The sequence below is a fragment of the Solea senegalensis genome, linkage group LG2, assembly GCF_019176455.1.
Source record: "Solea senegalensis isolate Sse05_10M linkage group LG2, IFAPA_SoseM_1, whole genome shotgun sequence".
In the NCBI taxonomy this organism is placed as follows: Eukaryota; Metazoa; Chordata; class Actinopteri; order Pleuronectiformes; family Soleidae; genus Solea; species Solea senegalensis.
Window position 1 is genome coordinate 7,492,824 of NC_058022.1, and position 54,056 is coordinate 7,546,879.

Consider the following 54,056-nt stretch of genomic DNA (forward strand, 5'->3'; position numbering starts at 1 on the left):
ACCTCTGAGCTATTTTAAGAAGAGTGACAGAGTCTCAACAGCACTCACCTGAAATTGATGCAAAGTTGATGAAAATCGTCAGTTCCTCAGCGAATGGACAGAGGAATATTTATTTACTTAACCACCAAGTATAAGCACCAAACCTGACTGGCTGGATTTGATTATAATGCCAATTTCAAGTGAAAGATTCGGTTGTATGTTTGGCTAATTTTTATTCCTTGCAGCAATACACTCACTATAAATATACCTTTATTTTTAATATTATCATCATTTAATATTCTGTGTGACCCACAAAACACCACATATTTTCCTTCGTGGCCCAACCACTTCTGTACGTTGAACAGCCGCGGTCTACAGTATAAGTAGCCGACTGCTCCGTTAATTGAACTTTAAAATATTCTGTAAAATCTTATGTGGCCTAATTTTTTTTGTGGGTCTTCTATTTCCCGGCGACACTCAAAAAGAACACTCGGACACTTTGATAACAAGAGTAGCAGCAAAACAACCAAGTTATCTTCCACTATTTCACACTTTAATCAATGACCTCAGGGAAACCCACAAGGAAGCAATAACACAAGTGCAAATGTCTAACGGTGGAAAGTAGGTCAGTGGGAGTTTTCACAAGACATAAACAATTAAAGGAGACAAATCAGCTCAGTATCTCCCGCAGATAATTCAATCTCACAAGCACATGACGGCAGACGTCGATAGACAACAGTGGCGGCTTGTTTCTTCTCTCCGGTGAGCAGTTGGAGAGCTAAGACTCACACAGCTGGAACTCAACACAGTGTTCTGTCTCCCCTGCTGCTCAGCTGTTCAGTGTTCCCCTCGGCGCAGTGGTGGTGGTGGTGGTGAGGATATCACAGCGCGAACACGTTTCACCGATCTCAGCAGTCATTAGTTCTCCCTGCACTGCTGCTTCCTCGTGCCTGATGTCTTACAGGAGCTCTGCGCTTCTACAGGTTCTACCCTCAAGCTGATGTGTAAAAGTAAAAAACAAAAAAAAGTCTTTGCACTTCGTTCCACTGCAGGCACAGGATACTGTGGTGTATAAACGGGTCAAAAACACAACAATGTACACCTGGCTGCACTTATCTTAGGGTACATCTACATTACTGCACGTTGATTTAAAAATGCATCCACACTACCCTGCACTCTATGCCAAAAAAACACACCCCTGGCCTGTATTTTGGTCTGGATGGGTTAAAAATTACACATTTGAAAATGCAAATTACCCACAGTCACATCTCCATTGTTTTTTCATGGCCAAGACTCAACTATCATAGGGCATAGTTGGGGAAACAATTCAGTTTTGCCAGGCCCTTCTACTCATAGTAGATAAGTTTCAATAATTTACAAACTGAACCAGAAATATCTGGACTCATCTCACTGAAAGCTTTTTGTTCCATCTTAAATGAACAGTGCCTGTGTTTGTGATTGTTTGATTATTGATTTCAACTGCAACTATTTGGAATTCCTAAATTATTGTCTAGTTGAATTTAAAGTTTGTGACCTGTCTTTTGAACTTGGTGACCTCTTGGCCAGGTCCCCCACATAAAAGAGAGCTTAGGTTAAGCTTAGGTTAAGCCAAGGTTTTCTCCCACAATCAAAAAACATTCCAATTTCATACGCATACAGTTGTGTGTCTCCATATGTGGGTCCTGTGATGGACTGGCGGCCCGTCCAGAGTGAGACCCCGCCTTTTTCCCTATTTCAGCTGGGATTGACACCAGCATCTGCTGCAACCCTCACATGGAGGATAGAGCAGGAAAAAATGAATGAAATGACATTGTAGAACTATAAACGTGAAGAACTGTCTTGTCTAAACTGATAACTTGATACAACTGTTATATATCTGCTCCTGGTCTCTCTCTTCTAACTCTAAATCACCTCTCTCCTGTCCTTTCTCGCCCCCACCTCTCCTCTCTCCCACATTTTTCCTTTCACCGCAACCTGTCGAGGCACATGGCCGCACATCTTTGAGTCTGGTTCTGTCAGAGATTTCTTCCCATTTAAAAAAGGGAGTTTTTTTTACTCCAAGTACATTTTAAACAAGCTACTTTTTTTTTTAACTTTAACTGGAATACATTTTTAGACCAGTACTTTACTTACTTAAGTAAAATGTTATCAAAGTAGAGGTACTTTTACTTGAGTAACGTATTTCAGTACTCTTTCCACCTCTGAACACAACAATTAATTCCATTAATTTCAAAAGAGCAGACAATCACGATGTTGATTTCAGGTCATGGTAACAGTGAATGAAACGTGTAGACAGGGAACTGTATGATGTACAATACGTGTTCAATAACTCAGTGTGGCCCACAAAGGATGTTACACAGCGCTCCCCCTACCTCTGTTTTTGAAGTAATGCTTCTTTATACAAATACAAATGCACACAGTATACACACGTAATAATTACATCAGGGAGGCAAGTCCAAACATGTAGCAGTGTGTGCCTGGAGAGCTGTTGGCTGATTGTGATGCACCTGACTACAATTAGACTGAATGCATTCAACAGACATACCACCTGAGGCAGCGCACACACACACACACACACACACAGAAACAACAACCGACTGTTTATCGATGCCGTCTTAAACAACACGTAGTGTATGTGCACATTTTTGGAGGAAAACAAAAGTGTGATTATTCCTAATGAGAACCACAGGTGACTGTAAATGCTAAAGCGCTGCGGCTGACTGTGTGATTGTGGCGTCTCCTCCAAACTTCCTTTGTCGTCCTCGTTAATCAAACAGAATGGACGTTGTTCTCTCTAATTCCAGTTAAGAGTGATTTATTCTGCCTCAGATAAGATTTTATGTTTTTATTTTACGAGCCAGCCGCCGTTTGCCTCACTCACACTTCTCTCTTCTCGTGTCCTTCGGGAAATAGGATCTAAAGGAGAACATTTTGTTTTTGATCACCTATATAATTTGGGCAAAAGATTATAATATCATCTGATACGTAGTATTTCATCACGTCTTCATTTTCTTTCACTGTTTTATCTTGTGCTAAGTCTGTGAAGTACTGAAAGGCATTTTACTCAAAAATGTGTATTTTTCAACACCATTCTGTCATGTAAGGGTTGAGATCAGTGCATGCAGTGCCGCCTGTGACATGATATCAAGTTATAATGAGCTATTTCTGTCATTTTGCATCATAAATACAGTTATATTGTGAACTATGTATCGTTCCATATCAATATAAGGACTTTTGAAATATCATCATAGATATTGTTTATTTTTGGACTTTTTTTTCACTCAGGTGCCCCCAGGACATTTGAGTTTAGGTTGGTTTATTATACTTACGTTAAATCTTGAGAAAGATTTCTCTTTGAGCCTTATTTCTTGTCACTGCTAGTTGACACATGGAGTTAGTTGACAGAATTTCCTGTCCTTTTCAAAATCCCACGGGTGATTTTGAGCTCAGACAAACACCAGTGTGTGAGCGTCAGTGTCTAACATGCCTACATTTTTTTCAAAATTGACCAGTAAATAACTTTTTTTATTCCTTTACACTCTCGTGTCACCAAAACTGCACAAATCGGTCCTGTTTTCTTATTCTGCTGAAGATGAAACATTTCTTTAAGTTAAGTCTTAACGTTGTGGTGGTTCAAGTATTCATGTTCCCTAACTTACCCATGTGTCTTATTTCTCCTTGTTGCTTTCCCTCTCTCTAACTCTGTATAATTCTTCCTTCAGTGTCTTTCCCTCATTTCCTTCCCTTATGTGCTCACACAAAGTCGTGTCCTCTCCACTCTCCGTCTTTCCCTCCCTACAGGCTACACGGGCCCTTTTTTATGAGAACCCTAGATCTCAGTCGCAACTTTACAGTGGCTCAATATTGTATCATCTATCACTCTGCATAGAGCTGCAGGCAGCATCAGCCTCGGCGGACAGGAAACGAGATTTACGACGGAGGACGGCGGCCCGCGTGTGCGGTGGGAGGACAGACAGAGGGAAGATGAGGGCGCAGTTGGACAGAAATGAAGACTGAAATGTGGCAGATCGAGAAAGACACGCAGAAAGACTGGAGAGAGAGAGAAAGGTGGTGGAATGGAGGAAATGTTGTTTTTGGTGAGAGGGTGTAATGAAAAGATGGAAGCACAATAAAATGAATAAAAGAAATGGGGAGGGGGGGGAAGCAGAGAAAGATAGATGAAGTGACAGAGAGGGCTAATGAGCTTGAATGATTGAGTCACACTAATGTGTGTGTGTATGATAGACACAGTGCTTAAAGGCCAACGCCTGGTTGTGCGTCCATTAGGTGTTTAGTAATGACTGACGTTCACGTGTGTGTGTGTGTGTGTGTGTTCCCTCAGTAATCATCTGTGTCAGTGTGATTGATGACAGACCACAGTCACTGATTAAACATTTAAAATCTTTCAGGACAGAGGGGCGGGAGCAGAGGGAGGGAGAAGCCATGTGAAAAGAGAGAGAGAGAGATGGAGAGAGTCACAAGCATCAAATGTAATCTCACACAAATGCAAAGAAAAAAAGACTTTTGACGTGAAATATTGAGCCCGACACATCCAGGCTATAGTGCATTTTGCTGGTAAAATATCAAAGGTAATTAATGCTACGCGGAGTGTTGGGATGTAAAGCAGTTATTGGTGGGGGACTTGAGTCACATGATTTGACAAATTTGAGGACTTGAGACTTGCTGGACTACCGTTGGCAAAGGACTCAACTTGACTTGAGTAAAATGACTCGAAAGTTGACTTTTTCCAAAATATTGAAGGTTTAACGTCACAATTTGTTTTTGAAACGTGGAAAAAAACTGAGCGGCACTAACACCACGACGTGAAATTTCATTCCACACTTCATATCCCACAAAGGAAGGTAAGACAGGAAGTCGGTCTCCAACAGGAAAAACTGTTAATACACACAGGAGGCTATAACTTCTACAAAGCTGTAAGTAAATGAACTCTTAGGGCTCAAGAGAATTGTGTATATTTGTATATTTGTTTCTAAGATTTCACTTCATGCACTTGAGACAGAGGTGGAAACAGTGGAGAGAAAAGTCACAAAGTAACTAAACATTGAAGGAATTAAAAGTTGCCGTGGATGACAGATGGGTTAAAAAAAAGTGTTTTGGTTTTTTTTAGAGAGACAAGGCATGAAGGACAGAAGCGTGAAGAAGGGGAAAGAAGAAAGGAAAAAGGATAAAGACAACCAGAGGGAAAGAGGGTGAGAGAGGGAAACAACCTCAGACAGACAGTGACTCCACTCCAGCAGTCTGGATGCTTGACTGTTCTCAGGCTTTCCAATATAATTCAGCCGTTCCGGCACGTCAAGTTCTCCATCACGGCCCTGTAGGGTTCGCCACGCCTCCCTTTCTCCTCGCTTCCATATATGGGCGTCCTGTCCCCCAGCGGCGCTCAAAGGGATTATTATGTTTATGCCCGAGCTGCTCCAGTGACCCTGTGACAGAGAAGAGGAGAGATTGTTCATGCTATTTTCACCCTGCTTTCCTGTGAAGGCAAAACCACTTGAGGACTTTGGGCATCAGATGGATACGTGATTGTGGGTGTGAGTGGGAGGACACTGAGATAATGGCAGGATTAAAACGTCAAATATACACACACACTTCAAGCTAAATGTGGTGTATTTACTTTCTTTCAAAGAGTTTGACGAATACGAAAGGATTCAGAAGAGGGATTATTATGTTTATGCCTTCACGTGAATCCCTGTGTAAATGGTAACATCTGTCTTATGTTACCATTGTCCTAAAAGGGATATTTGAGTAAAAGTCCATGTATCTAACCAGAAAATGACTTTGGTAGAACTTTTTTATATTATTACTTAAGTAAAAGTCTTAAAGTATGTGACATTTACTGCACTTAAGTATCAAAAAAGCCATTTTATGATATAAAATGTACTTAAGGTTTAGAAGTAAAAGTATTAAAAACAGTGAGGAGTTTAGGATTGAGCGAAGGTGGCTCAGCTGTCTTTCATCTGGAAGGCTGTGGGTTCAATTCCTGACTCTGCTAGTCTATAGGTGCCCTTGAGCAAGACACTTAACCCCATGTTGCAGCGAGTGAATGGCAGAGGTGGAGAGAGTACTGAAATATTCTACTCAAGTACAAGTACAGCTACTTTGATATCATTTGACTTAAGTACAAGCTAAAGTAAAAAAAAGTAGCTTGTTTAAAAGTTATTTAGTTACTTTTTGAACAAGGTTGGGGTTCTTTCTTGTGTCATGCAAAAAGGACACAATCCTCACATGAATTGTGTTTAATTAAAGGCAAGCCTTTGCAAATTATAGTGCTGACAAAATAAAATATGTAGACACATAACCTCATCATTCACCTGTGTGTGATTTTTTTTTTATTATATTAAATTCAGGCCAAATTTTTTTTACTTTTTTTTACTCAGTAACGTATGCAACTTAAAACGTAGCCAAGTACAGTACACAAAATAACAAATTTATTTGTTTCCACCTCTGGTGAATGGTTAAGAAAGATGTGTGAATGGCAAAATTGTAGTGTAAAGCAGCTCAGCAAGACTAGAACAGCTCTATATAAATACAGACCATTAGCAACTCTTCTTCTTCTGATTATATTTGGTAACAAAAATAGTTAGGGGAAATATAGTGCAGTAAAAGTAAAAGAATACAAAGTAAAGTACAGTTCATTTTGTACTTAAGTACAGTAATTTGTACTTTGTTATATTACAACACTGAATATAATACCTAGCCTGGTTAACAGCTTGTTTAAACTAAGTGGCGTTAGTTAAAACTTGTGTTGAGCTTGTGTGATGTGCAGTCATGCCAGGGTAGTGAACTGAATCAGTGACAGGGGGAAAAAAAAGAAGAAAAAGAGGAAGCTCAGAAAAATGGGCAAAGCTGTAAAAAAAAAAAAAAGAGAAAAAAACAGGTTTTTGAATGAGTGTGTAGAAAAGCGTCTGGCATTGGAGCAGACACGCCCCATCACACAACAGTCGAGACATTAACTCCTCTGCTCTCCTCTGTTTCCCCGCTGCCATCACTCTTTCTACCCCGTCCCCCCTTTTTTTTTTTCATTCCCTCCATCTGCTCTGCCACTGCACCTGGCCTCTTACATTCTCTCACCCCATTTCCCTCTTTTACTTTCTTTCACATATTCTTCCTCGCTGGATTTTTTTTGTGACTCTGTATTTCTTTCTCCTCTGTGCGTCTTCTCTCTCCGCCTGATACCGTCTTTCTCCTACATTTCCTTCCTTTTGACTGTAGCGTCAAAGATTCTGTCTGTACGTTTTAATTTGCCCGTCTCTCTACAAGTACATTTTTGCTCTTTTGACATTGCGTTCCCACCCTCTCTTATTTGGAGGCTTTCTATGTCTGAGTTCTGGCCACAGAAAGTCAGGACCACAGGGTGACAGTCCGGAACAATCCTGGAGTGTTCTGACACACTGGCCATATGGCAGCGCATTGAGCGAAAACTGCCACACACTCTGACACGGAGACACAACACAGACCTCGACAGACGCCCACTGTGAAGGAATGGATTGTGTCCCCGGTGGCCAGTGGGCATGTCCACCACTCATTACTTTTCCCATGGAGAATTGATATTATTCACCAAGCTGCTTGGCTCGCCTCAGATCGCCACCCTGACCACATGAATAGGTGGCTGACGTGTGTGTGTGTGTGTGTGTGTGTGTGTGCACGAGGGGGGCTTGAGAGGAAGATTTAGTGAACCATTGCAAATTTGATGACAGTGAAAAAAAAAGAACGAAATGTTATGTATCTACGTTCCATCCTGTGAAAACCATAAAAGTATGGCCTGTAAAAGATAAATCTGGTGTCGACAATGATAACACAAGTCCAGACTCTTAACTTCAGTCCGTATTTGAGTTAAAATAGTTGGGTTTTTGGATAAAAAAATACTTTGTAAGCACAAGGAAAAGCTGTGGTTTGAGTTGAAACATGTGAAAAGTCAAATAAGAGAACAATGTTAACCACAATAATTCCACATTGTCACTTAAACTTATCCATCCATCCATCTTCTACCGCTTTATCCTCAACAGGAGGGTCACACTGGTGCCAATCCCAGCTGATACGGGGCAAAAAGGCAGGATACATCCTGGACAGGTCGTCAGTCTATCACACGGCCACATATAGAGACAAACAACCATCCACTCTCACTCCCACACCTACGGTAAACTAGGTTTGTAAACTAGGTTAAACTAAGCTGCACCAAATTTCCCCAAACTCAGTGGAAACATGTCACACAGCCAACGACAAACAGAAAAGTCCATTGGGACGATGGCCTCAACTCAACAGGAAGTCAGTCTTTCTGAATTTTGGCATCCACCTTGGCAATTTGCACATTTTGTAAATGAACGAACATGATAATCATACCAACATGAAAAAAAACAAAAAACACGTCCATTTGTACTAAACACATTAAAGATGGAACGTTATCATAGCGCCACCTGCTGGCAGCTTTTTTTTCCCATTACAAATGTATCATTCACTATCATGTAATAGAGTTTATGTGCTCTTATAATGTCTCTCTATTACACACACAAGTGACGCTTCTATTATTTGTATCACTACCATGGCAACGCACACATACAGGCGATATTAACATTGGTTTAACATTTACACTAGTTTGTTTGCACCCTATAAATAAACACAGAATACAGCTGCAGCAGCGTGAATACAAAACTGTCATCACTTTTGCATATATTTGGTCGTGAAAGAAAATTGTAATTTTGACCTGATGATAGAAAGTTAAATGATGCTTAGTATTCACCCACTGAGGCTCATTATGTATTTTGGCTGTCATTACAACCAACCATCCAATAGTGGTTTAGGCCTTTTGTTCATAACCCCTGAGGACGTTAAAGACTTCCATGTGCATTTACTCTGACACGGCGGCATCTACAGCGATGCTCACACTTGATGGAATCTCACATTATTCTTACATAGATAATTATTTATTCTCTATTACGTCATTTTGGGGGCCACACGGTGATTTAGTGGTTAACACTCTCGCCTTGCAGCGAGAAGACCCGGGTTCGAGCCCCGGTTGGAACAAGGGCCTTTCTGCATGGAGTTTGCATGTTCTCCCTGTGTGTGTGTGGGTTCTCTCCGGGTTCACCGGCTTCCTCCCACAGTCCAAAAACATGCTATGTGGGGATTAGGTAAATTGGACACTCTAGATTGACCATAGGAGTGAGTGTGAGAGTGAATGGTTGTTTGTCTCTATCTGTGTGTGGCCCTGTGATGGACTGGCGAACTGTCCAGGGTGTACCCCGCCTATCGCCCGATGTAGCTGAGATTGGCACAGCACCTCCCGCGACCCTCTGGTGGAGGATAAAGCGGTTAGATGATGACTGACTGACGTCATTTTGGAGCAGGGATTAAGAGGTTAAGGGACCCTGCATCACGACTCCTACCATAGACTGCAAAGGAAAAGCAGCATTAACCCTTTAACACCGAGCGCATCGCAGATGATGCATTCACACTTTGCATTACCATAATTACATATAGCGTTTTGTGCGGTAAAATCGGAAAAATCCAACAGTTTCTGAAAGCTGAGAAGTCGCACGTCAAAGCCAACGTGAGGTTATTATGAAAACTCAAATGTTATTTAACGTATGTTTTAAATTTCAAATTTCACATGCAAAAAATGCTATTTTAAACAATTAATTTTTTAGTAAATTGTAAATAACTGACAGATATTGAAAGTTATTCTGGGAAAAATGGGCAAAAGCAATTTTCTGGCCCTTTTATTGGTTAAAATAAGCACAAAAAAGACCAGTCAGACATTTTGAGGTATGGGTATTCAAGGGTTAAGAGTTTTAGGTGATTCATTTGAAGTGTTTCATGTGACTCACACGTTCACTTGGGCTGAAGAATCAAAGCGGTTGTGAATAAAAATGTGTTTTTATTCGTCAAAGACGTCATTTAACTGTATAATTGCATTTTTTGTGAATTGAATGCAGTGTGTTTTGCACTCACAGACTGAGCAGGCATGATTATTTGTTAAACAGAGAAATGACGCTCCACAATGCATTTGTGTGCGTAGTTTAGAATATTACAGTAGTATTAATCACTAAGGAGAACTTACATTGGCCCTTTTTTTTCTAATAAGATCATTTTTTTTCATGTCACCGACTCAATGTGTTCCCCTCCATTACACGCACACTCGGACTAAATTAAAAAGATTATTCACATTTGACAATTTTCGGTGTTCCCTTTTATAGCCGCCCCATCACGAGTCGCGTAAATAATAGCATCGGCATCCGACAGAAAAACGTGTTTATCCGGGTGCTTTTAATATATTTGTTTATCTTCCTTTCACCGGCAGTGACAGCCGGCTCAGCCCTCTGATGAAAGACGCTTCAGAGTACACTAGACAGACGTGACACTGGTGACATCAAACACTCGTGCACATTATAGTGGCCCGTGAATCTAAATTATACTGCAGTGCTAGTTGAGATGTGCAAAAATAATCACAGGTGTTTTCATACACTAATTGGTGTGATTATTTTATGTATTATTGATATTTATAATAAGGTACAACGGGTACAATTACTTCCTATTGCGAGTCATATGTGATTGTCTGTCTTTTGTCAGTCTTTGGCTCGGGCAGAAGGCAGCAATCCCACTGCAGTTCCTTCAGAACTTGCTTTCTCTAATTAGATTATACTATATTATTATTGTTACTTTGTGGGTTCATGCAGAGGTGTCAAACTGGTGGCTTGTGGGCCACATGCAGCCCACCACTTAACGAAAACAAGGCCCACAATAGGATATAGAAAGAATATAATACTAAATATTCTTTTATAATAGTAATGAGAAGATTTTTTTGTAATTATCACATTATTATCATTAACATATGATGTTTGGTGTGTCAATTACAGTTCATCCACAGTATTTTATATGTTTGTTTTAGATGTATTTCTCCTTTTTTGCTGTTTATTGTGAAGTGTGCATCGTTCCAGATCAAAACAAGCACTTTTACTTGGACATGTTGGTGAAATATGATCCTGAATATCTTTATTGCGATATCACAACGGAATACTGTGTTAGAATTTGAAGATCATATTGCCCATGCACCCTCTACTGAATAGTTTGTTTTACGTCTATAGACGGCCCCCATCTTGACCAGACTAGATGCCCATTGGCCCCCAGGTCAATTGAGTTCGACACCCGTGGGATTAATGCATTCTTTTATTATTCAAGTTCTAACACATGTGACATAAGGAAACTTTGTCACAAAACCAGTGTCACAAAAGTGGACTAGTGTTAATTTACTAATGTTGATGTACAAACGTGCACTAAATGAGAAAAATCTTCAACTCCAAGATAAAAGCAAATAACTTAAAATGAACACTAAATATATTCAGATTTTTTTTATGTTAAATATGTTTTCTCCACACACTATTGGGGGCCCCATGGTGATATAGGGCCCCCAAGCAGCCTCTTTGGCTTCCGGCCCGATCATCTGATGCATTGAATTGAATCTGTCCCAATATCTATCAAGGGAAAATGTGTTTTTATGTTTGTGTGATTGATGGGGGTTAGAGCAGGGGTCTCAAACTCAAATGACCTGGGGGCCACTGACCATCGAGGAGGGGGCCGTGCAATAGTCCAACTTTTTTTGGGGGAAAAGGCAACTGTTCACTAGAGGGTGGGTGATATGAGCTAAAAATGTTAAAGTATTCAATCGTGATATTGCAAAAACAATATTTGTGATGATGTTTCACAGACTTTCAATATGAAAGTGTTTGTTTTGCGATGGAACGATATATAGGTCACAATAAAAAAATGGATTTATGATGCAAAAAACATACCAATTGAAGGCATGCAATCATTTTGAGGGCCATATGGGGCCCACGGGCCACCAGTTTGAGACCTCTGGGTTAGAGGACATGTTGCTTCATTTCTATGTCAGAATTATGGATATGTCTACGGTGGAAAATAATAACGTACTCGCATTACAAATGTATCAGTTTTTCTTTTTTTATTTAGGCACTACATCCAACACTGGATGTATGTTTTCATCACAGATTGGAGTTTGAATATTGAGTTTATAATAATGAGTAACACTCATTGTCAAATTAGGAAAACACGTCATGTATCTTGTTTTCTGAAAAGGTTACGCAACCAAATAGTGAAATACTGATACACTGGATTTATCTGAAGCTAAGGCTCCAAAGATATCAGCTCATTTCACTTCGAATTACTTTAGTGTACAGACAATAACTTTTGTTTGTGCTCTGTTGTTACTTTTGTCTTTTTTCTTTAGTGACTGAAGCGAGTCTGAAATCCGCAAATAACACAATGTAAGCAACCACATTTGCATAATTATGTAAAAAGTGTGTGTGTGTGTGTGTGTATATGTGTACGGGTGTATGTTTTTGAGACTGACGTGGACTTAGTTTGAGGAACAAAGCGTTGAGTTATAACTGGGCCATCTGAACACGTCAACAAACGTGTGACAAGGACAGCAACAGTGTCTTCAAAAACAAGCAAATTCCACACATTTCCCATTTCCTCTTTTGTGCTGAACCATCAAAGCACAGAGTCGCTATTTGGATACACACACACACACACACACACACACACTCAAACTTCACACTGACTCATACTGCAAGTGTCTGTGTTCTCTGTAGGGATCTAATGATTCATACTCTCTGCTCTTTTCCTTGTTGTGGGAAAATCTCAGATTCTTTTCTATTGTCTGTCTCAAAAGTAATTGTTTGTGGGTTTTTAAACTCATCATTATTTCCAATTATAAATACAATCTAGTATGTACTTTGGAGGCATCTGTATAAAAATGCAGTTTCCCTTTTTAACTGGATTTAATTAGGTGTGATTTCAGTGACGTCCACATGTTTTCACACTCTCTAGAGAGATTGTACACCGAACACTCTTCCTGATTCAACCCTCCAATTTATCCAGTCCTGTGATTGGCACTAGATATGACCTGCCCATGGCTGGGGTCATTTCTGTCCAATTAATTAATAAGAAATGGGGATTGGGTAACTTGCTTAGGTGTTCACAAGCCCTTGAACTGGTGAGGACTCGAACCAGCAACCATGGGCAGCCACGAAGTCCACATACTGGGTGTAAAACACACACTTGTTATAATTTGCCATGATTTCCAGTGATGGAAATTTCACAGCTTTTACCAGGAGGTCTCCTGATCAGCTGTAAACACCGTTGTAGCCATGGTAACAGAAGCATGGGCACCGCTCTACCAATTTTAAGCCAAACTAGCCTGTAAGTGGTGTCAAATTACATGTTACTCTGTGACAGAACAGGAGCAAAGAATGCAAACTAGGCTTTTCAGCCTCTGTGGGAGCAGCGATTTCTGTGGCAGAGAAGGACTTGCTTTGCTGTGGACTTTAACCTTCTGATTTCATATGCACAAAAAAAAAGAAGCAGCAAGACACTTTTGGGAAAAAAAGGAGAACAGCCTAATAAAGGCACTCTAGGAGAGGAGATGTACTCCCACGCTTTCCTGAAAGAAAGACTTAAAATCAGGCAAAAAAAGTGTCAACACCTGTGTGGGTAGATCTTGGGCATGGAGGAGTATGATGTGTTATGACATTCCCTGCCCAATCTAAAAAAGAAAAATCACAAATCTATTGTAACCTATTATATATGTGGAAAATAAGGGATACACTGTGGTGCAGTAGCTTCTCTTGTTACCTCACAGCAAGAGGGTCACCGACTTTGGATCCCGGTTTGGCTAAGGAGGCTCCCTGTGTGGATTTTGCATGTTAAATGTTCTGTATTCATATAGCACTTTTCTAGTCTTGATGACCACTCAAAGCTGCTTTACACTACAGTTTTGCCATTCACCCATTCAATACACAATATCACTCATCTTTCATCGCACAGCCGCCAGGAGCAACGTGGGGTCAAGTGTCTTACCTAAGGACATATCGGCATGTAGCGGAGTTGAGAGTTGAAAGACGACTTGCTCTACCACTGAGCTGCATGTGGGTTCTCTCCAGGTTCTCCAGCTTCCTCCTACGGTACAAAAACACACAGATTAACTGGACGCTCTAAACATGTGAACGTGTGAATGTGAGAGTGACCTATCCAGGGTGTGACCCCGACCATCGCCCCATGTCAGCTGTGATTGGCACAGCAAGCCCCCGCCACCCTTATGAGGAGGATAAAGCGGTAGTAAATGGATGGATGGATGGATGGACACTCTTAAGTGAAGCTGTGAAGTGAATGGTTGTTCGTCTCTATATCTTGTCCATCACAGACTGGCGACCTGTCCAGGGTGTGACCCCTGCCTTTCACCCTATGCCAGCTGGGATTGGCACCAGCACCCCTCATGTGTAGGATAAAGTGGTAGAAGATGAATGAATGAATGAATATGTCCATTTTTATATACATTCTGTCACATCCTCTAACTCAACAATTAGCTGATTTTCTCTCCTATTCTACCTACTGCAGCAGATTGAAAGCAGTTTCACTGACAGTTATCTATTTGAAACATAAATAATCAACGTTGCTGTTGTCTGAGCAGATGGTGAATCCACAGATAGAGACAGACCTCAGAGGACATTAGTTCTGTGTATATATATATATTTATATATGTGTGTAACTTTAATGAGGATCCTTGTGCCATGTATTCCTTATGGTGTGGACTTACCTTCTGTTTGACAAAAAACAAACATTAATCATTAAATGTTTGTGTCATAGAGAGAGAGATAAGTAACTAATCTTTTTTTCCCCCTATTTAACTTAAAACTGTCATACACATGATGTCACTGAGATGTACATGTGTGTGTGTCTGTATTGTGCACTAAATGCGTGGACACTGTGCTCATCTATCGGCTCGCACATCTTTTCCATTTTTCAGTTAATTGACACTGAGCGCAGGCTGCACTTGCCCATCTCATTAATGGTTGTTATGGAAACGACGTTTGGTGTGACAGATGCATTTGTGACAATCGGGATATGGAAAAACCACATGGGACACACATGGATTTGGAGGACGCGCTGGCAAACAGAGAAGCTACACAACACAAAGAAGGAAGAGAGAAAAAAAACACACACACAATACAATAAAAAAGTGTGGATGAACAGTGGATGAACACATTCATGTCATTAAAGGAGATTACTAAATGCCAACAAACTGGAACAAATGCTTCAATCTATATTATTCCACCTGATTTCAAACTGAATCCTAATTAAGGAGGAATATTATTATGATCCTCGTCATTTTCCCAAATGCAGAGCCCGATAAATTCAACCGTAAAACAGCTTTGTATCACCGTGTAAATACTGAATAAACATGGTTTAAGTTCAGTTCTGCTCTCAGCTGTGACTCAGAGGCTGCTGTGGAAGAGGCTAATTAGTCCAAAATTATAGAAATAAACATAACTTTAAATGGGTTCTAGTGGAGTTTAATAACTCAAGAAGAAAAAATGCACCGGTGTCTCTGTCCAAACCTCTTTTATGTGTTGCTTTGTTGTTGTTGTTGTTTTATTTCCCTGCAAACCTAAGGACTTTGGACAGAGCAACCACTTTGAGGACATATCAGTGTTCCGCTCCATGCGTCTTTGAATTTCACATATTTTGTTGTTGTCACTGCCGCCCTGTTAGTGCTCTAATGACTTGAAGATGTCAGTTTGTGTCTCAAATTATCTGTTGTGTAACAGCCTAACAGGTGGGGGGGAGGGGAGAAAAAAGACGGCAATCTGCCACTAATTGTTTGATAGTGTGTGACATTAGTCCAATACTTCCATCAGGTGCGGCACATCCAGTGATTAGAGGGAAGCAGAGAGTGAAAGTTTATTGGTTAGAGCCCGAGGTGGAATTAAAGGAGTGTTATAAAGGAGAGAAAGACAGCTAATGAAGGTGGGCGTGCAAAACACTGTGCTTGTGTGTGTGCTGTGTTCCAGTACACTGCCAGGTGTTTGTGCATGTGTGTGTGTGTGTGTGTGTGTGTGTTTCTGGTCCAGTTTGGTGGGTAGATGTGTAGACCTGTCAGCATGTGGGATGATTGGCAGCACCCGTTTGGGCATTGTTGATAACACACAGGAGGGTAACTGCCACAGATGAGCTCTGTCAAGCTGTCTGCCTATCAGACACCCACACATACTGTTCTCTCTCACTTTCAATCCAGCACACACACACACACAGTCTGGTTTCCATTACTTCAGCGGACATTACACTGACTACCATTCATTGTTAGAGACTTACTCTAACCTTAACCATACCTAGTGACACTACGACAACACGTCTTTACCTTAAAATAGAATATTTTATGGTAGGGGGGGACCTGTTTTTATCCCAATAAGGAAGAAAAGTCCCCATAATATGATTGTGTAAACACACTTAAGTCCCCACAACATGAGTAATATCAAGAACACACACACAAACAGAGTTTTGTTCTTAGGACCCTAAGTAAAGCATTATCCCTTACCTTAACTACTCTCTCAGACAGCAGGGTCTTCTCTAAGAGGACTGCTGGTCCTGACAAGGTCAGTATACTAGAAAGTGGTCCCAAAGAGGTAAAAAATACAAGATCACAAACACACACACACAGCCCATGGCCAGCCATTGAACCTGGTAAAGTGATAACAGGCTCCTGTCCTCTGGGGGAAGAAACTGTCCCATTCATATGGATTTCTTGATGTGCTGGGGAATCTCTGTCACTCGCGTGTCACTGTGGATGGCTGGAAAAGACCAAGCTGACATTTGGAGGGTTTATTTCAATACAGCAGCTGAAAGACACACGGGGAAGTACGATTACAATGGGGGGGGGGCAGCCATATTTGTATTGTACTGTCTGTGGCCTGCCGCAGTGCAGATTGAGTTTGAAGTGGACTCTATATGAATGACATCATGGAGAGACAGCTGCTGAACGACATCAGTGGAATCATTCGTCGTCAAACTTGACCCCCACCTGGATAATGTCCAGAAAATTAGGTTGGGGACATTGTCTGAGGTTTGCCGTTCACATGTGTCATACGGTGGGAGATTGTGGAGGATCATGCAGGTGCTGAGCGGCATCTGTGGTCAAACATGCACGAGACAGAACACTCACCCGGTGACTCACTCTGAGGTTCAGTTATAACAAGCAATGGCAACATAAAAAGAGTTCTCTAGACAGAAAATAGAGTGGATTATTTTCCCCGACAAACAAAAAAAGTAGCTCTACCTCTCATTTTCTCTTTCCGTCCAGATGCTCCGACATTTGAATGGAACCTTTCATCGAGGTGGTTGTTGCTCCGCAGAAACAGGAAGCTTCATCAGGATGAGACAGTGACATCATCGGGACAGATGCACGAACGATTCATCAGCATCTGGATTTTTACCAAGACTGAAAACCTGTTTTAATTAAGAAACAAATATATCTACAGGTTCAGCAGATGGGAAAAAAAACATCTCATTTTAGAGAAGAATCTTTATATTTTCATGTCCTCGTTTAGGGACGGAAAATTCACAGACACGTTTGCACGTTCACAACATCATTTATCATTTCACCAGCAGAGGAAACGGAGTGTTCTTTGTATTACTGTTACAGTGATAGTGAGAAAAACAGATGCAACAATGTTGGATTTTCACAATTTGGCAACTACAGAGCTCTTAGGATTTTTTTTATTTAATGAATTCATGAATAACATTAGAGAGTGTTTTACACGGCCTTCATAAAACTGCCCCACTTGAAGGCACCAAATACCCAGTCTTATGTAAATAACCAACAAGTAGCCCTGCAACCTTTGGCATGTTATTACTGGAAAACTGATGCACTTAAGTTGATGGAATACAGGCTTTTTTTTTTCCCAAGATATTTTGAAGACTGATGTGTAAAATAATGTTCAATGCTCCTTTAAAGGGTCAGTGAATGCCTCCCAAAATGAAACAACATTGGACATCTGTTCATCAAGCCATAAAGACGGATGATGGATTTATTTGCTTTTCAACACACGGCACATTTGTTATTCAGCCTCAACAAATATAAAAATTTAGGAGAGGATATGTAAAGTTTGCTTTCAATGGATCTGCGCAGGTGATCTGAGCTCAAAACCAAATCTCAGCGAATCCGCAAAAGGCTCCAAACATGTTTAAGCAATCATGACCTGGCATAAGGTCTATGTACATAATCATTTATTCTTTTTGGAAGGTGGGGGAAAGTCAGACCATCTGCTGAGGGGAAGCAGTCCTGGGCTATTGAGATATGGAGCTGTGTGCTGTTTGGCTGTTTAATAACAGTCCAGCTACCTATCTTGGAGCAGCTGCACTCATCCAATTTCAGGTCACTGCATGTGAACTGGTCATTCAGAAACACAAGCACTTTGGTATTGATTGGAGATTTTCTAATGGGTTTCAATCCTGAAGAAGCAGGGCATTTCATTTTACTTTCATTTGGAAGACGACAAGACTGGAGTCGTCATCTTTATATATATAGATATATATACACACCCACTAGCAATACCTGTAATAATCAGCAAACGTGTGGACTGCACTAAATTCACCATGATGCAAACTAAAACAAAGCTCCCTCTGCGTGACAGGAGATCTATCATCTACAACTCTTGTAGCTCAACAAGACACGAGGAGAGACACTGATAATATCTCAAGGGGAAAGGACATTTTTTATAAGAATACATTTACACTTATGTGTCACTTTATAAAGTATATCTATTCGACTGCTTGAATATCTTCTCAGACGATCACATTTAGGCATGTAGACATGGTCAAGACGACCTCCTGAAGTTCTAACCAAGCACCAGAATGCTGAAGACAGGTAATGTTTCACATAACCATCTTTAGGGTTTACAGAGAAACAAGGAAAATATCCAATGAACAGTAGAAGGTTGTCTGGAAGAAAACCACCAAACTGGTTTGAAATGAAGACAACAGCTCAAATAACCACTTGTTACAACCTAAATTTGAAGAAGATCTAAGTTTCATCTCTGAAAGGACAAGGTGCAAATCCTGCCACTTTATTGTGTGTAGGCTGTGCCTAATAAAGTGAGTGAATTTGGGCCAGAGAAGATGCATGGTTTGAAAGAGGAGTGAAAGAAACCATCACAGAACCACAGAGGAGGGATCCCTCTTCCAGGACAGAGATCAACAAAAATAATGAGACTGAGGAGATGAGAGGAAATGTGATTTATGGACGTTTAAACTGTCATGGAGAAGCTCAAACTGTGGAGGGCAGCATTACACCTCTCAGTGTCCAGCCTGATGGAAATTATTATTATAAGAAGAAGAAGAAACAAATCTTCTACCACTTTATCCTCCACATGAGGATGAACGCATACAGCAATAGTAGCATTGTGGTTATAAACATACAAGAATAATAATAAAAAAAGCACAGAAGCAGTGAAAGTGATGTTAAGAACTCACATTCACACCATGACTCAAGTAAATCCAAAAAAAGCAGAAACTGTGACAGAGGGTGAATGACCTGCCTTATTTAACATAACAACTCTCTAGACGAGGAAATAGCCCAAAGATTTTAAAACACCCAGTGTTTCCAATCAGTCAGCCACCACTGAAGAATTGCCTCCTCGATGAGAAGTGAAAAGTCTTCAAGAAAACCCGTGCAAATGTAGCCGTCTGCGTCTGCATTTGTGAGGGATTAAAGGTTATTATACAATCCTCAAATATCTGCGTCTGCGATGTTTGAGAGACAAACAAAAATGTCCCAGTTATCATATTGTTCGCCAACGTCGACGTCTTCTGCAGCCTAAACCCGACACAGGCTGACTCGCCGCTAATGGAGATGAATGGTGCTTGATAAAGTAACGACTCTCCTACAATAAGATAGCACATCAGATCCACATTAAAATGCATATCGCAGCGGGGGGGAAACAGCCAGTGTGTTAACTACAGCCACTGTGACTCTCCTACATGGCAACATCATAATCATCATCTCTCATTACATATCAGTGAGCCACATTATTGTGCCTCATCTCACTCACGCCCGCCCCCCCCCACCCCCACTACTCGTCCTCCAGAACTGAATATAGTGTCCACCACCTCCACCATTATACTGTAGCCACGAGTGCTGTAGTAGACATTTCCTAAAGGGCCTGTTTTATGAGACTCTCTGTCTTACCCAATTTGGCACTACTTTTTGCAGGGGCACAGTTAAAATAAAAAGCTACTGTGCACTTTAACATGTATTGTTTTGTGTGTGTGTGTGCAGTAAACTACTTGACAATTTATATCACCTTGAACACTGCTTCACCAAAGCTGACATAGACATAACTAAAATGAGTCAAACTAATGTTTAGTACCGCCTCGGCTCGACTCTACATGGCTTGGTTGGTTTCCATTAGAATATAGTACCTCTTCAAGGTGGGCGGAGTCATCACAGCGCGGCTGCGCGAAACTGCCATGACTTTGTTGTATACGCGACACACACAAACTTAGTGACTAGTGACTTATAAAGCAGTTGTTTTTGATGTAGTGAATCATTAGAATCAGTTCATTAAAAAGATTGGTTCAGTACTTCCTGCATAACCGGAGCACAGACTCTGTCTGACAGTCACTGAAGGGTTTGCAGGGTTTGTGATGCAGCTCGCCACTCGCGACTGCAGGCTTTCAGATTTTAGACATTTACATGTTGGAGATTAACCCACATTTTCAACTGAGCTAGTTTTCTTTGGTTTGATTCTTGTGACTCTTCCTATGATGGACCAATCAGTGCATGGCAGTCTGACGACATCACGTATAGTATTGACTCGGCTCGCCTGGAACCTCGCCTACATAACCGTGCCGTGCGGCGGCGAGAGAAGTCAATAGCCTGTAATTAGGTTTTTGTTCCACCTTCCACAGCACCTGCCGTTTAAATTCTCAGGCAGAGGTCTTCAACAGGGGGTCCACAACCCCTAGGGGATATGTGGAGGTAAAACTTTATTTCTATTTTTTGTTTTAAAAAACAAAACAAACGTTAATTTAAATTTAAATAGCTTGTATGCATAATTCATGCTAGTAACAGACATTGTTGATATTGACATTGGTATCAGTTAACAAGGTATGTGGCCTCCCTACTCACTGTACATTATGCATGTATGAATCAGTGTATTATTTGAATAGCTTAGTACTGAATGCAGAATATATATGGCACTAGGCCCAGTTGAATATAAAAGCTATTTTATACAACAAATACTGTATATTGTGCGGGGTCCCTACTCTATCTCTCCATCAGTTTACTTTGCCTGAAAATGTTGATGACCCCTGGTCTAGGGTGTAACATTTAGGAGGGTTTATTGGTAGAACGAGAATATATTACCTGTAAGTACATGTGTATCAGTGTATAATCGCATTAAAATAAACGTTCAAAACATTTTAAATAAGTCTTTTATAGACTTTAGGCAGGGGCCTTGCTTTACAGGGGCCACTGTCTTGTGTCATCTCGTGCAAAAGCCGCTGTAGTTCCCTGAAGACTCGGTGAGTTATAATCTGCAGTTAGATGTGACCACTTCTTACACACTGGACCTTTAAGTGAGAGTCAGCGAAACCAAGCTAGTTTTCAAATATTTTCATCATCATCTCCAAGACTTATGGCTTCTACTTAGTATTTGTCCTTTTTGGCCCCTTGTCATGTCCCTGCAAAATAATGTCACCTTAAGGAGTTTCTGAAGGGAAAAGACCTCCACTTAAAAAAAAAAAAGACCTTTATCATAGGTACCTTGAGATTCAGTGTCATTATTTTTTCTGGCCCTGGTTTGTCACAGTGCATCTCCCCTGCTCAACCTGGGCCAGCGTGGTGTCAGCAGTTTTATGGCCAGTCAGAGGAAATAAATAAATAAGTTCAATAAAGAATGTTGTTGTCAGCCAGAAAGGCACATCAGTCTATAGGGGGAAAGTGCTCTCTGTTTGTACCATATTCAGCTTTTAAGTTGCAGTTTCTTTGAGGGAGAACATGTTTTGTTTCTGCTGCTGAGACTGAAAACTGTAGAGATGATGAAGTGTCGGATGGTAAAAAAAAAAAAAAAGTGGCCATGTTATACACACTGCTCATCAGATTCGCACGTCTCTAACATCACTTAAGTCAACTGTGATTAACAAACTCTCCTGAGCTATAATGAGACTAATCTTTGACCTGGAGATATTAGAATATAATTAATAAACATGGTAAAGAACAGCCAGGGGGAAAATGTCAAAATCCACTCTTTTTGTTTCTACTTTTATTTTTCAGAACCTTACAGTTTTAGTTTAACTGCATTCAGAACAAATATGAACATGTATTTTATAAACTAGGATGCAAATGGTGAGAGAAAAAAATCACCTGCTTTACTCTAATGCCACTGTACAGGTAAATGTGGTCGTGTGCTGCCATCATGTGGTAAACTGGGATTCTCACTGAATCTGTTTGTCTTAAGTGGTGGTTTGTTAGTTGGCACTAAAAATAAGCCTTCTGTTCTTATTTTTAGATCACTCTGTACATCACAAAATGATGGAACAGTTCTAATTTTGCTTCAGCTCATTATAAAATACCAAATAAACTGAAATATTGCAGACAAATATAATTTTTAGGGTTATTAATAATTACATTTTGAATAGTTCTTACCTGCAAATTGCTGAACTGTACCTGGGCCTCCAGAGGATCATCTGGAGAATCAGTTTAAATCACTATATAGCTGTATCCAAGGAGACCCTAGAGATCATAACAGTTTCATCGATAGTGTGCAATTTTTGAGCAACAGCACCCTCTGCAGGCACAAGTGGTGAAGTGGTTAGGTGGTTATTATGTACAGAAATAAAACCATATATCAGTCATTGAGCTGAATGCTCTCTATTTTCTGTGTTTACAAACATGAAATCTGCTATCAGCTATCACTCTGTGTTCCTAAAAGCAAAACAAAGTTCGTACGAGAACAGACGTTCAATGTGCACAATGTGGGAATAGAATAAGCACCATTTTCCCCCCGGTTATAAGTCAGTAAATGTCCCAACTCACTCGGTTAAAGCTGTAGTGTGCAACTTCTTAATATAAACAAATCTCTGTTACATTTAAAACAGTCAGATGAGTTCATTTTGATTAAGCCAATCAGCTCCACATGAGTCTCTCTGTTTCTCAGGAAGTGCAGCGGTTGTGTTTTTGTGTCTGTGTAGACTGCAGACAACTTTAGGTTAAGGAGTTCTCTGAAACATGAGTGAGGTGGTGAGATATTGTAGTGAATGATACGAGAATAATGGTTCTATATGGTTCGAATATGGACCTTTCACAAAGCTTGGTAGGCTCACCTGAACAGCGGGGTAGATCCAGAGGCACAGAGTCACCAGCACAAGCCTTATTACATCCATCTTCTGCCGCTTTATCGCTGGTGTGGCATCAATCCCAGCTGACATAGGGCGAAAGGCGGGGTCACACCCTGGAGAGGCCTCGAGTCCATCACAGGGCCACATATAGACAAACAAACCATCCTCTCTCACACTCACAATTGCGGTCAATTTAGAGTGTCCAATATATCTAATCAACCAAATCTGCATGTTTTTGGACTGTGGGAAAATCCAGAGAACACCTAAGCACAGACACACAGGGAGAACATGAAAAAACTCCATGCAGAAAAGCATGAACCTCGGTCTTCTTGCTGCAATAGCAGTGCTAACCTCTACACTAACCGTGTGGCATAAGCCTTTTACAACCCCAACCCTCTGAAATTATTTTGTATTTCAGAGGCTAGAGCAATGTGAGGGCTGCAGTGGCCATAAATAAATCTCTACACACTTCATTATTAGACATAAACAATGAAACATCTTTCCAACATGCCTCCAGATCTTTAAATGTAATAGAATGTAGAAAACTAAATAGTAATACATCTTTAACCATGAATTGTTGCAGGTTATTATGATGTAAAAAGCAGAGTGGAATTATAATAACCATTCAAACAATACACGAAGACAAAAAAAACAAGTGATTTCTACTGTAGCAAAGCTTTACTGGATCATGATCAAGATATTCCAGGAAAAAAAAAGGAAGTGAGTTTATATAAAAATGTATTTGAGACGCCAAAATCTTCTTTTGTGTGATCAGTAACGCGAATCCTACTTCTTATGTCATTAGAAAAAAAATGCAGAAGATTCTCCGTAATAAGTAGTAACAATACTGGCAAAATAATTTTCCAAAAAAATATATACTGTATACATCTACTTCATATCTACAGCCATGTGATGCCATTATCGATACATTGTGTAACCGTGCGCTACGACACTTTTGGACAACATGTAGTATTCTGAGCAATAACAACAGAGTGGAAGCATGAAGAACTGTCTCGACGGCTAAATATGCTGTAAAACAGTCAGCTTCCCTTAAACACAACACCATCACATCACTGAAAACACAACAAATGCAGTGATTAACATGTACGGTAGTGTCTTTCTTTTCTTTTTTTAAATGCACGAGATCTCTAACACTACTATGTAAGAGTCTGAGTGATAAACTTCATTAAAAACTGTTTAGTTTTTCCCAAAGTGTGCGTAATGTCGTTAAAGTGTGGCATCTCCAGCATTCTTACATGAGACATTTTTCAATACATTCATTTACATAAGGCAGAGTAATAACTACAGCATGTTAATACTTGCAGTCACTGTCTATAACAGGGTCAAATATAAGATAGTTAACGATGAATTAAGATTTATCAGCTGCAACTGAGGGGCCGTCATATGTGGCATTTAAATTGAATTATTTAAAATGTATGTGGGTAAAAAAAAAGCAGCAGTTTTGAGTAAAAACTAATGACATTTTAACACTTTTTTTTTTCAAACCTAATGTTAAAAACCATGATAAGGGTTTACCAAAGGACAGGACTAACAGGCTCCAGAGACATTGTAGCTAACCTTCATTAGTGGGGCTCAAATCCTTCTTGATAAAATGTGCAGATTTATAAAATAGAGGACAAATAAAATCAGTAAAAAAAAAAAAAAATCAACAAAAATGTATTAACAAAAGTTAAAGTTGTCATCTCTATTGTTCTTTTGAGGTCCAGTGTCGAAGATAATCCAGTCGTCACATCCAGTGGCTTCAACAGATGCTGACTGGGATCAAACATACGGACAAGCAAAGAACAAACAGGGTCGCAGTGTAATACAGGGACAGTGTTTCAGCTTAAGAATCCAGTTGCTGTTTATCTCTTAGAATCAAGTGTCTTCATTTGAACAGACCTGTCTCCTCAGTCCTGTATCCAGTGTACTTCAGCAGCTCTGTGTGTGAGTGTGAGCTGCTCTTCATATGTACATACAGCATGTGTGAATACATCTGAGCGATCCAGTGTCTAAAAACAAGAGAGCGGGCAGGGGGAGGGGAGTAAGCACTAATAAGAGACAACCTACCGTCTTTGAAGGAAACCAGTGGTTGATGATTTTGTGCAGTAGTGTACATTACAGTGTTATGTAGATGTACATTCATCTACACACAGGCGGAGCCAGCTGAGTGAGACATGAGTTAAATGATTAAAAAAATAAAAAATTTAAAAAAATATTATTACTGGAGCTAAAAGTGTGTGTGTGTTTCATAAACTAAGTTTGTGTGTTTTGATCTGCTGTATGAGTTTGCGGTGCAGTTAAAATTGTGGTGCTTGTAAGCTGCCTCTTCCTCCCTGCCCTCCTCTGAGCCCACAGTGTTCACTTCACCCTCTTCAGCTGTCTGGTGAGTGGATGAGTGTGTGATGGACTGAGGTGGGGAAGCTCCCCCGTGTCTTCATCAGAGCTCAGTGGTCAGCAGACCTCTGGGTTTGGCTCCATCGTCCGAGGCTGGCGGGTGACCCACAGTGCTGTGAAGCACAGGAAACGCATCAGTAAAAATATTAAACACACACTTTCATGTTGACTATATTTTTGGGGTCTGCTTTAAAAAGAGTTCCTTCTTTTGGTGCTTTCATAAAACACAACTATGATCATGAAAATCAGCTGAGAAAACATTCAACAGTAAATGACTGACACAAAATGCTAATTTTCAAGTGTCTACACTCTATTGCAATAATAAATATATTTGCGTAAACAACAAAACAATGTGTAAACTTGAATAATACTTAGTCAATGGTGATGATTTAAAAAGAAATGGCAAAAAAAATTGCCCTGATTATTCAGTCGCAACACATACAAAAGATATAATTCTGAAATGTACACATGTATTCATGTTCTCAGTTGTGTGTCCATGAGTTTTTTGTTTTTTAACAATGAGGTTAAAATGTGACTTTTGTTGAGTTACCAAAAAACTATCAGTGTCTCACAGAGTTAAACATTAAAAATAAATTATGAATGCCCAAAGTGCCAATCTAGTTAGACAGGGTGAAGTCAAAAAGCGTAAATGTGTGTAATTTCTGCCACTAGGAGTCTCTCTCTCTCTCTCTCTCTCTCTCTCAACCAAAACCATAAGAAAAGACCTGAGTCTTCCCGATTAAATCCTCTCTGTCTTTTTCCTGAAGTTAATTTTTTTGGCTTTCTTTTAAGTAGCTTTTTCTTAGAGCTGTGCCACAACAGCTCTAAGCTCTGCTAAACAGCTCACCCTGCACCCCTTTTACAGTAAAAAGCAGTAAATAGCGTATTCTGTTGCTTGTTTCAATTAATTTTTAGTGTAGAGGAGGATTTAGAGCATTTTCAAAGGCAAACCGAACGCAAATCATTGCAGCAGCTCCGCAAAGCAAATGACCTCACTAAAAAGGTACAGATTCATATGGATTTAGGTTATTGTTACATATTATTATCTTTAACATTCTATTTATATTTCACCTGCTGTCTATCTGAGCATTTTACTGCTTGACCATCAGGGGTCAGCAGAGCTACAACATAAACCTTTTATTGCTCTAGGTCAAAACACCAAGAATTTTACCTTGTGGCGATGGTGTTAAGTGTGTGCGCGAGGTGGGGGAGAACTTGGGTGAGAGCGGCTCCCCCGTCTGCAGGGAGATGAGGGGTGACCTTAGCGGGGGGGTCAGGGTCGAGCAGGCCATTAGTAAAGATGCCAGGAGGCTGCATTAGAGTAGGAAGAGGGAGAAGGAAGGTGGTCAGTTTCTATGTAGCCACTACATCAGCCTTAGTGTACAGGACCTACTGAGGCTGTTTATTGGACACACATTAAAATCATTTAATACAGGAGGACAGATGAGCAAGAGAAGAGACTGACAGGTGATAAGAGGTGAGCTCTCACAGAAGTTGTTGGAATGATCCAGCGAGGTGTGATGAGAGGTTTGGGCTGTGGCACAGGAGGGAGCTGGAACAAACAAAACAACAAAGAGATAATGTCACCATCTACAGATAAGGTAATTTATAATTGGATGAATAGTTCAGACGTGGACAAGGGTACATTCACACCAGATCATTGACACTGAGAGGAGCAGCTGATTGCCTAGTTTAATAAGTAACAGGGATCTTAACAAACTCAACTAAACAAAAAGGTGGTTTATTTCCACAGATAATGCCAAGACTTGAATACATGTCTAAATGTATACATTCACTAGAACATATTAAATATTAAATTAAAAACAAACACATGTGTTTGCACAGTGAAGACTGCGATAGACATAATGTATTCCCGAGCCTCTTACCCTAACCATCACTAAATGCCCAACCTCAAACCAGGTCTTAACTCTGAAAAAGTCCTTTAAAGATGAGAGGACCAGCCAAAATGTCCTCACTCTGTATGGTTTATAAATGTGTTGGTCCTCACACAGCTATAAATACAAGAACACACACACTCCTTGGTCAGGGGTGCAGAAAAAGGTTGAACATATCCGAGCACATGTGAATAAGTGATGTATTTAAGCTTGTGTTGAACTCAGTGCTTTACTCTCCGCAATGGCTAATTTGTCCTTAATGTTGTGAAAAAGTAAATGGAGCATTTTCCTGCTTCCAGAATCTCAGAAAGCGGTTGCATTAAATATCCTTGCAGGACCCATTTAAACCATTGCACACATACAGTACAGAGGCTTGAACTCACGACAGGAGTTGGATCAGTGAAGTCGATCAGGTTGTCAGATAAAGGGGCGGTGAGTGGCAGGTCAACGTCTTCTGATTTAATCTGCGGGATGACACAAAAACCCTTAATCACAACAAACAAGCAGACAATGGAACTTGTGAAAATCTTGTTTTCATGTTTATATATAGGCTTTTATTTAAGTTAATTAAAAATGTAAGCTTTCCCTTGTGGCATGTTAATCATTTTCTCCATTCACAGTTGTCCCAATTGTTGAGATTCTCCACAACCAAATTATTGTATCTTATTGAGTCTTTATATAAAATAAACACGATTTTCTTTATGAGTCACATGATTGAATATGTATAATGCACCTGTATGCTCATAATGTGTACTACAGTTAATGTAATCATTGTCAGTGAATCAGGACAGTGAAAATTTACATCACTAACTTTAATTTAACTACTAATATCATGTTACCTTTGGAGCCATGCTGTCACTGGCAGACTCTGGAGGCATCTTGGGAACAGAGGGGTTCAGATCTTCAGGTGAATTCTCCACACTGATGAGCAGAAAAAAAACAACAAATTAGCCAAGGATATTTAATGAAGAATTCCCCAGAGACATGTTTTAATTTTGTTGTTGTATTCTCAACCACACATTCAATTTTGAGGACTATAGGAGGATGTTTTCAAAAACTCTTTTTTTGAGTGCCGCTGTTTAGAGACTGGTGTTTTTATTGAAACAAAAACAGAAGTCTCGAACGAGCAGCAGAGCAACATAGTGAATTGCAGATGCATGTACTGAAATAGGCCTGGAGCCATTCATTCATTGTTCCTTCCTGATTTTTCTGGTCAAGCTTCTGAATGTGTGCCAGTATTTGTGTGAACAATTATTCAGCAGCGACAACAGCAGTATCCAGGCAGAACTCAAGTCATGTGACCCAACAACACACACAGACTCACATGCAGATGTGCGCGCACATACACACACGCACGCATCACTCAAACATACCAACAGATGTCAGCAAAGACCACACAGAACAAGAATCATTTCTGTTTGGTCATTAAAAAAATTTTTTTTTATGTTCATCAGTGAGATAAGATCACATTTACATTGATAATAACCCTGAAGACTTAAAACAACTATCTAGCCCCCTTAAGATGTAAATGGCTATAGTATTGTCTATTTTAACATTTTAACAATTTATTTAATCCTAAAAGTAAAAACATTTCATTGCAACAAAGTGAAATAAAATTGAAATAGAGGTGCTCATTTTCACTTTGTTCATGTTTAGGACTTAAATTGTGGTCTTCATGCTCTAAGAGGATTTAGGAATCTGCAGTTATCCCTTTAATCTGTGTTTCCCTTTTCACTGTCACATGATATATGTACTATACACTCATACACTGGAAATAATGATGACATCCAGAATTTGCCCAGCTGAAAAACATCATCATGTGCAAAGCAAAAAAGGTGCAATCGGAAGCATCGGGCGCATGCTGTGCGAGAACACACTGACCTGGCCCCTGCTGCTGATGAGAGCAGCGACGCTGCTGGCTTCAGCAGGTCCCACGAGTCCTGGGTGTCAGGACGACTGCTAACAGAGAGAGAGAAGAGAGAAGAATTATTGTGACGCACTTTCAACCTGACATAAGGCAGCGAATGTGAATATTGACGCAATGAACATGAAAAATTCAGTCTCAATTACGGTGAACAAACATGACTCACAGTTGCGGATCATATCAATTCTTCTAGACCGCGTAAAATCTGTGCATAATTTAATATTATAAACCTAATATCATGTTTCATTATTATTATCTTTTATCCAGGTTTCATTACAAGTTAATCCATTACAAACATAGCAGATTCAGTAAATCCCTTTGTCTCTGTGTTGCAGAGACAAAAAATTGTGAGCTACAACATTTAACATGACGTGCTGTATTCTGCAGTCTGACCCATCCACTGCTTCACCGCTACAGAGACAGTGACTTGCTTACGGCTCTGCTAATAGGGATGAGCTCCCTGCAGGTGATGTAATGTTGTGAGCGATGCTAATAATCCTCATGAATATTCAAGAGCGTTAATCAGTCCTTTGTGGTTTGTGATTGGCTGAGACAATGCAGTGACAGCTGGTATGACTCAGGAAGATGAAGGAGGACGAAGAGGAAGAGGAGGAGGAGGAGGTAAAAGGCCCGGGTATAAGACAATGAAGCACAAGCAAAAATGGCCATGTTTGCGCTATACTGAGTCACTGTGCTTGATTAACATTAAAAGAGAAAAAAACAACAAAAGAAATGCAATATCATGTTTCAAAATGTAGATGTTTTGCATATTTTAATCAAAAATTATGTAATAGAAATACTTGTTCTAGTACAGAATTACTTGCATAATTATGTAGTGAATTCTAATTCTGCAGCTACAGAATATTGAGCTTATGTACAAGTAATTACCCAGTGATACTGTAAAAATAAGTAGTGTGTAGTCATACCTGGCAGAGGCTTCCTGCAAGTTACAGTTCTTATCTCCGGCCTTTATGACATGCTCCTCCAAAGGTCCCTGCACAGACGTAGAAGAGAAGAAGAAGTGGATAATCAGACGGATGGAGGGAAGAGTTGGGAGTGAGGGACTGATACGGACGTGCAGCTTGAAGCAACTTAATAGCACAGTGCCATTATGAATACATTTCACATTTATCAGATGCCTGACACACTATAGCTATGATGATTAAATTCTTCTGTGACACACCGTCATACTCTGGCGGGAAGGAATTAGTCCTGCACAAAGAGTCTTCTTGTTGAAAGTATTTGGACGGAGCTCGTGTTATGAGGAACATAAGCCTCCACATAGAATAGAGTTAAATTGCCAAATGTCTAAAAAGGTTCCAATATGCGACATTCAGCCACACAATATGCCAGGAAACAAATGATAGAGAGTAGAGTCACATTCCTCCTCAGCTGCATTTGGCAACCCATCATAAACGCTACAGTCTATAATGTTTATATATAAGTATGCATGTGTTCAACTGGTAACACAGTAACTCTACCTTTTCTATCAGCTTTGTGTTCAGGATGTCCTGTACACGTTATGTATGTTGTGATAATGAGTTCATGAGTTGAGAGTAATACTTCACAAACTGCAGACACAGTTAATTAGTTGCAGAAAGTAGAGGGATGGCAGAATGTAGTTCAAAGCATCCAGATGAGGGCGACTATCTAGATATACTTTCAAAGAAAGCTTGTTCTTTGGCTTAAATAGCTTCAAAAAGAAAAAGGAGCGCAGTAAGACCAGGGTTTATATTGGTCTGGCATTTCAACAATTCCTGAAGGGACTTCAAAATGATTCAGAGCTAACCCTAACGTGATATACACACATTATGTCTGATTTCGTTAATGACCAGATAGAACAGGCACGATAGCTGACTGGCATCAGCTGTTGGATCACTTTTGTTTTGGTCTGACCTGCTTGCTCCATTGCAATGACTAGTCATGTTCAAGAACTACAAACTGAACCTTCAATAAAATGGAACCAGATTAACACCTTTCAGTGTTGAGCCTTGTTCCTCACCTTGAGTGCAGCAGCCTCAGCTTGTGCTTTTAGAATGTTACTCTTCAGATCCTCTGGGGTGCGCAGTGGAGTCACAACAGGACTACTACCTGTGCTGCTCAGACCACACTTCTCCGTAATCTTCAACACATCCTCCTGTTGGAAACAGGGTCAAACATTTAACATAAAAAAAATAATAATAGTCCACTTTAAAAAAACACTTTTTAAACAGTAATTATCCGATGACACGAAGAAAGAGTGCATCAATAGGTTCTGATAGTTGTAGTTGAAACTGTCTGTCTGACCAGCAACAAACACACACCTGATTGTTCATGGCCATGTTGACATTGATGTTGTTTCTCGGAGTAGAAAGGACTGGAATAATCTCCAGCTCCAGCTGCTTCAGCCGAGCCGCTGCTTCTGAGAACACAGATGAAAGTAAACATTAACAACATGATACTACTGTGAATATACACCCAAACCTTTATGGTGGGCCCTCTTTCAGCTGATACTACTACTACTGGTGTGTAGAAAGGATTGAGATAAATGAAGAGGTCAAATCCACTATCACTAATTGGTGTGTCGAAAAATATTTAATTCTAATCAGCTCTAGGTGGTTTATTAATGTTCATGGCCAGTGAGTTCTCTCACTGACATTACTATATCTTGTGTATATATATATATATATAAATCTGTCTCCAATACTGTATTTCGTATATTTTGTACTTCATTAGCATTATATTCACTTTCATATTGATTCCATTTAATGCTAGGTAGTCAAACGCCTCACCAGCGAGGCTGAGTGGATCATCCACTGTGATACCGGTAGCACTGTAAGCACTGCTTGGTCCAGGCTCCTCTGCAGCAGTCACCGCGGGAGCAACAGGAGCACTGAGGACGTCATCGATGCAGGTCTCCATCAGATCAACCACAGTGGGCACACTAGAGACAATAAAAATAGAGAAGAGGAAGTTGTAAAATAATGAGTAGGTACAGATGCAGTTTAATAACAACACATGCAGTAGATATGATGGAAGAAAAAAGTAACAGAAGACTTCAGGATTATACAACAGCACAACTTACCTGCGGCATCCTTAAGGTATGACTGAACTCTGCAGAGATCAGCAAAACTGGCAAACGATGATATCACAAGACATTTCACAATGATACCAGTTTTCCAAAAAAACCAAAACAACAACAAAACTAAAATCAAATCTGGCAAATATGTAAATGCTTCAACTGGAAAGATAACTAACAAAAGTCACTGTTGGGGAGTATAAATAACATAAACAAAAAAGCACAAAAGCAATAAATGTTCTTTGAAACAGAAAGACACAGCAGCTGCAGCACTAAAATAAACCACACTGCCTAAAACCAAATGTCTTTTCAAGAGGTAAAGCAACAGTTTTACAGACGCGCGGTTCTGCCAAAGGTAATAAGTCTTCAAAGCAAGAAATAACTTCTGTGGAAAATAATGCCGCGCAATATTCTCAGAACTTGAAACATCCTGAAGCAGAACACTTTATACATGGGTTTTGGTTGAAGCTCTTCGAGCGGCCTCGTTATTACCTCATTTTTCTGTAGCCCGAGGACACAGTGAAACATGGGCAGTAGTGTACATACCATGCATGCCTGGAGAGAGAGAGAGCGCCAAGTACAACGCTTTACCACAGGATCACAACCAAGTGTATAGAAGTGTAAATACTCCCATGTTATGTTATCTATGAAGGAAACAGACTGGACTGTGATGATGTATAAATCCCTCGTGTTGGCAATAAATGCAAACACTGAATTACATCAAAGTGCACGGTTCAGCCAGCTGCAGTTCAGTTCTCTCCTTTTTGGACTTCAAGGTCCTGGGTGTAACACCTAGGAGGGTTTAATGGCTATAAATAACTATAGTTGTGTAGTGCATGTATAGTAATAATAATAAGTGTGTTATTGCTTCAAAATAAAAATATTTGGTTTACAGCCATAGCCTTATAATAAGCCTTTAATATGTTCTTTAGGGCAAGGGTCATGCTTCTACAGAAGCCTGAATAGACAAACTAGCCAGAGCCTGTGTTTCTCGTTTTAAAGCTAAAGACCATTATGAAAGCATAACATCCTTTCCGATAAGGCCACTGTAGTTCCCCGATGCAATAGAGAAGAAAAGGATTATATTATTATTTTTAAATATGCCATGCTTCATGTCAAGAGAAACCATTTAAAATCTCTATAGTGTATGTTATTTAAAGCTGCACACTGTTCTGTGACAAGAGTAATCATGTCTTTATTCTCTGAAATGATTTTTAAACATACAGAAGGTGAACGTCCTTTGGTCACAGTTGCTGTAAACATTTAACTAAGCACAAGATATCATGAAATCATCGAAACTGCGTGGGATGTGCAAGAAAAAGCGCAGTTCAGTGGTGTAGCGGAGGTGTAGTTAAGCATTCATTGGATCAACCTCGACACACTGCTCTTCGTGTATACCGTCTAAAACCCAGCATTTAATGCTCAGCACCTCAGTTGTGTTCACAAAACAAACTGTTACAGTGTATTAAAAACAGATAAACATCTTCATAAAAAGCTCGATTTACTTTGGAAAACTCTACCCGAGAAGGTTGTGTCAATTTAATTTCTGAGTACAGAGGGAGAGATATGTTTTGCACTGCGTACAAGGTTTAAGAGAGCTACAGTTGCAAGTAATCCACCTTTAAAGAGTGACGGTAACTCTTTGCCCCCGGCTTCTATGTTTTGTGCTTAACTAAGGTAACAACATTTATCTTCAGATGAGATGCATCAACCTTCATTTCCAATCCCACTTTTAAAAAAAAAACAAAAAAAACACAGCAGCAGATCCATGAAATGTGCAGAACAAATTAAATACAAGCAAAAAAATCACATTATTGTCTAATATATATTCATTCATCAGCAGTCGAACTTAATGAAGCAACAGTGTTTTGGGTATTACAAAAACATAATGTTATTTATGAGAGAGAGGAAAACATAAAAAGAGGAGAGAATGCACTCAGACGCTGAAAGAACTATGCCACCTATTGTTGTCTTGCAGAGTCGAGAGTGGAGCTGAATTCTTAGCCCTCACGTCGATACCATCTCACGACACAACGTTTCACCATGACATTAGGAATGAAGGTCAGGTGAAGCAGGGTAAGGAGGAGAGAGGAAAAAGTATCAAAATTTTACAGAAGAAGCAAAGGTAGACTTCTCAGAATTGTCATTAAAAAAAAAGGATCAGCGATGGACTCAGAGAGAGGGCAGTGTCAGGTGAGACTGCAAGTTTGAAGAAGCGTAACATGAGTGTGTCACTCGACTGCAGAAGTAACACTGCGAGTGTTTTCCGATGAGGAATGTTTCAGTTACCAAGGAACATGAACATTCACGCCACACGTGCCCTTTGCTTTGGTACAATCACGGCCAAAAGCACCATCTTTTTCAAGGGGGCGTCACTGCTGAGCCATTCCCATTTATTAGTGTGCTGTCCATGTCAGTGTCAGTCCAGATGCTGAGACTGCTGTCACCTGGTTTCGGATCTGTCCGACTCCTTTTGGGGAGATTTGGTGGGATATGAGCAGGGAGGATGGAGGGAAGAGGAGACCTGAGGAGAACAGGGTGGAGGAATGACAAGATGTGTAAGAGGGAAGAGGACAAACGGAACGGGAGTTAAGGAAATGAAGTGTGAGCGAGTGCTTAAGGCAGACTGGGGAGGGGGCATTCAGTGAAAAAAACAGCTAAGTGGAGAGTGAGATTGTATGCAAATGAACGAGAGAGAGGAAGATAAGAGACACCTAGCTTATTTTACACAGGAATAAAATGTATTAGGAAAGTAGAAAGGAGCAGAAGGCAGAAGAGGTGAATTAGACGGAGCAGGTAGCTAAAAAGACAAGGACATTCATTGTTTGTAGAAAAATTCAATGAACCTTGCAAGTTCGAAAAACATGTTTTTAGTTTTTTTAAATGCCAGGTCAAACTCTATGGCTCTATCTCAACATGGCATCATGTTGTTTTAGGGCACATGAAAGAACATTGATTAGTAACACTTAAATAATGTAAGTGTATGTTGACAAGTGTTGTGACATAATGACTTCAGCTAAGTGAAGTGGACAGGATGTCTGTGAAGAGTCGATGATGTGGGATTTCACCTCAAACAGCTTGTCTCCCAACACCACCAATATGGTTTTTGACTAAATTTTCTGATTCATCTCTGACAGACGTCACATGATTTGTGTTTACTCTTTCGTTTAGAGTGAGAAAGAAAGAGAGGGAGAATCTGCACAGCTCCTAAAATAGTTTAAAAAAATATAACATTTATGTTTTCCATGGATTGAGATTCAGCCTAGACCTAGACATTAAAACTACAGTGAGAGGTGTCAGTTTTATGTAATCACGCTGAGATCCTCTGAGTCTCTGTCTATTTTTTGCTGGGAACTGCATGTGTCATGCGTGAAAAATAGGTGAGTCACCTGAGCTCAAAAACAGACTTGCGTGCAGTGTGAACACGCCACAAATCCAGTGTAATCCAGGCCTAAGTGCCGTGGACGCACACAGTTCCCCATTTGCACAGTATAACTGCGAGTTGTGAGATGAGAGAATGCATTAAACAAAGACCTATTTACGCTTCCTGATGATTATTACTTTGTAATGAGGTACAAAGGACTGAGAAAAGATGACAGTTTGTAAAGGGGGAGATGCGACATGGCATGCACAACAGTAAAATTGCACTAAAAAGCAAGCATGGTAGATGTAACAGGAGAGAGAGAGGAAAAAGAACCAGGAATTACTCTGAAGAATCAAAGATATTACGGTCTCTCTTTCAAAGCATCCTCCTCATGTCAGTCGGGTCCAAAATAAACTGTGTCCATGGTGTTGATGGTATGAAGGGGTGGTATGAAATCAGAGGTCATCTCAAGTCTAACATCTTGTACGAATATTCTGTAAAAACACTGAAGAACTTCGATGTTCGTGGACTAGTCTGGTCCCTACTTGAGCATGTAGACCAGAATAATGTGCAATAGCTGTAGCAGCTGAATTTTACATGACATAAAACCAAATATTTTAAATTTGAGTGATTAAAAAAAGTTGCTGAGGTGGTTACTAACTTTGCTAAAGATAATAGCTTGAGCGCAGCTCAGATTTTTTAAGGTTTATTTTCCACCCTTCAAGCAAAAAAGAGGAGGATTCAGCGTTATTTATATTGCTGTCTATGCAATGGTGGTCTTTTTTTTTTATTTTGAATCTCTATAAAAAAAGAAGACAGAAATCCTCTTATTACAGTTGACCAGAAATCAGATCTGATCAGCCTGAGCAGTAAATCTGGATGAGCTGTTATTATGCAAAGACCCAGTTGCAGACACGTTGATGGTGAGTACTGATATGTTACTTTATCACAAGAACATATTTATGTAAGGCCATGGGACCACTAATATGTTAGCAATAAGGTGACGGGCAAATGTTCAGTAATGCTCATATATTGTTATAATATCTGATGAACCCTTCCCAGGTTAGAAGTTAAATAAGCAGCTTCAAAGAATGCACAGCATGACATTAGATGACTGAAAGGAGAGACACTGCAAAACACCTAGTATTTGAAGAGCAGATCCCAAGCTGAAACCAAGCCACATCACAGAGTCTTAATGCCAGACACAAGATCCCCGCAAAAAAATCATCACATTACTTCCGGCAGAGATTAGGTTGATATTTCATGCTGATCAAGACTGGACAAACATAGAATTGCAGCAGACAATTGCACTGCGAGAGCGCCCTTCTCCCAAGCCAAAAATCATAAAAGCCCATCACTGCACAGCATTTGATTGGTTAAGGCCAGAGCGATGGCAAGTTTTAATGTTTGACCGTACCTACCTGACCTGCCTCCAGACTACACCAATGTCATCAGTATATGTTAATACTGGAACACACATGGAACAAAGCAGGTTTACGACTGAGAAACACATTTGTCTGCATTAACCAGGGTCCAATAGTTTTGGACACCAATGTACTGTATGTGCATGTACACAAAAAAAATAACTTTGACGAAGAAGTATGGCAGAACAAAGCAAAGAGTTATAAAAGTTATAAGGGTGGTCCAGGGAGGAAAGTAAAAGTAAAAGGAGGACACAGAAAACTCTGTCCTACAGGCGATTATGTTTCCATAAACACATTCTTATACTCAGTGCAAGTACCCAACAATCACCAAACTGAGCAGGAACATTGGAAAAACAAGATGTGTCAATATCGCTCCCTGTACCTCTTTTTACCCTGTATTTCCTGGTCACAGCACAACACACCAACAGAGCTTTAAAAAAAAAGTATTCAGACCCCTTCAAAGTTTCACATTTTGTCAGAATGCATCCAAAAATGGTTTAATTTCTTGTATTGCTGTTGTTGAAAATGTCTCTTCAGTTGGTTTTTTTTTTTTAACACTGTAAAATAGCAAAAATGTGAATAAAGGAGGTCTGAATACTACAATATGCCATACAACAAACGAGAAATAAAAACTACGGTAAATTGAACACGGTGAAACCATCATATTGAATGAACCAACCTCCTCTTTTCTCCGCCAGGACTCCTGGGTAGAGCCTCAATTTCCACTGGTTTACAGACAGAGGAAACTGCTGGGGTGACCACAGGCACACTAGACCAGGCACCTCTACTGGAAGAAACCTGCAGAGGAGAGGACAGAAAAAAGACAGGAGTAAAATTAAGTATAAAGAAGGAAATAGAAAGGGCACTTGTTGAAAAGACAGAGAAACAAAAGGAAGAAAACAAGTAAACAACTTTTTTTCATTTCATTCTCAGTGTCCTTGTAATCATAGTAAGACGTACAAATATCCTCAGCTGTTACGTGTTAGCAAACTGTATCTGATCGTACAAATGAATTTATTTCTTAAGTGCCAACTACCAAAGTCAAACAACTGTGTTTTATTTCCTAAAAGACAACAGAAGAGAGAATAAAAACACTGTTTTGTTCTTCACCTTGTTATCTTTGCTGGAGCTGACTCCATTGCCTGAAGAAAGAACTCTGGACAAAGAAAGTAAAAAGGTTTTAATCCAAAACTTAATAGCACAACATCTAAACAATATTGGTAAAAAAAAACTGAACTGGTTTACAGTGTACAGGGGCAATGCAGAGACATGTTTGGTGACAATTTTTTTCCCCATTATACTTCCTTTATTTAATTTTAAGAGGATTCCCATGAGCCAATTACCATTTCCCGATCAGCTGAATTCTCTAATCTGGGAAAATGAAGAGTCAGAGTGCAGGTCTATTCAAAATATGTGTGAGGAAAAGTCCCAGGAATGTTTAATGTAACAATGCTTTGAGTGAGCTGGTCACATGACAGCTTACTACAAATGACATCATGTCTATAATCCTCATTCATATCCATTTAACAAAAGGCTGCCCCTGAAAAATTAGTATAGCCAAGACTTCTGGTTAAAACAGAAATATAAAGTCTGGGTGAATGCACGAGAGAGAGGGCACTTGTATTTATGAGTGTGGAGAATTTGTAATATACAACCAAAAAACTTAATTTCATTGTTATTATTAACCTCAAATAATAGGAATAAAAATACACAGTCACCAGCTGTGGAACAATAACTTATGTGGTCAAGCTTACATTACAACTAGAGTACAGAATAATAAAACTGACATTAAAGATGTTAAAATAAAAGTGTACTCACTCCTGTGGAATGAATGGTCCTGTAAAAACACAAAGAACAGACAGTGTTTGAATGGATAGATATCGTAATAGTTAGGGAAATAGTTAACATGATACATAATCCATTTCCATCTAGTTCTGTAAATGATTAAGCAGAAAGTGGGCAAATTCCTGTGTGCTGGTATGTGACTGAGCGAGTATTGTCCTCACCTCTGTTCTGCATGGTTCTCCTTGAATAGCGTCGACTGGGCCTTCTCTCAAAGGTGGCAGACCGCCTTGCTTTATTGGTCTTGGTTGTCTGATACTCGGTCTTTCCACTGGTACCCAAAAAAAGAAAAAAAAGAAAAAAAGAACTTTCAATTTATTCATACAATATAAATGATTCTAACCATGGGTGTTATGGGCCAAATCATAAAAACAAAAGGACAAACAAACCCTATTGTCTCAAAAACAACAGGCCCGGTGACGAGCCCTGCTGAACTCTGGAGCCATCCGAGCAATGGCCTTCCATTAACAACAAACCCGGTTACCGCTGTGTTAAACCAACAATACTGCCGGTGCTTATCCAAATGGGAAATGTTTAAACACACAGAGAAGGGAACTAGTTTCACTTCACTAGCAATTTCCCAACTTCTTTACAAATAAGACATTTTGAATCAGGAGAGAGCAGAATGAGATATATGCCATATTAACAGGGATTAATGTGGATGTAACTGTTAGCTTATACAAAATGTAGATAAAGAGTAAGCTTATATCCATATCTTTTATACTACTACAAACTGTTAGGCTCTGCTTATTTGATACAAAATATATATTGTAGTTGTGTCTGTGAACCACCCTCGGGAAAAATAAAGCCATTATTTGGAGAGAATCCAATCCATTACCTGTATCTGAAGCGTGATCCCATGCGAATGAATCCAGAGCGTGCAGAGTTCTTCTGTACAGGCCCTCGCAGCCTAAAGAAAGCGTGGTGCTCTACAGCACACTTCCACAGATGCTTACAGGCTTTGGGATGGTCCATCCTGAAGACAAAGGTGTGCTCCTGCTCTTTTCCCTAATATAAGAAGAAGGTCTCAGTCGAGTGACATGAAAGCAAATTGTTGTACAGACCTTAACTTGTTGAGCTATTGCAGGTCATCTGAAAGACTTTCGGTTCAAGGTTACCTGTAAAATTAAGTTCATGCTAAATCTTACTTGATGAAGGAGCCTGATCTGTGGAGAATGAATGGACACACTAGTCTGTAAGTGCTGCCGCATGAATCTGATTTCTCATGGCAGCCGCGATGAAAGCCTTCCCGGCACCACAGTCAGTTACACTACTGTACACTGCCATATCAAAAAAGCCTGACCATGTCACCAAAATCTACAACTGCACAAACTGCGGTTTACTTCTGTACCAAAACAGCCACATTATTCTTGTTCATCCCTGCACTAATGCCAGTCTGAATGTTGTAATTGTATAATTATAGACGTTTGCCAATATTTTGGTCTAAAAAATGTAAATAATGTTGAGAGAGCCACAATTGTGGGTCATGTGTCATTTCATATACAAAATGAAAAGACATGTATATAATGTCCAAGTAAATTCCTCAGGTGACAAGACTACCGAAAAATACACAACTACTGAGAACAATGTTAGTGTGTGTGTGTGTGTGTGTGTGTGTAGGAGAATGGTGCATACCAGAAATACCAGAGGGGGCAAGCTTCTTTATTAACCTTGCTCAGAGACCTCCAGGATGGGCATAATCAGTCTCTCTCCTTCTCTTTCATATACACTAGCCTCTGGGTACAACAATATGAAGTCTTGTTTCATTTTCTAGAAGTAAGTTCTCTTAAGGCTTGGGTTTTACTTCATACAAGATGTTGCCTTTATTGCGAAGAAAGCAAACTCAGCAAGTTTTACATTTTCTTTCAAGTGGCTTTCGATACTCTTGCTGAGTTTGTGCTGACATGTTAATGTCATGTGGTGAAACTGGTGAGCTTTATCTTCAAGTACAAAATGAATTGTTTGTCTAATGCTTCTGCCAAGAAACTGTGTCACCATTGCATTCCATTGATACTTAAAACCAAACTTACTGCATCATTAATCCTCAAGTGAATGTTTGCCCTTTCAGAGTCACACACACACATGCCCACACATCCATGTATAAAAATGCTTAAAAGGGCTTAAAATAAAACAAAAACAAACTATTTTTGAAGCCTTATCAGCAACATGAATGTGTTGCAACAGTACAGTAAATAGGGGACATTTTCAACATTCCACTGTATGGCAGTTGTGTGTGTGTTCCTGCTCACCTGGTCATCATCCTCCACTACCACAAGAGTCAGTTTGCTCTTTTTGAAATCTAGACGAGTGATTTTGGGCCTAAAACAAAGAAACAAATAAAACACACACACATAAAGGGTGATAATTAAAAACATGATTGAAAAAAGCACTGACTATTGAATATTAAAGCAAAAATAGTTCATAAATTAGGTCATACCAGAAAAAGAGCCCAATCTTGGTTTGTCCTTCAAATACCAGAACCCCAGTTGGTGTCAAACCCAGACTGTACTCATTACCATCTCTGGCCTGCAGGGCAGATGTCCACAGAAAGGCAGGGATACAGAAGAAACAAAGCATTAAGATAGAGATGAGTGGAATCACTCTACCATACCACTAAATACTGCCTGCTTGCTTGATTCCCTCACTTGTTACCAGAAACAATGGTGGGTTTATTTTACAATAACAAATATAAAACTGGTTAACAGCTATATTTTAGATGTTACAGCCATTTTTAATCAATGAGGGTATGATTTATTTGGAACGTCCTTGTATGACTTATGAATATTTATCCAGTTTCCATCTTAAATGAAGGACAATTCCTGTTGTTCTTCCCGGCTACACCATTTAACAGCAACCCCCAAGTAAGTGCACCTTTACCAAAAGGCTCACCTTGACCATATGCATGTCCACCCCATACATTTCTAGCCACTTGGCTTTGTTCAGGAAATTAATCTCAGCTTGAGCCGGCGTCTGACCTCTGACAGAGAGAAGGAAAAACACAGAGAGGACAAAAATGTAAAATTGTGACTGAAGCTCTGAGCAGAAAAGATGACACAAAAAATACACTCGGCACATTCTCACGTAAGCTACATACAGCACAATGAACCAGATCTGTATGATTTCATGAAACACACACAGAGGTGCAGTATAAGATAATGAGAAATGCTAACCTGCAGTCCTTCCATGTGTTGTATATAGCCAGCTCCATATCTTCTGTTTGGTTGGGGATGAAGCGAAATTCTGACACCAGATCCAGATTATGGTCTAATGGGTCGCAGTCACCAAGCTCAGCTAATGTCACACAGACAATCAGTTCATCAGTTAACAGTAGCACTGCAGTGGTGGACCGCACAAGACTGTAGAGCTACTTGAAATTATTCTGAAGTATTCACCGAAACCTTAAAATTTCAAATGATCACACAAAGAGCATCTATTAATACTAAAGTGGAAGGTACTGGGAAATCTCAATGGATAAAATAACAAGCGATCGCTCCCCTCATGCTGCAGCACAGAATCTTCAGGTCAGGGACTGATGTCTCTCTCTGTACAAGAGGTCATAGATTTTATCAAATGAAAAGGGAGACAAAAGGGAAGCTGGGGAAGGGGAAAAAAACATAAATCCTCTAGAGATAACAATGAGAATAGTGTGCTGAAAACCTTATCTCTGATACCGTGGTGTAAAGAAAATTGTACAGAGTCTGAGAAGTCTTCGTTCGGATTACATTTTGCAGGGTTTGAGAAGATAGGAGAAACTAGAATTTGCTGGTAGCTCTTTGCTGTATAGCTAATCCAGTTGTAAACAAAGCTTCAGCATAAAGAATATAAAGATATAGTTTTACTATGTCAGTAAATGTCAGTGTACCAGGACCAACAACATAAATCTGGAAAACAAAGGGAGAAAGCTCAAAGAAAAGGGGAGAGAAAGACAGAAAGGGTACTGGATTAGGGGGCCTCTGAAAAGGATGAAGCACTAATGAGCTGGCATTTACCCCACAGTGACTGTGAGTGTGTGGTGTGTGATGTGTGTGACTCTCTGCTGATTGTGCACACAATCCCATTTCATAAAATCTCCACTGACTGAATCTTTGTTCCTCAGAGGCAGCACTCCTGCAGGTAAACACTCCATTTAGCAATAATAATGAAAAACACGCATTGAGTATTTGCAACATTTGGCTATAGAGAGGGTCAAATACATTTATGCTCTAAATGAGATGTGGTAACCTATTTCTTCTGTCTCACCGCTACAAAAGCAAGTGTGGGATTTAGAGGCAATGTCTGCTGGGCATGTGGGAGTGTTGGAAGAGATTTAAGGTATGCAGACAAAACTTTTTTTGAGGAAAGGGATGAATTCACCATACTCTGGGTTTGTTTGCTTACTAACAGTAGCTATATTTTACACAGGCATTTTGGGGGTCAGTAAAGCGATGGCAGCACACATCTCAAATGTGCAAAGCAGACTGCGCTGCAACAAAACATCACACCTAAATGTCAGCTGTTGAAGATGTGATTCCAATTACCAAAACAGAGTTGGAGAGGATCCGGCATACCAGCTGTGCTTACCCTGTAGCGAGAAGGAAGCCAACTCCACGACTGTGTCAAACGGACATTCTAGCCTGAAAACATGAAGACACATGCTGGTCAGTCACAGTCGACACACACTGGCATACGTCACCAACATTTGCCGTTGACCTTCACCAAAGCCCACTGTTCTCAAATTCCGAAAAAGGTCATTTCTTTGTAATAAATACTTCCACTTCCTGTAAATTCCCAGTCTTACATACTGCTATTTTTAACCATTGTATTATGTACACGAGCATGTAATATCATAGTTCCCTTATAGCAAGATGGCTGTGACTGCAAACTTAACTGATCAATTCATGTCTAAAGGGATACATGATAAATAAAGGCTATATGATATGTTGGTCAACTAATTCATTTTTAAGGATGGGAAAATATGCCTACGTCTACTATGGCAAGTTGTATATTAAAATGTGTGTCAGGAATAAAATGATTATTTTCTGACACCACCACACTTTCTTCCTGTTCCCGTGTACAGTATCTCATCAAAGATTATGATTAAAAATACAGGATAATCACTTACTTGCCACTGAGGATGTCTTGCTTTAACTGTAAAACAAATAGGTATCTGGAAGTAAAACACAACAATAAAGTTGAACACGGTGAGAAATTGTGATGAAATGGGACAGTTTTCTATAGTAAGACACAAAAACAAACACCTATGCCATTCTGAGACCACTAAAGCCAACAATACTCTCTTGAATGATGTGACCAAGGAATAAACAAAAAATAAATATATAAAAAAAGAAAGACAGTATTATTTTATTTGTTTAATTCACACATTAATCAATCTACTTGTTGAGATCAAATGACAAGAGGTCAAAACCTTCATCTGCTACTTTCTCTCCTTTGACTCTTTGTAGCTAGACAGAGACACATATCAGGTGTGCCTCATGTGGTTGGGTACAGGTAACTGTCTTCTACAGAAAAACATTTCATCTACCAGAGTTTTTTGTTTTTTTAAAGTCAGTATAATATTTAGTCAGTGAATATATCCAGTCCCCACCAGGTGACGGAGAACCTAATAATGTAAGAAAGGTACTCAAGAGTACAGTCTTAATTTACCTGGTGAGCTCCTCGTGTAGATTGTTGGGTTCTGAAGAGTAGAACTTCACTCTCAAGTGAAGGCAGTATGGAGGGCCGACTGAGAAACATATCAATATAAAGTTTACAGATGCAATTAACACACACAGTGTTAGTATTAGTATTGTCATAATATCAAATATCACAAGTATCACTGCATGATGAGAGAAGGGAAATGAAAAGGTAGAAATGAATAAGGCCTACGAGTACTTACTTTTCACTTGTTTTTTGATACTTTTTGTAACGTCAAGCCAATGCTGAAACAACAGGGAAGAAAAAGAGGTTTAGTGTATTCAAGGTTAACCCCAGGTTAACTCAGGTATTAAACAACATGTAATTATTATGGTGTGCATTTCATAATTATATATCTGTGACAGTTCCTTTCAAAGACAACAATACTGCTTCGGCAGTGGACCTTATGCCTTTTCTCTACAGCTATTTAACCTGCCTGTGCTCAGTTCACACCAAATAAACATTTAATATTCACATGTGCAAGAACACACACACACTTAAGTCATTGTTTTGGTGCTGTAATTATTCTACAAAGTTGTGACTCTATGAGGCATGAACAATTAAAAGGAGAGGCAGTTGCACTGATGGTGTATGTTAGAGTTGGAGAGAGATAACAGGGAAAGACTCACACTAGAATACTCTCCCCCACATTCCTTTTAAAAGCCCTCCCTCTTTTACTTTCTCTCTCTCTACTTCAGTTCACTCTTCCACTCCTTTAACTCTCTACCTCCACCCATCTCCTTCCAGTCCCTCCCTACTGCTTCATCTTTACTCCCGATGGCTCTTTTTCCTTCCATGGCCTTCACAGAGTATCAGTGTGAAGGAACAGGGTCAGTGTCAGACCAGTGACTTAAAACACTTCGTCTCTGAGTTCAGCCTGACTCCCACGGCTGACAACAGTCCCATAACCAATCCCTTTAGCCCATTCACAGAGAAGGAAAGTCCCTGTCACAGGCTTGTCACCAAATGGGTGAATAGTGCTTAAACTGAAAATAAAAGTCTTCCAAAAAAAGAAAAGAACAGACTGCCTGAAACACTTGGTAAGGCAGGGAATAAAAAGCACCACACTTATTTTGGCAAAATTGTTCAAAGCAACAAACCTGAATCTTAAATGAGTAAAAAATATATTTAAAAAAATCGCTAATCTTACCGGCACTTGTGCTGAGTCCATGAAGCGCAGTCCAAAGTAATCTTTCTCTACAATGTCCAAATGGTACATGATCTGCTCAAAGAGCTCCTCACCTTTGGCTTTTTTCTAAGCAGGGAAACACAAACAAACAGAGGACTCACAATAAATATCTGAAGAACAAACTGTCTTAGCTATAGTCATGAAGGAAAAATTAACAACTAGAGATATTAAATGGAAAGTCATAGAAATTCCCTGTCCATGTAAATAACTTAGTAAAGCAGTAAAGGTGATGATATTATATAAACAACTTCTAGAGAAGTGATTAATCTGCTGATTATTTTTTTGATGATTGCTCTTAAAAATGGATTTCCAACAGACCTATGCAATTATTTAAATGATTCTCTGATTATCAGAACAGCTGTTTTTTTTCTGTTGATTGCTTAATCCATTAATCATTGTACTTGGACACATGTTTAATAAGAACACATACTTCAAATCATTTTAAACTTGAAGATTTATTTTTACGCCACTCCAAATGACTGTTCTGTGATTTATGGACATTAATAAAAAAAAAAAAGAGATGTATTGAGAGTTTGAAGGTGTTGCTCCTTCAAAAAAGCCGTACCAGTTACTGCCTGTGTCTCTGCCTGGAACTGGCTGAGCTCTCTCTCACATGTGCACGTTCTCTCACACACACACATACACACAGGGCCAGCAACAGACACACACACACACACACACACTCAAACTCTCAAACCCCACCATGAGGCACAGCGACAGGGTTGCCACAGCAACTGGGGTTGAAGCACCCCAGATGCCGAGAAACTGGGGGGGTGGCTGTACACATCATGTGATCATCTGGCTCTATGAAAAAGGTGCTGTCCAAGATCAGCCAACAGGTTTTTTTTTTTTAAATCTCTCCATCTCATTTTTTTGTCCTTTTTGAACAATTTATGTTCTTTAAATGACCTGTTACCAAATGTAGAGCTAAATTTATATATCTTTTTGCAAACAATTGTCTCTGAGTGATTGATTGGCTTTATAGAGCAGTCATTCACAGAGACGGACATAATTTAAAAATGTAGAAGAGCAACACACATAAACACAGTTAAACAAAGTAACGGATGAGTAAATGTGCAAACCACAGGTGCACTTGAGGATTTCCTGGATTTCCTTTTCTCACACACACACACACACTCAGACCCCAAGAGAGCATCTAGGGAGCTCAGGGAGGCCATCCCCATGCTAACTGGCATAGCTGAGAAGGCATACCTCACCCCTACAGTACACAGGGAGAGGAGAGAGCACAAAGGGCTCATTGTGTCTCTCTGTGTGTGCATGTGTGTGTGTTGCAAACCTTCTTTTAGTGCTTGCAGTATTGTTTGGCTGTGTGTAGTCTTCACACCTATCTTAACACATAAAATTCCGTCAGCAATGTCAACTGACACTGTCCTCATGTTTGAGTAACAGTTGAGCGGATACTCTCATCTTTATCAACATAAAATAAAAGGGCCTATTTATGACACGTAGATCGGTGAAATTCTACATGTGTGCTAACACTTTTCTTAATACACGATATTGTTCAGTCCCTTTACTATTACTTATTATTGTTGCATAACATGAATGTGTTTAAATCAGGCTGGATGACAAGGAAGTCACCATTACTGCAATATAATGTCATTCAATATCAATATGTTAGCTCAATATACTGTACATAAACACACTTTTTAAAAAAAATAGCAATGCAACACTTGATTAGTGACAGACAACAAACAATGTACATATATTTGAATATATCATAATGTTGAGGTTTTAGGAAACACTCATTGACATTATTCTGACATTCTGTGGGCTAAACTAATTGAAAAAAATAAAAAAAGTTAAGTTGATAAAGAAAATAATGATTATTTGCAGCCCTAAACGCAAACTTTGAATGTTTTACCTAAGACATGTAAAGTGTTTGCTGTTTATATGGCAGTGTTTACGTCTCCCGTCATCTGGCTGGCGACATATCAAAACACACAGGAAGTGATTCATTTTATGTCAATACAGACGGAGGCAACGGCAACATTGTGGTAGTCAAAGCAAGACCACAGCAAACAGGTTGAGGTATGACTGAGAAAACACACAAAAAAGTGCCCACAAGAAATGAGTTACTGCGAGAGATGAATGGTTCTTGTCCTCACCCGCCCCTGCACTGCTGATGCATACATACAGACACTCCCTTCAGTAATTATCTCACCTTTACAAGATAATCAGATGAGATTTAAAAAAACATTTGGGCCATATTAATTAACCACTTATGTGTGGGATACAAAATTAAGACGGTGACAGCGTGAGTGGATGAAGAGTCGTGAGTGGAGTGGGGACAAGGACACAGGACAGGCAAGTAAATACATCTAAAAAGGAAAGAATGTGGATCATAACACTGAGGGGAATTATGTGTGGACATAGATGCTGCTCAACAGTGGTATCCCTAGGAGACAACTTTGGGTGGCCTTATATACACGGGTCCCACAGACAACTGGAAAGCTGAAGTAAGTGAATGAGTCCTATTCACTTGAAGATGGTGCCTGTGTATTTACAACCACTTGAACAAATAAAAAAGGAAAACTAACTGCACCATTTAGCAGGGGGCCATCCCGAGTTGAATAGACAAGTATGTGGCCGTAGAACAAGATGACGTGACTCCAAACTACATCACAGGAACAGTATAATCATTTTGACAACCAAATTGTGTTCACCGTGTTTTTGTTTTTTTTCCCACAACTTCTAAAACAACTGTGCAAAACTTAAAGCATAGGCAGATCAGCAAAAGGCAGCAATGTGTTAAGATTAACTTTTTTCTCAGACACTGTTTAACTAAAAGGACAAGTCTGGCAGAATCACTGATAGTGGGGAGGGTGCAGTGTTTCCCTGCAAACCTGCACAACTTTGCCCTGCACTATCACAGTAAATGTCTGTGTTCACACCGTTCCTTTCAATAGAAGTTCTGTTCCCTGTGTTCACAGCCAACGTAACATACGTGAAATATCCAAACAGGACCATCTGTACTTTTTCAGATTACACATAAAAGAGCTACACTGACATAAGCATGTTGCATTGCATCAGTTTGACTGTTAATTTCCTTAAATATTTCATTATCACCGGGACATCTCGTCTTTTATATTCCATGATTTTCCATTATTGTGTTGAAATACTGTCGGTGATGGATGTATAGAGTAAAAAGCATTAAACATTAAAACGAAGCAGCACTCCCAGCTTCCTATCCCAACTGGTGTGTTTCTCATTGCCTTATCACTTAGAGAGACTTGGATGATAACACATAAGGGATTGCAGACGCTACCTATATCTGGGGGAGGGGATTTACAAAGGAAGCTCAATTTCAACTTAAGCAAAGGCCAGGAGGTTTTTGCTGGAAGACTTTCAGAAATCCAGCTGAATTTAAATCTCTTCTTCAGGTGCACACATTAAATCCCTGGGCAACTTTAACGTATTAAAGCACACTGAGGCTCAAATTACTCCATCAGTAAAAAACTGATTATAAAAACGTGATCACCCACAAAGAAAAATACACACTCCTGTAAATTCTGCACAAATCAAAACACATGCATAAGAGCAGGAGAGATGAAGAGAAACAGACGAAGGGTGAAAACAGCACAATCAAAAAACTGAATAGGAGTTCTGTAAAAGCTGACCTTTCCATGAACATAATAGGGGGCTGACGGGGAGGATGTGGTAGGTCATATAGTACATACACTATTTATACACATATAAAAGGTACTGAATAGAATAAATGTATTCATTCTTGCTGTTGAGCCATTATGGGATTCTAAGAATGCTTAGCGGTCGTAGAAAATTATCTCCATACATTCTCAGTAAGAGAATAAATATTAAAAGGAGGAAATAAGAATGAGGTTTTTTTTTGGATAGGAGCAGATCTTCCAATAAATATATGTCAGACAGCTAGATTTACAAACAAATGATCATGTCCTAAAGGAGTTAGATATCAGACTGACCTTACTGGAATTCAGTGGATTTGACAGATGGAATCTCAGAGGGAAAATTATTAAAAATGTGTGTGCCAAAAGAAAATAAAGACCAGGGGAATAAGAAATATGTAATCCCCTGGTTCAAGAAATTAGTTCATAAATGTTAGATTAGTTAAAGGCTCCCCAGCATTGAATCTGTACTTTTCCTAGCAGAAGTACAGGGGAAAGAATGACATAGAATGAGACAGAGGGATAGGACAGAGGACAGACCAGTCAGAGACATTCAGGGGTGGGAAGAGTGACCTTCTACTGAGTGTGTGTGCACTCGGTGATGAGACAACAGGTCACATGACACAATCATGTGATCAAGTGTGTTCTCAAAAGAGGATCATGGAATTACAGGTGATCAGCACAATGCTACACACCCACCCACACAGGCTTAAAAACAACTCTCCCTCAGACACAGGCGTACAATGGTCACCAGTTCATTCACCACTTGTTCTTTCACTTTTAATCTTTCAAATAAAAATGGCTGGGTCGGCAGAGAACTATGACACTCCCCTTCCACAACTGTTAAATTTAGTCCAATCTTTCAGATAGAATTCAAATCACAACTCGTCTTACCGGCAGGTCTACACTGACATCCGCCCCATCCAGTAAGGAGACACGGCAGGTGATGATGGACTTTGCATCCCCAGCAGCAGGGATGTGTGTTGTGGCTCGTTGGGCCTCCCTTAACCGGGTTTTTTCTGCATGTTTCCGGATGGAGCGTCGCCCCAGCGTCCTGCGCAGGAAACTCAGCATAGTGGAAAGAGAGGGAGGGGGTTACAGTGCCACACCTGTTGGGGAAGAATGTAAGAAATCGAGTCAACACACTCCACCGGAGAGATTTAGTTTTATGCCATGTCTGTCTCTGAGGAGCATAACTCAAAAGGTATGGATCAAGTAGATTATGTGCGAAGGAAGAACTGATTAAATTTAGGTGGTAGTCTGGATCCACATTCAGGAGAATTTTAAAACAGTTGTGAACCTTGCACAATAGGGGAGTGTATTAACACAGTGGGAAAAGGAGTTTAATGCTGATAACTGGAAATGAGTAAGTAAGGCAACAGAAGCAAATATGCTGTGAAGCAGGTCCATCATTGTTGTTTACATTAGATACATGTGTTTAACACAAGTCTCTAATCTAATATTTAACACACAGGACAACATAGCTCATGCAACAGCTGACAAACTGACAAAAAATGTCTTACATTATTTTATCGACAAGATGTCTGCCATTAGGTCTTGAACTTCCCTCTTTCCTTCTGTCTCAGACCCTGCTAGGGAATTGATCAGGTGTCCCTCTCCTTTGTTACCTAAATAGTTAAGCACTTGCATCCATCTCACTGCTCCTTAGACAGTATGCCACCCTGTCTCCTTAAGGACGTTTTTGATACAATCAGGCCTTGTATTGTTGACCTAATAAATTCTTCTTTGGTGTCTGGATGTGTCCCAGCTGCCTTCAAACATGCTGTAGCTTAGCCACTGATAAAGAAAAATAATCCTTTATCCAAACTCCCTTTACTCTCTAAGGTCTGAGAGAAAGTGGTTTATGATCAACTGCAGTCCCATCTCAAATCCAATCATCGAGAAATTCCAATCTGGTTTTCTAAGTTTTTAAAAACCTACTTTTAAGTGTGGATTCTGGAAACTCTGCTGTCTTGCTGCTCTAGAACATGACTGCTGCCTTTGATACAGTGAAGCATAACATTATTTTGTCTCGCCTTGAGTTGTGTGTGGGCATTAGGGGCACAGATCTTAATTGATTCAGGTCTGAATGATCAAATGGAAGCTTCTCTGTTCATCTAGGTCAATATTCCTCAGCCGTTTCTTCTCTTACCTGTGGGGTGCCTCAAGGCTCTATCCTGGGTCCTATTCTTTTCTCAATGTACCTGCTGCCCATGGGGTCAATTTAAAAGAAAAAAAATACAACATCTCCTTACATCTTTTGCAGATGATTTACAGATATATCTAGCCCAGCTTCCATTCAGTCTCTGAATTATTTAATTCCCTCTACGTTGGTCTTGATTAGTCGTCTCTTTGACACACAAAAACAGGTCCTGCTTCTGGTCTCTCTCCTCTGTCTCTGCCCTGTCATTCCTTCTTTCTTTATGTCCCCTATCTTACCTTGAGCCATGTTTTAATATATTTTTTATTATTTCTTGTTTGTATTTGTATTGTTGCATTGTTTGTTCTGGTTGATTGTAATTTATGGTTGTATTGTATTTGTTCTTTTGCTGTGTCATTCCTGTGTTTGTGACTTGGTCTTAATTTCCTCCTATTTCAACAAACTTGTATTGTTCGATTGTTAATATGTTTTATTCCCCTTTCTTTTTTCTCTCCGCCATTTCTGTCCTCCACCTCTCCTCTGTCCCCTATTTTCCTTTCACCCCAATCGACTGCAGCAGATGACTGACAGATTTAAATCTGGTTCTGACAGAGATTTATTCCTGTTAAAAGAAAGTTTTTTTCCCCTCACTGACACCTTGGGATTTCATCTTTCCTTGCCTTACCAGGCAAAACATAGTGAAATGTTTGATTAGGCCTGACAGGACATTTGTTAAGAAAAGTTCTATATAAATTAAGTGTTTAGTATGCTTATTATAAACCTAAAGTTAAAAGGACGTTAAATAGATGTTTTAGCTTATTGAGAATATTTAGAAAAAAACTCATCCAGGTAATGTAATTCAGAATCCATTCACCTGTTTCTCATAGTAAGATGAAAACGTAAATAGTCACATAGCATAGTCTCGCTGGAGTTTACGTCCAACTAACGTGGATAAAATGCTTCATGAATGACAAGACATTTTAATTAGTGGAAACATATCTGGCGGATATAAAGGTTACACTATCAGTTTAGTAGTTTAGAGGGAATTTACACACAAGCAAAACTGACGCAGTCAGCTAACGGTAATCGTCTTGCGATTTGGTGTAAAACTAATTTCAGGTCATAAAACGAAACCACTGTGATTGATTGAGTTACCACATGAAACACTACAAAGTATAGTACAAAACCAGAAAACAACAAAATATAAATACATAAATAACTCAATGCGCTTCTCTTTACTCAGTTGAGGCCGGAGGTACCTGGTATAAGAAAAAGCAACAGGTGTGCGTTTGTTTTATTGAACGAGCTGACCACTGTGGCAACAGCAGCACAGACTAAGTAAGACTCCGACCGCGCGAGCGTGTGCCGTACAACAAAACAAACACCGCCTTTAGCACCGAGCGCTGGATAGGGACAGACACTTGCTCCGCAGCCACTAGTGGCTCAGAGAAGGAGGAGGACGCCTGGACAAAGATACTCACAAAGACGTGCTCGCTTGACTTCACGGTGAAAACACGTGCATTGCAGACGACTAAACAGCAGCCTCGTTCGTCTCCATGGTCTGTAAGTGCGTTGTTATTTCTTTTTCTTCTGAATTCCTCGTTACCACTGCGAGGTAATTTCCTCACTAGTCCCAACAAAAAAGTAGAAGGCAAAGCTCAACTCCGGAAGTGACGTCACGACAAATCCCTAACAACACTTGATTTGCATTTTTTAAAGAGACAGACCTTCTTTTTTTGTCGGCGTAGTTAATGGTGCGTTTCGTCATTCGTTATCACCACGGATTTATGTCGTCAGTGAAGTTGTCCCGTCACATTAATGCCCGACAAAACACACAAAAAACATATGTTGTACACATATAATGATAAAAGTAAAAATACATTTATAATAATTTATTCTTAATAAATATTTCTTGATGCCACTCAAAACTCCCAAGGCTCAAAACATAGTTGTATGTACAGTAATAATTCTTTTTGATTTTGAGCGGTACAGCCAATCCGTATTTGACAACAGCACCCCCCTCTGGTAACTTTGGGAATAACGGTTTCCCAAAGTGTTGCTGAAGAAATCTGTGGTGTGAGTTAATGAAAAATTACATGGTAAAGACAGATGTGCAGATGGACTATGTGTCAGATTTTACTTAATTAAAAATATATTTCTTGAACTCTTTTCACCCTAAATATCATATTTTTTTTCATAATGGGTATCGGCTCCATATAAGTATTTTAACAAAACAAACTGATAACTGAAATGTATGCAGACAGCATAGATGCATGCACAGAATGATTGACATTTTAT

At 39.7% G+C, this 54,056-nt stretch overlaps 1 protein-coding gene across 3 annotated transcripts; it reads right to left on the reverse strand.

Moving 5' to 3' along the window:
• Positions 1–23,849: 23,849 nt before the first annotated feature.
• epb41l5 (erythrocyte membrane protein band 4.1 like 5) lies at positions 23,850–53,437 on the reverse strand. Of its 3 annotated transcripts, none has more exons than XM_044018542.1 (26): positions 53,240–53,437; positions 50,513–50,727; positions 45,918–46,022; positions 44,970–45,012; positions 44,738–44,816; positions 44,196–44,240; positions 43,655–43,707; positions 42,265–42,385; positions 41,984–42,071; positions 41,532–41,620; positions 41,344–41,413; positions 39,933–40,102; positions 39,259–39,365; positions 39,071–39,089; positions 38,363–38,408; positions 37,932–38,050; positions 32,178–32,329; positions 31,710–31,807; positions 31,409–31,543; positions 30,333–30,400; positions 29,364–29,438; positions 28,322–28,403; positions 27,866–27,946; positions 27,053–27,139; positions 26,759–26,898; positions 23,850–25,700 (listed from the first exon to the last, which is right to left on the reverse strand). In XM_044018542.1, the coding sequence occupies exons 2-26, from the start codon at positions 50,690–50,692 to the stop codon at positions 25,631–25,633; spliced, it is 2,322 nt and encodes a 773-aa protein (XP_043874477.1). In that variant the 5' UTR covers positions 50,693–50,727; positions 53,240–53,437; the 3' UTR covers positions 23,850–25,630. The 3 variants fall into 3 exon arrangements, with proteins under 3 accessions (XP_043874477.1, XP_043874478.1, XP_043874476.1); XM_044018543.1 differs by having other exon boundaries at positions 27,077–27,139; positions 29,364–29,441; positions 53,240–53,436; XM_044018541.1 differs by having other exon boundaries at positions 29,364–29,441; positions 53,240–53,436.
• Between the last annotated feature and the right edge of the window lie 619 nt (positions 53,438–54,056).

Bases quoted from the DNA above. Each gene is read 5' to 3' on its own strand.
- epb41l5 (XM_044018541.1), bottom strand. From the start codon at position 50,692: ATGCTGAGTTTCCTGCGCAGGACGCTGGGGCGACGCTCCATCCGGAAA. The intron at 41,414-41,531 runs GTATGACCTAAT...TCTTTGTTTTAG, and splicing joins AAGATTGGGCTCTTTTTCTG to GCCCAAAATCACTCGTCTAG. The intron at 25,701-26,758 runs GTAAAATTCTTG...TGTGCTTCACAG, and splicing joins CTTAACACCATCGCCACAAG to CACTGTGGGTCACCCGCCAG.